Source organism: Notamacropus eugenii, chromosome 1 (genome assembly GCF_028372415.1).
Source record: "Notamacropus eugenii isolate mMacEug1 chromosome 1, mMacEug1.pri_v2, whole genome shotgun sequence".
Classification (NCBI taxonomy): Eukaryota; Metazoa; Chordata; class Mammalia; order Diprotodontia; family Macropodidae; genus Notamacropus; species Notamacropus eugenii.
The window spans coordinates 729876543-729948631 of NC_092872.1; the positions used below are offsets into that span (position 1 = coordinate 729876543).

The 72089-nt window shown below is 36.6% G+C and overlaps 1 non-coding gene and 1 pseudogene across 1 annotated transcript; both read left to right on the forward strand.

Annotated features, from left to right (window-relative positions):
* The first annotated feature begins 6502 nt into the window (after nucleotides 1–6502).
* Nucleotides 6503–6609, forward strand: LOC140521813 (U6 spliceosomal RNA). Its single transcript, XR_011973101.1, has one exon. It is a non-coding gene; the product is annotated as a U6 spliceosomal RNA (small nuclear RNA).
* A 21179-nt stretch (nucleotides 6610–27788) lies between these two features.
* On the forward strand, nucleotides 27789–28596 carry LOC140520395 (UPF0489 protein C5orf22 pseudogene; annotated as a pseudogene).
* The last annotated feature ends 43493 nt before the right edge of the window (nucleotides 28597–72089 follow it).

The window sequence follows — 72089 nt, forward strand, 5'->3', positions numbered from 1 at the left end:
TGAGTGTTTTCCTTTATCACTTCATTTGTAATTTTTTTTTGTAGTTGTTTGATTGTTTCCTTACTTCTGGTTATTTCACCTATGTTGTCATTTGCTGTTAAGTTGATTAGTTGTGCCTGACTCATCATGACTCCCATTTGGAGTTTTCTATGCAGAGATATAGGAGTGATTTGACATTTTTTTCTCCAGCTCATTTAACAGGAAAAAAAAACTGAGGCAAATGGAGGGAAATGAATGAAGTAAGTGTCTGATGCTGGATTTGAACTCAGATCCTACTATATCTAGGCCTAGCATTTTTTCTGCTGTACCAAGTAATGGCCCATTACGTCACTCTATATCCATTTGACCTAGTCTTCCCAAGTTTTTCTGAATCTACAAATATTCCATTGCATTTTGTAGTAGGAAAAAAATACCACACTTTTTTTTCAGTCATCTCCTAATTGATGGGAACCCACTTTGTTCTGTTTTCATATAAAAATATTGATGTTTTCTTCTGTTTTAAAAGAACTTTTCCTCTCTCTTTGATTTCCTTGAGTTATAATCATGTTACTATGGAGTGAACTATTATATAGTTTGTTTTTTGTTTTGTTTTTTTTAGCATAGTTACAATATTTTTTACAGAACTGGTAAATTGATTCATAGCTGTGGATTAATGTGCCTGTCTTTCCAAAGCCCCTCCATCAATTACTTTTGATTTTCATTTTATGTCTACTTTGCCAATATGCTGGCTATCAGGTAAAAATTTCCAAGTTTTGTTAATTTACATTTCTCTTAATAGTTTGCCTTTCTTCTTTTTAAAAACTACTCCTTTCTATCCACTGATCACTTGTCTACTGAGAATGGTTCTAGATCATATGTACATGTGGCAATTTCCCATACATTTCAGACCTTAATCAGATATATTTTCTTTCAAAATTTGTTTTCTTTAATTAAAAATTATCATCTTATCCTAGTAGGATGTAACAATTGTTGTTGAGGAGCTTGAAATGATCAATATTTTTACCAATGACTTTGATAAAGGCAAAGCTCGCATACAAAAAAAAAATTAGATAATGTGTAAGATTTGGTAAATTAATGCACTAGATGAGAGTTCCAGGATGCAGAAAGATATTAGTAGGTTAGAAATGTGGACTAAAGATTATACTATAAAATTTAGTGTGTTTTTTTTTTCAAAAACCTGTATTTTGGTTTCAAAAAGCATTCTCAGGTCTATACTAGGGCAAAATGTGACTAGAGAGCAATGCATGAGGGGAAGAAAAGCAACTTTGAGATTTCAGTGCACTAGGGAGGCATAGCTAAGATTATAGAAAAAGGAAGCAATTCAGCTAAATTTCCATACACAACTTCCCCAAACAGATCTATAGACTGAATCAGACCAAACCTTAAAGGAGAGAACACCACAGTGCATCCTTTGTTTGACCCAGGTCAGCATAAGAAGACAGAAATCTCTGTGGACACTACTGACAGAGTTTGGAGAGAAACATCAACTTGTGGAACACTCAGGCATGCAGGAAGAGGCTGAATATCAACACAAAAGAGATCCCAGATCCATACTGGGGATTGTAATGGGAAACAGGTGGTTCCTGAAGCTTTGTCACTCACTACTCAGTCCTATATCATAGATCTAGTGCAGAGTAGAAAGGAGATCTGAACACAGCCTGGGAAAACCCTGCATGGTATACAGAAAAAGAAGATCATTCACAAGTCAAGTGCAACAATCATGTACCTCAGAGCTGAGATGCAAAGCAAAGGGTATCACTTTTCAGTATCTAACCTAAGATGCAGGGGAATAACTAAGGTAGGAAACTCACACGAAAGCTGGGGAAGTAGGGGAAAACTTTACCACTTTGAATGAACAAAGCTTTCCATCTGGCTGCTGATAGAGGAGGAGCCTATAAACAGTCAACCTTAGGTCCAAAGCTAGATCAGGAACTTCTAGGGCTCAGACCTTGGGGAAAGTAATCAGCTTTTGTCCCAGATCAGAACTCTTTGGGAGTGCTAGAAGACTGCAAGTCCTAGTCCTGTTCCTGAGATACTGGATTAACCCAACATCCTCTTCCCTTCCCACATTTCTTTTCCCTTTCTCTCTTTTGTCTTTCCTTCCCCTCATCTCTGTATCATTCCCTTTTCATTTCTCATCCTATCTCCTCCTCTTCCCTATCCTTTTCTCCTCCTCCATCTCCTCCCTATAATTCTATGACTTTGCTGCTCTTAACCTTAGCTTCCTCAACTGTAAAATGGGAGCATTACTACATTTGAACTCCCTGTGTCATTGGATAATAAGAACAATCAGATTCAAATATATGCCAGATGATGTCTCAACACCAGGCACTGGATAACTATAACTGAGTATAAACTCAAGGTTAATGTCAGATTATGGGTAGTTTTCCAGAACCGGCAAAATTTTTAGCCTCTTTAGCCTTAATCATTAATTTGTGAACCTGACTGATCTTGAACTAAGGGAGAAAATCTGATTGAATTGAAGACATTTTTGCTACCCTCATCTTCCTTGATGGAGCTCAAGAGTCATTTAAACTAATTCACCTCCATTTCAATAAATAATTCAGGGACTCCTGGCAGGGTCACGAAGTAGCCTAACACAGTGGCTGTCTATTAAACCCTCTTGTGTTGTGTCAGATAATGGAATGGAATGCCTATCCCAGAACCCCTGGTGGTTTTTATTACAATGCATATTAATTGGATGACTTACATATTCACTAACGTGACTTCATTAAATGGCAGTAGTAATTATGTGGCATTTAGTTTAAAGGACAAACATTACTGACTAATCTAATGAGGTACAAATGACCACACACTAATTCTGCACTTACGTTTATCATTGAAAATGGGGATGTTTTGCCAAATGTAGAAGCCATTTAAATGGCAGTGGGAATGTGTAAAGTTTAATAATTAAAGCTTTAAAATTCTTCCTGCAGTCCCAAGCTAGCAAGGGAGAATTCTGATCAGTGCGTTGTTGTGGAATTGAAAGATACAAAATAAGATTTATTCCCATAATATTTAGATAAAAAGATCAATAGTTTTTAGGAAAAGAAAGACTGTTTCCCATTTATTATTTCATGTCTTACTATAATGAAGTTTAGAAGAAACTGGGAAACTGATATCTTCTCTCTCTTCTTTTAGTCAAACCACTGCACGTGGGGGATCTGTTCAAAATAATGTTAATTTTGATTGCTTATACTTCCAGAGTACCTTGGATTTTTGGGGGGAGGGGCTAGATTTTTTTTTTTCATTTATGATCTCTTGGAATATAGCTCTGAAAAGCAGGCTTTGATAAAGCCCATTACGATTCAAACAGAGGTACTTATCTATGCCTTTAAATCCAAATCACTGGCTTTCAATGATTGGTCAATAACTGGCCTCAGCCAAGGCATCACTTGCTCATCTTTTTGGCTTTTGATGTCTCGGAGTGTGTGTAAATAATAATTGTTTCTCTCTTGCCAGAAACTTGAAGGTCTTCCCCTCCCTCATTTATTATTTTATGTAAACAAACTGGGGCATCTTTTGTATCAATTCTTACCTAGTCTTTAATTATTTAATGGGCTTTGACTCAGATAAACTTCAAATTTTAGAAAGACCTTAGCTTAAAAAAGCCAAGGTCCCCCACTGCATCTAGGGCCATAGTCAGTTGTCCTGAACCATGTCTTACCAATGGGCTCAGATGACTCTGGAGGACAAAGTGAAGCTAATGATTCTGCCCAATTCTGCCTCACAGAAATTCAATTCACATGCAAATCAAGACATCAATCTCCTAATATCATTGGTCCTCTTCAAGAATAAAGGATGAACAAAATCAATCTCTACTGTTTTATACACACCATATATAGAGAGACAGAAAAAGAGAGAGACTGGTATCCATGCTGTCTATATCTCTATACATGCATGTGTTTATATACACACCCACATATATTTAAATATGCATGCAAATAATATATATGCACACATATATACATATGTGAAAATATACATGCATATACATTTATCAATATCCATGTGTTGTGTATATGGGGTAGAGAAAATACATCACTTGTGTGTCCATGATTTTTATGGTATGGGTATATTTTAATAATTGATAAAATGGTTGCCTTGCTATATTTACCAGAATGATTGTAATCAAGAAAACATCAATTTCATAATTCACCTTCTGCAGCCAACTTATTAAGGACTCTCTAATGTCAATTAGACTTATTTTTTGAGAGTAGACTGATAGCAAATCATAGGTTACTGTAATGATTTTTCCAGTTGCTGGAATCTGCCACAGCTCAAAATCTGATGGCAATGTTCACTCTGTTTTAACAAATTTTACATAATTTGATGACACTTGAGAAAAGCAACATGAAGAATAGAGATCAGTGAAAAAGTCCCCTGGTAAAAAAAATAATACCATCAAGATTTTTACCTTGGTTTGTTTGTATTTGTCTTCTAAGAGTCAAGAATGGTGTGTTTAGTTTCTTTGTTTTTTTAAGAGGATAACAAGAAAACTTTCTTCATGTTTAGACATATGAAAATGGGTTAAAGGGGGAAGACAACAGCCATTGTTTCTCAGTAATCTTTATATCTGCTGTTTGTTAGTGGTAATAAGATCCCACTACATTCATTTGCCACAATTTGGTTAACCTTTACCAAATTAATGGGCACCTACATTCTGTTCAGTTCTTTGATATTAGAAACATAAGGGCTTTAAATATTTTGGTGTTAAGTGGAGTCATTCTAATTTTCCCGATAGTACTTATCAAAATTCTTCCTCTAACCATTTTTCCCAAAAATCTGGGAACTGTTACTTGTTCAAGATCACTATGGTATCACAAAATCACCATATTTTCAAGTTGAAAAATACTTCAGAAGCTATTTAGTCTATCCCATTTTTAACAATGATAACTCTAATTGTTTTTTCCTCTAACATCAAGCCACTCCTCCCATTGTACCCATTCCACTGTTGATGACTATACCATACTTCAGTGACATAACATGTCTCATCCTCCTTTTGTATAATAGCAAGTTAAATTTTTGAAGATAGCTATCATGTCCTTCCTAAATCATCCTTTCCATAAATTAAAGATCCCCAGTTGCTTAAACCAATCCTCTTATATCACAAACTCATGTCCCCACATGATGTTGGTAGTAAATAGCAGAATTCAAATGTGAACCCAAGTTTTCTAATTCGAAATTCATTGTTTCCTTCACAATGTCTTTCTGTTACCATTTCATTTTGGGAATTGTCAGGCTTTAACAGCTTGCATAGCTCAGTCAGTGCAGTTAATTATCTGACCTCATCAGATTCAGTCTCTTATCCATCTGTTGACAGCTGAGACCAAGCACTCAAACAAGGGGACAGGTATGTACATTCCTACAGAACTGCACCACTGCATATGGTATCTGCCAGCTGGGCATGTAAAACATGCTGTCAGCTCACTAATATATGGATAAAGGGAGGATAATTCTTCACTGAAGATCGTTGTCTTAGTAATTCCCAATTCTTTCAAACCAAGTTGCTGGATTATCCCCAATGCATCGGTCATGAACTTTGTTCTTTGTCAGATAGAAATTTTTATAGCACTTTTGAAAAAACATCTGAACTTTTTCTTTTAGACATTTGTTTCCCTGTCTTCCATCTTGCCCTCATACAAATGTTACCTTCTATAATATTAATAGCCCAATATCAAGTTAAGCCATAAAGGTAAGAAAATAAAACAAAACAAAACAAACAAACAAAAAAAACCCAACATGATTAGACAGCTTCTGTTTGAACTCAGGCATTTAGAAGTAGGAGTCGGTGGATATTGTAGGGAAACAATCTTCAGACTTTGGATAGTGGGATGGGTATACATTTTCTAACAAACAGAAGAAATCAAATAAAAAAAATAGAATGACTCAGAAAGTAGACTAGCAGAAAGAGAGAGACAGAATGAGTATGTATTAACTGCTTACTATGTGCCAATAACTGTACTAAATGCTAGGGATTTAAATGGAAGAAAACATATTATCTACTTTAGGGAAGCTTAAATTCTAACAGAGGAAGACAACACACATTCCTGAAAAAGAAGGTGGAAAGCAGAGTTGGGGAAGGAGAGTAAAAGGTTATTGGAGGTGGGGCACTGTGGAGAATGAGTTGAATTAAGAGTGAAGTGAACATGAAATGATCATCCTGGCCAGAGACCCGGTAATTAGGAAAGTAGGCCCAAGAGAGGAGGAATCATATAAGGGGTAGGTACTGATTAGAAAGTGCTGAGTTTCCCCTCAGTAGAAAGAACCCTGAATAGTCCTTTTTTCGGATATGTATATAGAATATTCCTTTCTAAGTCAATGAGGAATAGCCTAACTCTAAAAATTAATTGATTTTGAGTTAGTGTCTTTTCTTGACAAATGTCACTGGGACATCCCAGAGTTTGTGTGATATGAGGGAAATGAGCAAGCTGTGTATTTTAGGGTGGGAGAAAAGTAAACTTGAGGTTTATGTACTGGCGCATACAAACTAATTCTACTGGTTAGCTTCAACAGCACATATACTAAAAAATTGGAAGGATATAGAGAAGAATAACACGGCTTCCACATAAGGATGACATGTGAATTCATGAAGCATTCCATACTGGCTAGCCATTGATGAAGTTCGGTTTACTGATTATGTCTGAAACAGAGCTAATCAAAAATCTCCCACATTCTGTAGATGGGAGAATTATGGAATAGGTTATCCAGCAATTGATCATTTTGAATATTTCATATCCATTGTTTATGCTGGATTAGATTTCTATCATAGTTTCTCTTGCATTCTTCTTTTTCTTCTCCAGGGGAAAGAAATGAATAAAATAAGTTTGAAAAACAATCAAAGAGTTCAGTGATTGTCACATAAAGGGCGGAGGATAGTAGGGAAAGAGGAGGGAACCTATATTGGTCTGGACAAGATAAATACATGAACTCAATTCTATTCAAGGCAGAGTCAACAGATAATAGAAAACACATTTATTAGAAAAGCTACAACATTTGAAATGGAAAAAGGAATCAAAAAGTGATACTTTCAGCAGAATTAGTCAACATAGTCTGTTCCCAGAGGCTCATACAATATGGCTCTCTCAATAGCTGCCTCATTTTCATTGCTCAGGGCTCTCACTGAAATCTTCCCTGCCTCCCTGAAATTGCCAGCCCCAATATCAGAGTTATGTTCTCTTTGTCATTGTAGGCCCTTAAGTATACATCATTGCTTTCATTCCCAGAAAATGCTAATATTAATGCCATAGGCTGCAAAGAGAGATCAAATAAAATACAAAAGTTTATGTAGGGGTAAAGTGAGGGTAGATGAATCAAGAATTCAAAACATTCAGTCAAATACGAATGAGAATGACTGGAGGTATTTCTTTTCTTTTCTTTTTGTGTATAAATGAGAAGAACATACCAGGTGACTTGCTTTGTCCACTGAAGGTAGGCTGTAGTCTTTACTTTTCAATTTTATCTGAATTAAAGTAAATTACAATCACATCTTATAACATTAATCTCAAGGATGCCTTTCCACTTGCCATTTAAATATTTTTAGAAGCATAATTAAAATGAAGTAAGACAATCATTAAACTCAAATATACACTTGAAATTTAGTGGTCAGACCAATAAATAGCAGGGTCATAGGATCATGGGATGAAAGGTTTAGAAATGGTTGAGACATTTGAGGTCATTCAGCACAAGAATTTCCTTTTACTGTTGAGGAAACTGAAGCTCATAGAGGTTAAATTTCTTATCCAAGTTCACACATGTAATAAATATATGAGCCAAAATTTAAATCTAAGTTCAAAGGCAAGGGGATTATCACCTACAGTCTAGATCACTAATCCTTCATGTTGTATCATAGTACATAATTCTTGACCATAGCATTCCATCTACTGTCCTGGAAACTTTCTTATGGTTCTCCTAATATCACAGCTATTTTTCCACTAAGTATATGACTGAGACTATATCATCACCAATTATTTTAATAAATGGAAAGGGAACAAACATTTATTAATCATCTGTTGTATTCCAGGCATTATGCTAATCACTTTATAAATATTATCTCAAGTATTCCTCTATCCATTATTTACAGATGAGAAAACTTAGGCACAAAGGAATTAAATAACTTACACAGGGTCACAAAGCTAATATTACCCTAGGGTTAGATTTGAACTCAGGTCTTCTTTACTTAAGCTACAGTACATTTATCCAATACACCACTTAGCTGCAAGTAGAGAAATGGATGAATGAACTAATTAATTAAAATGCATTTCTTAAGAACGTATTGTGTTCCATATACTTAGCACCAGAGATTCATATACCAAAATGATGATAGTCTCTGACTCAAGAATCTAACATTTTTACCACATCTGGCTAATATATATGAATTTGTGTGTGTATCTATATCTATTTAATTATAGATGTAGATATGTGTGTACGTATGTATATGTTCACATATATGCATCCATATATGCACACAAATATACATATATTCACATAGAGAGAGGTAATAGAGGCATGTATGTATGTGTGTGTGTACCTATTTAAATATTCATCTTGATCATTAGAATGTTAGCTTCTACAGGGGCAGTCTGTGCTCTATTTTTTTTCTCTTTTATTATATCTCTAATCTACATCTTTTGTCTTCCCTCTTGCCACTGGACTTTAGCGACTTTAGGACAGAATGAGACTAACAGCTTTATACAACTCTGCTTCACAAATCCAATTCATGTGCAAGTGCATGACACTTGTGATATCATGGGTCCTCTTTAAGGACAAAGTACATCAGCAGAAACTAAGTCCTTATCACAGTCTCAAATTACCTGACCAATAGTTATGCATATTGGCTCACTGGCTGATTAAATAAGGAAGACAACACATACCAAACCATGATGGAATTAGAAGAGTGAATTGTTGTAGGAAACTACAAGGAGGCTAAGTGGAGTACCAGGGAAATTGCTTCATGTAAACAAGGATCCTAGGGTGTCAAAGTACCTTGAGAGTGGGCATATGTAGATAATGCATATGAATAAGCAACTGACATTGTTACTTTAAGTTGCAATTATTTATACTATAGAGACACCATAAATATATACAACTAAACCTTGCTTGCCCTTGTTTGACAAATATGTACAGATTCTAAGAAGTCTTCAAACCAAACTATCCAAAGAAATCCAGAGAGATGTACCCAAGAAAAATAGACTTGTTTTCTGTGGTATGTTCACTTTTATACTAATTTTAATTTATCTCACACAAAGATCCTATTTAGTAAAAAGATGATAGGGAAAATATTTAGTGAAGCCATTTTTAATCGAACACCAGGAATTCATTGATTTGATTAATTATTTTTAATAACTTGATAGAACAAGAGAGGATTCTAGGAAGATGGAGGAGTAGGTCAGAAAATTCCAAGCCCAGAAAAGAGGTAAACTAGCACCTTGAGGGGAATAAAGTGTGGGTGGAGATAAATAGGCGCACAACAGGGGCTTTCTTGGGAGGTAGAGGTATGGTTCCTGTGAAGAGAAAACACTTCCAGGCTAGGTTCCATTTCCACAACAAGTGGTAAGCCATGGGGTTATTTGGTTTGGGAGGCTGCATTGGCCTCAGCAACAAGAACTTTTACTCCCAGATAGTGTGGGGAGATGGGTATTTGACCCAGGAAGATGGTGGGAGCCTTTGCTGGTAAAAAAAGTCAGGCACAGCTTTGCTGTGAAGAGCTGTGGTGTAAGAAGGAAGCAGTATAAGGCCAGTGAGTGCAAAAGTAGTGGGGCAGAAAGCCACTGACTGTTCTCACTCAGAGGAGATTGGCTTGGCTTTGGTTCTAAGCTAAAGGGGAAAAGTGAAGATCTGGGACAAGTGCCACCATCTCCCATACTCCAGGATTAGAAGTGATTAAAAAAATTAAACTATTACCATCAAAAACAAAATGCACAGGCAAATGAAAAAAAATCTTAACATAGAAACCTATCATGGGAATAGAGATGACCAGGGTTTATCTTCAGAGAAGGATACTGAAGTAAAGATACCCCCAAAGAATAACATCAAATGGTCAACAAAATAATTTATAGAAGATCTTTAAAAAGACTTTAAAAATAAAATGACAGAGAATGAGGAAAAACTAAAAAAGTAATAATAATCCAAGAAAAACAAGAACATTATGAAAGGAAAGTTAACCAATTAGAAAAGGAGATCCAGAATCTTAAGGAAGAAAATGACACTTTGAAAAATGGAATTCATCAAAGTGAAGTCAGTGAAATTATAAAAGATCAAGAAATAAATAAACAAAATATGAATAATGAAAAATAGAAGAGAAAGTGAAACATCTTATAAGAAAAACAATAGATTTAGAGAATAGATCAAGCAGAGAAAATATAAAAATAATTGGACTAACTGAAAATGATAATGCAAAAAACAAAATTTGATACAATAATACAAGAAATAATTAAAGAAAATTGTCTTGAAGCATTAGAACAAGGCAGGAGGATGGGGGGAAGGTGAGTAGAAATAGAAAGAATCCACTGATCACCAATTAAAAGATGTCCTATGAGGAAAACTCATAGGGATATCATAGTCAAATTCCCAAAACTTCAAGGATAAGATATTAAAAGTATCAAGATAAAAACAATTTAAATATGATGGAGTCACAATTAGAATTACACAAGGCCTACCAACGGAGACCTTGAAAGACTGGAGTTGTGGAATACAATATATTGAAGAGAGAATGAACTGGGGCTTGGGCCAAAAATATAATGCCTTAAAGTGTTCAATATTATTTGGGATAAAAGGAATGGACATTTGATAAACTCTCAGACTATCAAGATCTCATTAACAAAAATCCTGAACTTAATAGAAGATTCGACATACAAGAACCAAAAGAAATATAAGGCATATACAAAAGACTGATTATGAGGCATTCATAAAGATAGATTGTTTGCTTTTTATACACATAAAATGTATGACTAAGACTCAATAATTTGTTAAGTCATAGCAAAGTTTGTGGTAAATCTGACTATGATATTAATTTAAAAATAAAACCATTTAGGGATAGCTAATAAGAGTACTTATTTTATATATGAGGTGCAAGAGGAAGAATTGATACAAAGGAATTAGATGGCGGACGAGGGCTGATAACCTACTTTCATCAAGAATTGGTTTAAGAGAGAACAATACATATTTATTTAGAAAATATAAAAAATATAAAAAATCTTCTAAATTCAGAGGAAATAAAACAGTAGGGGAATAGGGAGGGTGGAATGGACAAGGGAGGGTGAGGGAATAGGTAAAAGGGGGTATAGAAGGGTGTTTAGATTTATGGAAATAGGAAGTTTTCCCCTCTAGTTTGAAACCAAAAATAGGGAGGGATTCTTTGAGGGGGGTAGGCAAGTAATAGGAGGGCAAAGTAGTAGGTATATGTAAAGTAGAGGAGTAAGAAGGGATGGGGAACAAGAGATATGCACAAATATAAAAGTCAAAGATCAGGTGTAGAATAGTTTTGGGAAAGTATATGTCTATATATGTATGCATTGATGTATATGTGGATGTATATATAGCTATAGAGAAACATATCCAAACTTTATTGTAGTCTTTTGGGGGTAGTGGGGGGAGAAGAGAAAAAGAACAAAGTGAAAAAGATGCACAGCAGAGAACAAGAGAACTCACAAGGAAGGAAAGATGGACGATTTTCCACACAAGTATTGTTTATCATACAAGCTTTTTTGAAATGAAAATATATTGTTACATAATTTGAATCTTGTCATGTTCTGCTATGCACAACTTGTCTTATTTTTCTTTTTAACTTTGTATCTAAGTTCCAATATTTAAGTTTATGATATATTTTTGCTTCTTTTCTCTACCCTCTATATGTGTTCTGATGTTTGAGTCAAATAAAATTTAAAAAAAAAATTACTTGATAGGACTAGTTGGCTGTTTGGGGGCTATATAGAACAGATATTAACAAGGGAATTGAAGAAATGAAACAATTGTTCAAAATGAAAGCGTATTGATCCATTTCCTAGTGACTTAATATATAGATAACATAAAGGAAATCCTCAAGTTTTTATTTTGTCTGTAGACTTTTTTTTTCCTTTAGCAACTCTAGATGATTATGTACATTTGGTATAACCACGCATCAGGAGGTCATTTTTGTTTTTTGTTTTATTTTTAGACATTCTTGGGAGTGTGTGTGTGTGTGTGTGTGTGTGTGTGTGTATAGAATGCTTTCCTCATAATTGTAACTCCCTGGATTCAAAGCTAAATCAATACTTCCAATATAGATAACACTTCCACTTACTTTTAAATCTGGTAGAAGTCACATTTCCCAAGAGATGGTATTGCTAACAGTTCTGAAGAGGAGTAAACTGAGGACACCAACATTCTAGCACATCATCTGGATAAGTTAGGTCTAGTATTTGGGATTTTAAAATACAGCTCTCATGATTTACCTGCTTTTATTCTCTCACACCATTCAATAAAAACAAAGAGTCTAGAGTTCTGTATTGGGAGATCTGGGTATCTGACTCTCTTACATTCCTACCTGGTGAACATGAGGAGTGTTCAGATCCTTTGTCCTTGTGTATTGCCTCTCTATTAAAGCGAAGAATTAGATAGAAGATGGCTTTTCCTCTGCTTGCAATATAGCAGTCTCTCTCTCTCTCTCTCTCTCTCTCTCTCTCTCTCTCTCTCTCTCTCTCTCTCTCTCTCTCTCTCTCTCTCCCTCCCTCCCTCCCTCCCTCCCTCTCTCTCTCTCTCTCTCTCTCTCTCTCTCTCTCTCTCTCTCTCTCTCTCTCTCTCTCTCTCTTTCTTCTTCTTCCTATGCTTCTTCTTTTCCTCCCTTCATCTCTGTATCCATCTCCAAATGATATGCACTGATTTAATGTAACTGAGACAGGCATGACTTTACTGTCCCTAATTTAACAAATTTGAGGCATCTAGCTAATTGGATAAAGCATTGCCCAATAGTTAGGAAAACTGAGTTCAAACCTGTTGTTAAACACAGACTAGCTGTGGGAACCTGAGCAAGACACTTAAGCTTTGTTTACCTTAATCCACTACAGAAGGAAATGGCAAATTATGTAAGTATTTTTGCCAATAAAATTTCATGGGGAATGCAATCAAGATGGCAGAGCAGAAGGAGAGACAAGCTCTGGCTCTCCCCTCATAGCCCTTAAATGTCTGTAAAAAAATGACTCTAAACAAATTCTAGAGTAGCAGAAGCCACAAAACAACAGAGCAAAAGAGATTTCAAGGTCAAGACAGCCTTTAAAGCCAATAGGAAAGGTATATTGCACCAGGCTCAAAGTAGAGCACAGTCCAGTCTTGGCCCCTGGGCATGACATAGACAGGACTGGAGTAGGCTTCAAGACTTGGAATCATGGGCAGCAGCTGTGGATTCCTGATTTCTCAACTCACAAATGCCAAAGACAGCTTCAAAAGTCAGTGCAAGAGCTCTTTCATCTTGGTGAGCACTCAGTGTGGTGGCAGTGTCCATTTTAGGGGCAGTCTGCCTAAAGACCCTGGGGGAATGGAGCAGCTGATCCAGATCTCAGTGATGAGTGACAGTCCTAGGGTGATGAGGAGCTTTGTTGTGGTGGAAATGGTGGAGGCTCTGGAGAGCGAATTCTACTGCCAGATCCTGTGCAGAAAAGACTGTGGTTGCTCCCAGAACAGAGTCCAGGCCAGGAGAGGAGTAACTCCTCTACCTTGATTGTGTCACTTTGGAGGAACTGAGAACTTATAGGTCCTTAGAGTATGCCCTGTACTTGACAAAGGACTCAAAAGTCATGTAATTGGCTGGGGAAATGTCCAAAAAGGGGGGGAAATGATTAGAAGCTTACTTTCTTGCTGAACAGGTATTTTCTTCCATCCTTTCAGATGAAGAAGAAAAAAACATACCATCAGAGGAAAACATAAAAATCAAGGTTTCTGCATGCAAAACCTCCAAAACATATGCAATTGTCTCTGGCCATAGAAGAACTCAAGAGATTTTGAAGCTCAAGAGAGGTGGAGGAAAAATTGGGAAGAGAAGTGAAAGTAATGCAAGCAAGTGATGAAAAGTGAGTCAACACCTTGCTAATGAAGATCCAAAAAAGTGCTGAAGAAAATAACATCTTTAAAAATAGATTACCCCAAATAGCAAAAGAGGTCCAAAAAGCCAATGAGAAGAAAAATGCTTTAAAAAGCAGATTAATCAAGTGGAAAAGGAGGTTCAAAAGTTCACTGAAGAAAATAGTTCCTTAAGAACTAGAATGGAGCAGGTGGAAGCTAATGACTTTATGAGAAACCAAAAAATTATGAAATAAAACCAAAAGAATGAAAAAAAATAGAAGACAATGTGAAATATCTCATTGGAAAAACAACTGACTTGGAAAATAGATCCAGGAGAGACAATTTAAAAATTATGGGACTACCTGAAAGCCATGACCAAAAGAAGAGCCTAGACATTATCTTTCATGAAAATATCAAGGAAAATTGCCCTGATATTCTAGAACTAGAGGTTAAAATAAATATGAAGTAATCCACCAATCACATAGTGAAAGAGATTTTCAAAAGAAAAACTCCTAGAAATATTGTAGTCAAATTCCATAGTACCCAGGTCAAAGAGACAATATTGCAAGCAGCCAGAAAGAAATAATTCAAGTATTGTGGAAATATAATCAGGATAACACAAGATCTAGCAGCTTCTACATTAAGGGATTGAAGGGCTTGGAATATGATATCCCAGAGTCAAAGGTGCTAGGATTAAAACCAAGAATCACCTACTCAGTAAAACTGAGTACAATACTTCAGGGAAAAAATGGTAATTCAATGAAATAGAGGGCTTTCAAGCATTATTGATGAAAATACCAGAGCAGAATAGAAAATTTGACTTTCAAACACAAGAATCAAGAGAAGCTTGAAAAGGCAAACAGGAAAGAGAAATCATAAGGGACTTACTAAAGTTCAACTGTTTACACTCTTACATGGAAAGATAATATTTGTAACTCTTGAAACTTTTCTCAGTATTTGGGTAGTAGGAGGGGTTATATACTTGTACATAGACAGAGGGTGCCAGGTGAGTTGAATAGGAAAGTATGATATTTAAATAAATAAAATTAAGGGGTAAGAGAGGAATATATTGAGGGGAAAGGGAGAATTGGAATGGGACAAATTATCTCTCATAAAAGAGGCAAGATAAAGTTTTATCAATGGAGGGGAAAAGTGGGAGATGGGAGGGAAAAAGTGAAACTTACTCTCATCACATATGGCTTAAGGAAGGAATACCATGTACACTCAATTTGATATGAAAATCTATCTTACACCAGAGGAAAGCAGGGGAGAAGGGGATAAGTATGTTGCGGGGCGATAGAAGGCAAGGTAAATGGGAGAAGGGAGTAATTAGAAGTAAACACTTTTGGGCATAGATAAGGTCAAAAGAGCGAATAGATTAAATGGGGGAGTAGGACTGGAGGGAGGGAAGTATAATTAGTCTTTCACAACATGAGTATTATGGAAGTCTTTTGCATAACTACACATGTATAGCCTATACCGAATTGTTTACTTTCTCAATGCGAATGGAAGAGGAAGGAGTAAGGGAGAAACTCAAAGTTTTAGGAAGAAATGTTAAGGGGTGGAGCCAAAATAGTGAAGTAGAAAGATGCATATACTCTAGTGCTTCCCACAAAGCCCACAAAACACCTGAAAAAAAATGACTCTCAATAAATTCTAGAGGTGCAGAAGCCACAGAACAACAGAATGAAATTGATTTCCAGGCAAAGGTAACCTGGAAGGCTGATGGGAAAGATCTATCTCACGGAACACTGAGCAGAGTGGAGCTCAGCCTGGGCTGTGCCGCTGGAATGAACAGGACCTGAACAGACCTCTGGGGCAAAATACCCAGCAGGGAGGGTCCCAGACCCCTCAACCCACAAGCTCCAAAGAAAGCTCCAAAGGTCAGTGTGGAAAGGCTTTCCCAGATGGGTGAGAGGGGAGCGGGGTTCCTCCAACACATTCAGCAGCAGCACCAGAAGCAGGCAACAGGTGGCTACGGTGGCTGTGGAAGCAGAGTGGGCCCATTGTCCAGGCAGCTCAACTTAAAGCCCCTGGGTGAATTGAGCAGTTGATCTAAATCTCAGCCTTGAGCATGGCACTGGTGGGGAGGAGGAGCACTAGGATCCTCCTCTTGAGAAAGGATTCAGAAGTCAAGTAACTGACTTTGAAAATGCCCAAAGAAGGGAAAAACAGGACCATAGAAGGCTACTTTCTTGATGAACAGGCATCTCCTTCCATCCTTTTAGATGAGGAAGAACAAGGCACAATGTCAGAGGAAGTCAAGGCTTCTGACTGCAGTCAGAATGAATATGAAAATGAATATGAAATGAGTTCAAGCCATAGAAGAGCTTGAAAAGTGGGTCAGCAACTTGCTAAAGGAGAACCAAAAGAAATGCTGAGGAAAATAATGCCTTTGAAAAGAGACTAACTTATTTGGAAAAAGAGGTCCAAAAAGCCAGTGAGGAGAAGGAGGCTTTAAAAAACAGGACTAGCCAAATGGAAAAGAAGGTCCAAAAGCTCACCAAACAAAATAGTTCTTTAAAGGAGAGAATGGAGGTCAGGGAAGCTAATGACTATAAGATAAACCAAGAAATTAAAAAACAAAACCAAAAGATTGAAAAAATTGAAGATATTGTGAAACATTTCATTGCACAAACAACTGACCTGGAAAATAGATCCAGGAGAGAAAATTTAAAAGTTTTGGGACTACCTGAAAGTCATGATCTAAAAAATAACCTACATATTATCTTTCATGAAATTGTCAAGGAAAACTGCCCTGTCATTCTAGAACCAGAGAGCAAAATAAACATTGAAAGAATTCACCAATCACCTTCTGAAAGAAACCCGAAAAGAGGACCTTCTACGAATATTGTGGGCAAATTTCAGACTTCCCAAGTCAAGGAGAAAATATTTCAAACAGCTAGAAAGAAATAATTCAAGTATTGTGGAAATATAATCAGGATAACAAAGGATCTGGCAGCTTCTATACTAAGGGATCAAAGGGCTTGGAATAGAATATTCCAGAAGTCAAAGGTACTGGGATTAAAACCAAGAATGACCTACCCAGTAAAACTGAGTATAATACTTCAAGGGAATAAATGGTCATTCAATGATATAGAGGAATTTCAAGGATTCATGATAAAAAGATCAGAACTGAATAGAAAATTTGACTTTCAATCATAAGTATCAAGAGAAGCATGAAAAGGTAAATAGGAAAGAGAAATCATAAAGGACTTTTTAAAGCTGAACTGTTTACATTCCTACATGGAAAGATAATATTTGAGATTTATCTCTGTATTTGTGTAGGTGGAAGGATTATACACACATACATACACACACACACAGACACACATGCACACAGACAGAGAGTACATGTTGAGTTGAATCAGAAGAGATGACATCCATAAAAAAAACAAAATTAAACTAAGGGGTGAGAGAGGAAAATTTTGGGAGGAGAAAGGGAGAAATGGAATGGGACAATCTATCACTCATAAAAGAGATAAGAAAAGTCTTGTTCAATGGAGGAGAAAATGAGGAGATGAGAGGAGAAAAGTGAAGCTTATTCTCTTCAGCTTTCATGGCTTAAGGAGGGAATAACATGCTCACTAAATTTGGTATGAAAATCTATCTTACGCTACAGGAAAGCAGGGGAGAAGGGGATAAGTGGGGTGAGGGGAATGGTAGAAGGGAGGGCAAATGGGAGAAGGGAGTAACTAGAAGTAAACACTTTTGGGAAGGGAGCAGGTCAAATGAGAGAATAGTAAAAAGGTGGGGGGGACAGTGTAGGATGGAGGACAATATAGTTAGTCTTATACAACATGACGATTATGGAAGTCTTTTGCAGAATGACACATATATAGCCTATATTGAATTGTTTGCCTTCTCAGTGGGAATGAGTAGGGAGAGAGGGAGAGAGAGAAGTTGGAATGGTGAGAATTATTATTGCATATAACTGGGAAATAGGAACTAAAGATAATGGGGTATAGAAATTTACCTTACCCTATGAGAAAAGAGAGAAGATGGGGATAAGGGAAAGGTGGGGTGTGATAGAAGGGAGGGCAAATTGGGAGAGGGATAATCAGAATGCATGGTGTCTTGTGGTGCAGGGAGGGGAGAGATGGAGAGAAAATATGGAACTCAAAATCTCTTGGAAATGAATGTTGAAACCTCAAAATAAATAAATAATTTTTTATAAAAGAAAAAAAAGAAAATTTCATGAAACTATTGGTGTGTTATGGTCCATGGGGTCATAAAAAGTTGGACATGTCTGAATGACTAAACATGCACACACTTTGCATATTGTATTTTTGATAGCAGTTTTTGGTAGGTATGGGGCAGTCAGATAATTTGCACTGAGAATGAAGTTGTCTCATTAATAGATAGTTTGTGGAAGGATGTAGGCACCCTCCCATCTTAAGCTTTTTAAAAATATAATTGGTTGAGAAAATCCAAAATCTTCAATATCAGATTTATTCTGAAAAATTCATAGTATGCCTTCATTGATATACTGATATAAACAGCCTTCAAACACTGTTAAAGAGGTGACTTCTTACTTAGACTCTGCAGATTCCTTAAAAAAAAAGTGTTTATTCACATCAAAATAGCATCCAGATACATAAAATGAAGGCTACAAGAAGGTAGAGTATGTTCTGAGTTTCTATCAGAGGTCTAAAGTTTAGCAGAGACTGGGCATATGTTCTTTCTTTCAAAAACAGAGAAAACATAGATAACATAATTAGTAGCTGTCCTCAGTCCCGTTAAAGCTATTGTTTCCTCTTTAAAAAAAAAAAAAAAAAAAACAAAAACAAAAACAGACATACAAAGACAGAAATCCAGAAACCAAATTCATTACCTATTTTCTGCCCACAGAGGACTGCAGACAAGATGAAATGAACACCTAACACACATATTCAAAGGACAAAGGCAATAAGTGAATATCAATAGTCACCTCAAATACCCTTGGTCTTCATCTATGTCCAAGGATATGAGCTAAATCAGAAGGGTGCTTTTTGTCTCTGTGTCTAGCAAAAATGCTCAAGAAAGCAGAGGTTTCAGCTGGAAGGTTTTACTTTTCTTTTTAATTTGTTTTTTCTGTAGATGCATTCTGTCATATATAGAGAAAATTTCTCATTGCATTCTCCTGTTTCCTGAATAAATCTCCACTACGCACACACACGCACACACACACACATATACACAGCAAATATTTAATAATTTCTAAACACTTCTTGGTTTAATGACATGCTAGGTCACAGAACTTTAAAAGTCACAAATATTGGAGGAGGGACTGGACAAGGTAAAACTCTATGTTATGAAAATATTTATGATCAGACACAGCAGTTATATCTCCCTCCTAGACAACTAATTTGTTATTATTAATTAATAAGTATTTTGTACACTGTTACACTAGAAGGTTGCCTTCTCTGTGTGAAATATTATATAAGTATGGAAAATTCATGTTGAATGTCAGGAAAGAATTTTGACAGAATCATAGAACCTAAGAGCTAATAAGAATTTCAGTGGTCATCAAGTCAAATTTGTAGGTTCAAGAGCATCCTCTCTATTTTATCTCTGTACAATGGTCATCCAGATTTTTCTTAAGGATTTCTAAGTTAGGGGTGGGTTGTGGACAAGGTTCCTGACTGATATTCAGGAAGGCCACTTTACATTCCATTAGCTCTGTTAAGAAGACTTTCCCCCCTCCCTGAGATCAAGAACAAATTTGTCACTTTGCAACATTCAATTTTCCTGTTTCTGCCCTCTGTGGCCCAAAAGAGCAAAATTAAGACTCTTTTTTCATAATAGCCCTTTTATAAGTTTTTTTTTTTTCATATTAGCCATCCCCAGATTGTTCAAAGAACTATTAGATGGAGTGGACTTGGGGCCTTTTCCCACTGTGATTGTCCTGATCTTGGCACTTTCCAATTTCCCAATGACCTTCCTCAACTGTTGTTCAGAGCTGGGCATGAGTCTCCAAATGTGATGTAAACAGAGTAGATCTTTACTCAACCAGACTCTGTAATGTTGCCTTAGTCAAAGAGGCTAATGAATAGACTGTTAGTAATACTAAATTATTTACCTTTTACAGAATTGGAATAAGAGAATGTTATGCTCTAATGTATAGTGTCATTAATTTTCTTTCCATGTTCTTTCCCTTTCAATTCTCAGTTTCAGGGTGTGTGTGTGTGTGTGTGTGTGTGTGTGTGTGTGTGTGTGTGTGTGTGTGTGTGTGTGTGTGTGTGTGTGTGTGTACACATACACTTGCATTTTATTTTGAAAAGTGAATATAAAATAAAGTGATTTAATCAGACCCTGTATTTAACACTGAACAATCTAAACATATCAGTAATAGATTGTCTTTGGATGAGAAAGGCAATATAGGGATGAAAAAGATAATACAGAGATAGGGGAGCAAAGAGATTCCAATGTAATTCTTCTATACAGCTTTGCTCAAAATTGTATCAGCATAACAAATTCAATGCAGGTTTTTCTGAAGAGGAATGATGCAAAGATATCAGAAAAGGTTCAAGGCAACAGCACAGACTAGATTTTAAAATTAAAGCCAGAGACATAACTGATATGGTTTGGATTCTGTATAATGGGGGGAGGGCTTTCAGGTAAGCCATACTATTTATCTGTATGCTGCCAAATAACCTACTTAACCTCCTTTTTCTCCTTTCAGTCATTTGTCTGGGTGTTTTGTGAACATCAACCAAACACTGGAAACAACGATGATGCTTTTTGGGGGGTGGGGGGGGTTGGCAGGAGACTCATATGATGGGATCACGTACCTGATATTTTGGACATTTTCACCTTTTAGAAAGACTGCTGTGGCCTGATTATGTGGTCCTTATCAGTAAGTCTTACAGAATGCCTCCCTCCTCTGAACTTTGAAGGAACTCATTTTCAAAACTACTCATTGGGCATTTAAAAGCCTAGGAAAATGAACAGTATCATGTCCTATATTCATGCCTGTCTTTCAAAACGGATTCCATACTCCTATAGGACAGAGGTGAAATTCCAACAGAACTTCAACTTAACAAGCATTTCTTACATAATGAGTATACTTTGGGTCTTGTAGCAAGAGGGATAGAAAGTGTCATGCATATAGTATGGGCTTAATTCATGGACATTAATGAATTTTCCTCCGTTAATGAATATCTGTAGATGAAAACTGTTGTAAACTCATCTAGACATTCCAAAGAATAATGGGAAACTATGCCTCAAAGTCATTAAATTCTGTATTCCTTTATGATCTAGTAAAATATATACTAGATTATACCCCAAAGAAATCAAGAAACAGGATAAGAATCATTTCTTCATCTGTCTCCTCTTCATCACACACTCTCATTTTGGACCTTGCTTGGTGTCCTGACTGATTACTGGAGAATATTAAATGGAATGTCAACTTGGCTCTTCATTCTTCCAGGTCACATTTTATCATAACATATAATGTATATAAGGTTTTTTGTCAACCTTAAATAAATTTCTGACATTAGGATTCAATATTCCATTTCACTGCTTTCCACCTGGAAATATATGTGTACATATACGCATAGATAGAGAGATACACACACATACAAACACACACGTATATATGTATGTGTGTCTATATATGTATATTTATATATACATACATGTATATAGTGGTCTGTAGTTTAGGAACTGGTTGTTACACACATGCAAGGAAAATTAAAAGGAATTCAAAATTCAAATTCATTGACCTCAAACAGAGGTTAATGTATGTCTGAAACCAGGAGAGAAATCTTATTCTGCTTATTTTTATTGAAATGAGCACCACCAGGAAAAAAATCATCTGCTACAGTTCACCCAGTTGAACAAAGAACTATGTTTCAGCTGTCTGCAAGGGGATGGCATGATCCTAAACAACAACATATAAGTAACTATCAAAGAGCAGTAGAAATCCAGACAGTAAATTGTTCTCTTCCAGTCTCCCCATCACTTTTGACACAAGGATACATAGTGACTGTAATACTTAAATTTTATCCTGAGACTTTTGGAACTCTTCTGACACAGACAGAGGAGTTGATAGGAAGGGACAAAGAAGGATATAGTTACCATAGCACTGATCTATTCTGCCAGGCATGGGTCTGAACCTTACAGACTGATGTATTATACATATTTCTAGTGTAATAATGTCTCAGTGCCATTCAATTTCACATAAAGGTTATAAATACTTCTTTGGAATTGCCACTTAATGTACCATCACTATACGTATGCAAACAGAAATGTAGTCAGTGTTATAGGCTAAGCGTAGGAGACTTTGCTGTTTAAAGAGAAAATAAGACAGTGGTGACACTGTGTCAAGAGACTTTTACCATTGCCTATGCAATGATTCCATTCCCAATTTATTTTCTGGAACTGACCTGCTGCTAGGCATCACCACTTATGGGCAGCCATTGGCATGTTCCCAAAGCTGACTCAATAACAAAAAAACAACTTTAGTAGTATTAGAACTGAGAAAAAAATCTAAATTTAAAAGGCTGATTCTTTCTCATGCAGAAAGTTTTCCTTCATCTAACTTAAATTACAATTCTCTTGTTTCTCAAGTTAACAGTACTAGCAAGTTTATAATTGTAACTAAATGACAGTCATTGAACATGTCTATCTTCTACAGCTAGTAAGCTTCTAGGTTATTTTACTTTTTCCCTAAAAGTTCCTGTCACATTTTATTTTAAAAGCATTTTTTCCCAATTGCAAGACAATTTCAGGATGCATTTTTACAATATTTTGAGTTCCAATTTGTTTCTCCTTCTTTTACTCCCTCTCCTATGCTCTTGATAGGCAATTTGATCTAGATTACACATGTGCTACCATGTAAAAAAACTCCATATTACTTACATTTGTGAAAGAAGTAGATCTAAAGAAAAAAAACATAACGAGAGTAAAGTAAATGAAAAAAAAGTATGCTTCAATCAGCATCCACAATCTATCAGTTCATTTTCTGGTTGTGGAGAACATTTTCCTTCATGAGTCCTTTGTACTTGTTTTGAATCATTATGTTGTTGAGAAATGCTGAGTTATTCAGAGCTTATCATCACACAATGTTGCTGATAATGGTAGTCTTTGTTTTCCTGGTTCTGCTCATTTCATTTTGTCAGTTAGTACAAGTCTTTCCAGTTTTCTTCTGAGGTCTGTCCATCATTTTTTATTGCGCATTAGTATTCTGTTATATGCATATACCACAGGTTGTACAGCCATTCTTCAATTGATGGTCATCCTCTCAGTTTCCAATATTTTGCCACATGTAGGTGCTTTCCCCCTTTTATGATCAGTTTGGAACACAGACTTAATAATCCTTTTTCTGAATCAAAGGGTATGCACAGATTGATTGCCCTTTGGTCATAGATCTAAATTGTTCTCCGGAATGGTTGAATCAGTTCACAACTCTGCCAAAAGTCTATTAGTGTCCCAATTTTCCTACATCTCTCCAAAATTTATCATTTTCCTTTTTTTTGCCATATAAGCCAATTTGACAGCTGTGAAGTGGTACCTCAGAGTTGTTTTAATGTGCATTTCTCTAATCAAAAGTGATTTAGAGAACTTCATCTGCCCATAGATAGCTTTATTTTCTTAATCTGAAAACTTCCTATTTATATACTTTCACCATTTATTAATTAGGGAATGACTTGCATTCTTATAAGCTAAGTTCTCTATATATTTGGGAAATGAGGCCTTTATCAGACACACTTGATGTAAAGATTGTTTCCCAGTACGCTACTTTCCTTCTAATCTTAGTTGCATTGGTTTTGTTTGTGAAAAAGCTTAATTCAACATAATCCAAATTATCTGTTTTACATTTCATAATTCTCTCTATCACTTGTTTGGTCATGAGAACCTGTAACTCACTTAATTTCTTTAAGAATTTGGATGCTATACCACTTAGTGAATATATGTTTGATATTGATATTAGCTCATTTTCTACGATATCTTTTAGCAAGTTGTACTTTCCTTTTTTATTTTTTTTAACTAAGTGTATTTTTGCTTTGTCTGACATCAGAATTGCTACTACTGCTTGTTTTTTTTTTTTTTAACTCATTGGTACATTTCCTGTCCTGGACTACATTCCCCTTCTGCCTGAATGAGGCAGACCTTTCTTGGTGATCTTCCAAGTTACATACACTAAAAAGTTGGTTCACACCATCTTATTGCTGGTTCTGCTGTTTCAGGATTTGTTTTGGGGTGCTATTTCATAGTGTTTGGAGGTGAATATGGGAGAATCACTGCAATTTACTGCTTACTTTGCCATATTGACTCCCGGAAGTCATGTCTCCTGGCACATTTTAAATTGATGTTGAGTTATTATTAAAACAGCAGTTGCACTAGGTATCAAAGAAGAGTGAATGGTTCATATATCCTCTGTGACTCATCTCAAACAGCCCTGGGTAAGACCATCTTGATAACTTTCACCAATCCATGTACACCTCACAATTGCCATACCCAATACCAAGGCTGGACCTCAAGATGATTATCACTGGTGGAAAAAAAAAACCTGACTCTAAGAATGAGAACTTTTCTATAAAACTAACACATTTATCTCAATATACAACCAAATGATTTATCTGATCTCATAGCTAAGACTACCACTCCAGTATTAGTAGGTAATGATGGCAGTTAGTATTCAGTAAAAGCTCTCCCAACTTATTTCTGCTACTTTGGTGTTGTGGAGATGAGGTGAGAGGTTCAATGAAGATCAGCCATTTCTAGGAGGCAACATGAGACAACACACATATTTTCAGGAGACAGAGAACTTAATTTGAAAATCTGCCCATGATAGTTATTATGTTTGTGAACCTGGGCAAATATCACAGCACGTAATAAGATATATGTGTTGTGTATGTATGTACACATATGTATATTTTTGATCAACTTAATTTATATGCATGTGTGTATGTATAATAGACTTAATGTTTTATGTATATATGATAGACTTAATTTTTCCTGAGTCTCAGTTTCCTCACATGTAAAAATAAGAAAGACTAGATGATTTCTGATGTATATGCCATGTATTTACTCATGTTTCATTTTTAAATGCTCTTTTTATGTTATTCATATTCTGTTTATTTATGTTCTATTTTATTTATGTTTGTGTTATATTCTATTTCATTTATTTATTTATGTTAATACCAGTGTCTGGTATTAAGAGCACCAAAGATATGACCTATAACCCACCTACTAGAATACAATACTTTGAGTCAAGGGACTGCCTTGTTTTTGACCTATCATATCCAAGTGCTCATCAAGATATCTTCCACTGTGTAGTGTCTTAATGATTTAAAATTAAATCTTCGGGATATAACCAATTGGGATGTATATCAAGGTTTCCCACATTTTCAGAAGCATGTGGGTTCTTTCTAAGTCTGACCCCCCCCCAAGTAAATGGCTGTCATTTTTCTAGTTTATATTCATTATATCATTTAAGTTAAACAACCCTACAAGGCAGTTAAAACTTTGTTCTCTCTTTTGAAAATTAGGAAATAGAGGCTCGAATGGGGTAAATAGTTAGCCCATGAACACATAGCTAGCAGTCTACAAGGGTAGGATTTGAATTTTGTCATTGATGGTCATTTCAGTACCAAACCATACACAAGAATCACTGTGTCCACTAACTAACTTTGCAAACCATATATTAATATTATCAATATTCTTTTGTTGTTGCAGTTCAGTTATTACAATCAAGTCTGATTCTTTCACCCTATTTGGGGTTTTCTTGGCAAAGATATGAGAGTGGCTTGCCATTTTCCTCTCCAGCTCATTTTACAGACAAGGAAACTGAGGCAAACAGGGTTAAGTCACTTGCCCGGGGTCACACATCTAGTAACTGTCTGAGGCCATATTTGAACTCAGGAAGATGAACCTTCCTGACTCCTGGCCCAGCACTGTATCCACCATTCCATCTTTGTACCTATTTTTATTTATTTTGTTTATATTTCTTAATTATATTTTAATGTAGTTCAGTAGTGGGGGGGGGGCATGCTTGATACCTCTGCTTTATATCATACTCTTAATATATAGTACAACAAATATCATCTTGAATTTACAGATGAGGAAACTGCTTCCCAGAAAAGCAAAAGAATTTACTAAAGCTTACTTCGGTGGTAAATGGCAGATCCAGGACTCCAACCCAGAAGTCCTTACTTCAAGGCCAATGTTCTTTTAACTATACCAAACTGCCACTCAGCTAAATCTCTAAGTTTTGTTTTAAAAACTGCTGACTAGGATGCTTAGAATTACTACTGTTCTGACTTTTCTAACTGTAAATCCTTCAGACTTGGCTATCTTTCAAATCTAAACTGCTCAAATTATTCATGCTGGCAATTTTGCTCTCAAAGCTATCTTTTTAAATGCATTGCAGTGAAAGGCATCAGAAGAATGGCAAATTATAAAAAAAAAAATACATTGCCAATGCAAGGTGCTATCATTATCCTTTGGTTTCATTTGTCCATTGGAATAGGTGGTATATTATCACTGGAATTGGATTCATACCCTAACTCACAGCCCCATTACCTCGGTTAGAAGCTTCTAGCCTAGCAGGGCATAGCAGTATTGTAATTATCTATTGACACCTCATTACCTTCTAATCATTTGAAGAAGGAAACATAATGACAGCTCTATCCAGAGCAGGAGATCTCTTGGAAAAGTGGGTAGGATACGCCATGAGACTTACCTGAGGAGGCAACTTTCTGTTGTTAACAGAGTTGAACTTTGGTGGCTCTTGAATGATCTAGCCTTAAAAAGGAATTGTAAACCCATTGATACTTTTGATAATAAAATAATTTTACTGATATTGCCTAATGGTTTTCCTCCCCTACCTTTCCCCCCTACACTTCTATATACCTGTCAACAGCCCTTACAATGGCACAATATTTATAGTAGTAAATAGATATGTGAATGAGTGAGTGAAAAAAATACTGAGAATTTGCCATATACAAAGTAATGAATTAAGTGCTAGATACTTAAACGTGAATGAAAAAATTAAAGAAGTCCCTGCTTTCAAGTAGCCTAACAGGGCTTGGTAATAGGCATAGGTGGGAGGGGTGTCTTGGTCTGGGAAGACACAAAGATAATGAATCAATGACAATGAAATATTTTCACATGCCTTTTTCAAGAATGATGGTTTTACTTTCATTACTTGTACCCAAGTAAGAAGTACAAAAAAAAAGGTTTGAGGAAAAGAATTTCTCTGAAGCTCATTTGTTGACCTTGACAGAAACAGAAAGATCTGAATTCAAGTCCTGTCTGTGACATTTCTGTCTGAGTGACCACTGGGTAAACCATTTTTTTTTTCTATCCATACATTAGGCAACTCTTTATGACTATAAGTTGTAGAAAAAATACTTACTTGATTTGGTAGAGAAAGTTTCCTCACTAGAGAGATCCCTGTAGCAATCAAATTAGAGCTCTAGTTTTTATTCCTATTCCTTTCTGTTCTAGGTATTGTACTATGTGTTGTAGATACAAAGATTGAAGTAAGCAAGTTCCTGCCCAAAGGGACCCTGTTCCCAATGATGTGCTATATAAGAGAACAAGACCCTCAGTACTGCTTCTTTTTAGTTCTACTTTCTGGTACTTGAAGAAAAGAGTGGGTGAGTTTTGGCTCTTTTAAAGATCCAAGGTAGGGTTTAGATTGCTCTGGGTTCTCTCATTTTCTTCTGGTAGCTCCTTTTTCACCTCCACCTGTGGAACATTGAGAAGCCTGAGGTTCCATTTCAGAGCTCTGAAGGTCTTGGAGTTCTAGAACACTGACAAAAATGAGCCATTTCTCAAGTAAGTAGCCTCCAGCTTAGACTTTCAGACTTTATCGGAAAAAACCCTTGGGTCCTGGGGGATCACCAAGGAGTCTTGCTTTCTACATACCAACATATTGGTTCAACGCATCTTGTCAGTACCACTACCTTTGTTCATTTTGATAGGCATCTAGATCTGCTTATTTCCTTCAATGTGCCAGCACATACTGTGTTTGATAAAGAAACTCTTTTAGAGAATTGAGTATTTGGAATTTGTTAATGCCTGAAAGTTATACAGGTCATTTTTCTCATGTAATCCCATTGAATCCATCATGGCCTCAACAAATCAAAGAGGGAAAAACATTGTTTTCAGTGGCCAAAGACATTTGCACTACCACTATCAGGGTTGCAAATACAGATCATTACTTGTGAAGTGATGACCTTTATGTCTTTGAAGATCAATTGGAGAACCCAAAGCCTTTAAAATTGTATTTAATTCTGTAAATTCCTTCTCAAATTGTCATCAGTCAAGAAGAAAATTAAGTAGTGCCTTCTGATAAGAAGCTAGAGCCAGCCACAGAACATTCACAAAGCATTATATGGATGAGCTGATCTTCTTCAGAAGTACTTTGTCCAAATCCAAAAGCAGAGATATTGGAAAATGGTTTGATCACCAAACTTGCATAATGCAGCAAATTTAGTTCTTAGGAAACTCAGGACTTCCAAACTAGAGCCAATGCTAGGGAGCTTCTCCAAATTCTAAATGAAAATATGCTTTGTTTTACATATAGACTTGGAATTTATTTTTCAGTTAAGAATTCTCTCTTACTAGAAGGAACCACAGAAAATTAAGTAATATCAATACTAAACATATATGCATCCAATTGCATAGCATTCAAATTCTTAAAGAAGAGGTTAAATGAATTATAGGAAAAAATAGACACTAAAAGTATATAAGATTTCAACTTTTGCTTCTCAGAGTAAGAGGAATCTAATCATAAAATAAACAAGAAAGAAGTTAAGGGCAAAATTGAATCTTAGAAAACTTTGAAACACTAGATCTCAAGAGAAAATTGAATGAGATTATATAGGATTATACCTTTTTCTTAACTCTACATGGCAACCTAGCAAAAACTGACCATGTACTAGGGCAAAAAATCTCACAACCAAAAGTAGAAAAACAAAAATATTAAATGTATCTTTTTCATACCATAATGCAATTAAAATTTACATTTAATAAAGGGTTGTGGAAGCACAGATACAAAGTTAAGTGGAAACTAAAAAATCTAATCCTAAAGAATGATTTGGTCAAAGAGCAAATCACAGAAATAATCAATAATTTCTTTAATGAGAATAAAAGCAGCAAGACAACATACTGAAACTTGCGCAATGCAACCAAAACAGTATTATGGGAAAATTTACATCTCTAAATGGATACATTAATAAAATAGAGAAAGAGAAGATCAATGAACTGGGTATTCAACTAAAAAAACTAGAAAGAGAGCAACTTACAAATCACCAATTAAACACCAAAATGAAATAAAAAAAATAAACACCTGAAAATCAAAGGAGAGATTACTACAATTGAAAGTAAGAACACATTGAACTTAAAAAGGAACTAGAAAGTGGTTTTTTATGGGGAAATGTATCACCAAGGAAACACTCACAGCACTGGTGGTGACTTTGAATATGCTGACCTAGTACTCAGTCACAAAGTATGACATATAGAAGGCAGAAGAAAAACATTTATTCTGACACCATAAAGCCAAATCCCCAAACTATGAAGCAAAATCCATCATAGCAGCCAAGAAGTCAATACATATTATCATTGCAAGGGGCAAAGCCATTCCCAAATCTCCTCTCTCCAAGCTGGGGCCTTCCCACAAACACTCATGAGCCTAGCTGTGCTTGCTTGCCTATGTCCTTCCCATCTTCTACCATCCCAGCTCTGCTCCCCACTTCCTGTTCCACCCATTCAGCAAGCTCCTCCCACCACATACAACTTAAGCTTCCATGTGATTTAAGCAGGTCACATGGGCCTATTAATGAATGGGAAATATTTTCCCATTTAAATTACCTTTACAGGAAAAAACAAAATAGATAAACTTTTGGTTATTTTGATTAAGAAAAATGAAAGAAGAAAACCAAATTACTAATATAAAAACTGAAAAGGATGAGTGCATCTGCAGTGAAGATGAAGGTAAAGTTATCATTAGGAGTCAAATACTTAAAAATAAACTTTCTTCAATTGATTAATGGTCAAATGATATAAACAGGCAATTTTAACAAGAAGTGAAAGCTATCAACAGTCACTTTAAAAATGCTGTAAATCACTACTGATCAGAGAAAGGAAAACTAAAACAACTCTGAGGTAAAACCACACACCCATCAGATTATTTAACATACCAGAAAAGGAAAACAACAAATTCTAGAGACTATGTAGAAGACTTGTAATGTATTGTTGGTGGAGCTGTGAACTACTCTAACCTTTCTGAAGACAATGTGGAATTATGTTCAAAGGGCTCTAAAACTGTCCATACCATTTGACATTAATAGCGATAGCACTACTAGGTCTATATCCCAAAGACATACAAGAAAAGGTAAAAGGACTTATTTGTATAAAGATATTTATAGCAGATCTTCTGTGCGTGTGCGTGTGTGTGTGTGTGTGTGTGTGTGTGTGTGTGTGTGTGTTTGGTGGTAGTGAATTAGAAATGGAGGGAAAGCACATAAATCGGGAAACAGTTGAACAAACTGTAGTATACTTTGTGATGTCATGTTAGAGGATGATTTTAGAAAAATCTGAGACTTACTTATATGAACTCATGCAAAGTGAAATGAGCATAATCCAAAGAACAGTCCAAACAACCAAAGCAATGTTGTAAGGATGAACAGCTGTGGAAGACTGAACAGCATCACTCTTGTTACCTTTGCCAAGTCAAGTTTGGCCTACTGTCTGTCTGAGCAAGTTGTTTCTATTCAAGAAAAGGTAAATCTATCTGGTCTTTTGGATATTTTTTTCATAGGGAGCTCACTGATGGCTTGTTCAATTTCTCTTTTTAAGCTAGTGTCATTTAAGTATTCTGTTTCCTCATACTAATCTGGGCAATTGCATCTTTGTAATATGCATGAAATCTTAGGCATTCACCTGGAATATTCAACTACTTCACCCCCAGCTTGAATGAAAACAAAGATTGGTATTCCACATAAAATATTATCAGTATTTTTTCCTAAACCTCCTCCCATGCAGCTTCTTTAAAATAATATTTTGATTTCTTATAAAATTTGAATTAGAAATTTTTTCAGTGAAAACAATCCAGAATCCCTCTGAGGAAATGACCTGCTTTCTCATGGAGGTAATGGACACCAGATATCCCAGAAGTTGACTAAGGGTAGTGATGGAGAACTCAGTGAAATCTCCAAGGATAGGTGCTGAAAGAACAACACTAAAAGTCCATTCTTCTGCACTTTCGTTTGCTATAGCTTTAAGACAGTGCTCTCCAGGAAGCTGACTAATAATCCTTCAAGTAACTGAGATGTGGATGTATTCATTCCCTCATACAGCTCTAAAATTAACTGTGCCAGCTGGAAGAGATCTTATCAGCTCTTCAGGAAAGAAATTCTGGCCTTCATTTCCTTGATCTTTCAACATGCCCCATAGAAGAACCCTTGGTCAGCACTTATGGAAGAAAAATCACCTCACAGCTTCAAGAGTTACAACTGGGATTCAGCAAACTGAGGCCTACTGACCATCAAGCCCTAGATCAGCAGGTAGCCTGCATTCAGGATCCTGCCTCCTCCATATGGATTCAGCAACACAAACTTTTTTTTTGATGTCATTGAGCAATATTATCACTTCTTTTTCCTTCTTCTACTTCCATTTATGACTTTGCATAGTCCTCACTCACTCAAATGGGATTCATTTGGCAGTCATGTCATCATTATGTCATGGTCCCCTTTGAGAATGAAGGACAAATCACAAACTGTGAATAGTCTGAACTACTCCAATGGGGATCCAGCTGGCAGCTGTCCAACTCAACTCTGTTCCCCTCTCCTTTCCTCTTCTCTGTCTCCCCACAGTGGGTATCACGCCCTTATCAGAGGGTGTTCTGCCCTAAGGAAGTTAAATTTTGATGGCTCAAAACTATCAAGCTATCTTGAGATGTACTGGCTAGATTTCTTTCTTAAAGAGTACACCTTAACTCCAATTCACTCTGGATCTTGTGGATTGGACAACAGTAGGTGCCTAATCAAGCACCACTTAATGTTGACTTTTTTGGCCCTCTTAGCTGAGTGAATGTAAATAGTAATTGTTTCTCTTTTAGCCAAGAAACCTGAGGGTCCTCTCCTCCCAGTTTGATTCTTTTTTTTTAATTAAAGTGGCCACCCCTTGACTCTCTTATTTAACAAACCTACTCACTGAATGAGCATTGTCTTATGTGAAGTGAGACCTGGAAATACCTTAGCTTAAACAGACCAAGGTCTCCTACTGCACCCTGGGCCATCTCCAGTCATCCTGATCTATATCTGGCCACTGGATCCAGATGACTCTGGATGACAAAGTGAGGCTGTTGACTTTGCACAACCCTCCCTCACTCAAATCCGATTCATTTCCAAAGGATGTCATCATCTCCATGATATCAGGGTCTTCTTCTAAAACTAAGAGCAAATCACATAACCACAAGTCCCATTTACCTTACCAGTTCCAATACGTCTACCCATAGCTTTAGACTTTTAAAATCCCCAATAAATTGCTATTTCTTGTTCTGTTTATCCAATTAAAAAAAACAAAAACAAAAACAAAAAAACAAAAAAACACTGTCCCCAACCCTTAGACAACATGATACAGCTATGATGAAATCAGGACTCTTTCACATAGTAGAAATTTCCAGCATGCAAAGTTGCAGATTCGATTTGGTTCTCTGTACATTTTCATTTCCCATGCATTTCCTTTGATGCATGTCTGACAATACAAATTATTTTGAATTAACTACTGTGAAGCTCAAACATAATAGCATATTCATTTGCTAGAGAGTTTTCCTGTTGAGCAATTGGCTTGTCTGGGTAGTTATTTTATAAGCCTCTATCAAATTGGTCAATTTCTCCAATGAAGACTATGCAATGCTACAAATGGAACGAATTAAAATCTAGGCAGGAATGCTCTTGACACACGTAATATAAATCAATAATTAAAAAGCACAATATTCATTTATTTTTAATCCTCTCTCCCATGCACAGTTAATAGAGCCATATGTCCATCCATTACCCAAACATACTACATGCCAGAGTTACTCAGAATATTTTCTTGGAGGTGAAGATATGTTTTTTAAATAAATTTACTGCTATGGAGAGTTGCAACCAAACAAGTTTCTTTCCCCTTCATTTAGCAGTTGTTACCAAGAAGTAATTGCTGTAACATTTCATGAGCTATGCCAAACCCGGGTAGCAATAATTCACAATTTAACAAAAAGTACCTTTTCTTTCTGGAGTAAGGTAGAGGGAAGATAGCTGGCGTTTTTTTTAAACATGACTTTTTTCTAAAAATTTCATTTTAGCAAACGTTAGACAACATGGTCTTTTAAAATTAAATAAGAGTCATCTAATTTCAACAACTCTTTGAAAGATACTTTTCAATGGAGGGATTTCCAGTGTGATATACAATGTAACCAGTAGGTAGGTCTCTGGAAGTCTGCCATGCTAACTGTGTTCACTTTTCAGGCTTTCACGGAAGTTAATTCTTATTCATCCTTCCTTCTACCTCTTTCAGAGAGATGTGGATTTTTTGGGGTTCTTTTGTTTTTATCAACAATGGATAATAACCAATAATTGATTTTGACATTCCTGGGGAAAGAGTTCTCAACTTGGAGGGGAGGAGGAGATTATTTTTGTTTTTTCAAATATTTTTATGAAGATGGTGGAGTAGAAAGACACATATACTTTGGCACTTCCCCCACAGCCCACAAAATATCCATAAAAACTGACCCTCAAAAAATTCTAGAGTAGCAGAAGCCACAGAAGAACAGAGTAAAAGAGGTCTCCAGTCAAAGGTAACCTGGGAAGACCAACAGGAAAAGTCTATCTCACAGGAATCTGAGCTGAGCCCAACCCTGGTCACAGGCTTGGAATAGGATATTCAAGAAGTCAAAGGAACTGGGATTAAAGCCAAGAATCACCTACCCAGCAAGACTGAGTATAATGCTTCATGGGAATAAATGGTCATTCAGTGATATACAGGACTTTCAAGCATTCATGATGAAAGGAACAGAAGTGAATAGAAAATTTGACTTTCAAACACAAGAATCAAGGAAAGCATGAAAAGGTAAACAGGAAAGAGAAATCATAAAAAACTTTCTAAAGCTGAACTGTTTACATTTCTACATGGAAAGAAAATGTTTGTAGCTCTTGAGGCTTTTCTCTGTATTTGGGTAGGTGGAGGGATTACACACACACACACACACACACACACACACACACACACACATAGACAGAGAGTACAGGTTGAGTTGAATCAGAAGAGATGATATTCATGAAAAAATTAAATTAAATTAAGGGATGAGAGGAAGGAGGAGAGGAGGAGGAGAAAGGGAGAAATTGAATGGGGCAGGCTATCACTCATAAAACAGATAAGAAAAATTTTTTCAATAGAGGAGAAAAGGGAGGAGGTGAGAGGGGAAAAGTGAAGCTTACTCTCTTCACATATGGCTTAAGGGGGGAATAATATGCTCATTCAATTTGGTATGAAAATCTATCTTACACTACAGGAAAGTAGGGGAGAAGGGGACAAATGGGGTGAGGGGGGTGGTAGAAAGGAGGAAAATGGGAGAAGGGAGTAACTAGAAGTAAACACTTTTGGGAAGGGACAAGGTCAAATGAGAGAACAGGAAAAAAAGGACAGGAAAGGATGGAGGACAATATAGCTAGTCTTACGCAATATGACTATTGTGGAAGTCTTTTGTGAAATGACACATATATAGCCTGTATTGAATTGCTTGTTTTCTCAGTGGGGATGGGTGGAGAGGAAGAAGTTAAAATTCAAAGTATTAGAAATGGATGTTGAGAATTATTATTGCATACAACTAGGAAATAAGAAATACATGTAATAGGGTATAGAAATTTATCTTGTATAAGAAAAGAGAAAAGATGGGGATAAGGGAAGGGTGAGGTGTGATAGAAGGGAAGATACATTGAGGGAAGGGGTAATCAGAATGCAAGGTATTATGGAGTAGTGAGAGGGGAGATATGGGGAGAAAAATTAGAACTCAAAATTCTGTAGAAATGAATGTCAAAATCTAAAAAGAAACAAATAAATAAATAAAATATTTTTATAGTTGCATATTCTTTGTAATGTTATATACTTTATGCACGTAAAATTTTGTTCTATGAAAGGTGTCGATAAGCTTCACCTGAATGCCAAAAAAGATCCATGTCATGAAAAAAATGAGAACCCTTAATCTGGAGTACTTAAAGATGATCTCGTCCAAAATTTCTATTTGATCAATACATGAAGGCTCAGATGGTTTAAGAGACTGGACTAAGGTCATTCAATTCAAAAGCAGCAAAGCCAGGAACTGAGCACATGTCCTCTGATTCCAAATCTGACTCTATTCATTGGCCCATGCCTTTGGAAAAGATCTACCCTCAGCCATTAGGAGCCCCAAATAAGGTATCAATTTAGAAGAGTGAGAAAAACAAAAGAATTCATACACCCATGTATTGTACTGTGGAAAAGCTGAAAGATGCTATCAGAGAAGACTTTGCTTTAGGAGTCACACAAAAAGATTAATGATGAAAGAAATCTGATACTATGTTTTCCTTTGAAAATGAGTTCTTCCTCTTTTATTAGATATAGCATATTAAAAGTGGCAAAGGTGATGGAGTACTATGTTGGAGACTTTGAGAAGGGACATTCATAATAAAAAATAACTGGGGTACAGTAATATACATTTAGTGATGCAAATATCCTTATACACCTTATTATCCCTTGAGAACATCATCACATTGCATTCCAATATAATAATTGATTTTCACATTGCTATCCTGAGTCAAAAGAAGAGGTAGTCAGTTATATGGCACAGTGGACAGAGTTTAGGGCCTGGACTCATGAAGGCTCCTTCTTTCTGAGTTCAAATCTGGTCTCAGACACTTATAAACTATGTGACCCTGGACAGGCATTAACCCTATTTGCCTCAGTTTCCTAAGCTACAAAATGAGCTACAGAAGAAAATGGCAAACCCCTCCAATACCTTTCAAAATAAATAAACAAGCAAATAAAACACAAATGGGATCATGAAGAGCTGGAAACAACTGAAATGACTGCAGAAGGCAAAGCAGAAAGGATATCAAGCCATCAGTCAATTAATAAGTAGTTACTACATTACAGGCGCTGTACTAGATTGCTAATATGTATTTTCATTTGACTCAGACTTTAATTTTTCTCTGTTTCTCCCTCTTTGTTTCTCTCTATCCCTCTTTCTCTGTCTTTTAACCTCTACCTTTGCCTGTCTTTCTCAGTTTCTGTCTCTCTCTTTCTATTTATATTTCTCTGTTTCTTTGTGTGTCTCTGTTTCTCTCAATGTTTCTGTGTCTCTCTGTGTGTGTCTCTGCCTTTCCATTTCTATCTGTCTGTCTCTCTTTCTTTGTCTCTGTTTCATGTCGTCCTTAACGATAACAGGAAAAACTGGCATATGATTAAGTCAACAAGCATTTAATAGGCACCTACTATATACCAGGTACTATGCTAAGCTCAAGAGATACTAAGAAAGGCAAAAAAAGAAAGGTTTCTCTTCTGAAGGATTCCAGTCTAGTGGAGCAAAGCCATTACCCCACTTTACTTTTATTCTCCCAGATACTTGGACACAATGAGTAAATGAATAAAAACATTAAATATTTACCATATACAAAGCACTATCCTAAATGGTAGGATACAAATAGGAAAAAAGTGAGGCAGTCCCTACTCTTAAAAACTAAGACTCTAATGGAGAAAAGACACACACTGAAAGTGGTTCAGTTACAAGGTTGGTGGATAACTCCTAAATTCCTAAGCAGTCAGTGGCTGGGTTAATGCTAAGACCCAAGGATCCTTAAGCTCTGTAAGCAGGTTGGATAATACTGCAAGGAATACAGACAAACATAAGGTAAGACCTAGGGTAAGAGTTCTTGACTTTTTCTATGTCATAGACTTCTTTGATAATCCAATGTAGCTTACAGATCTCTTGTCAGACTATTTTTCATTGTTGCTATTTGTTTTGATAGTTTATAATAAAGGAAATGAAAATGAAATCTCTATTTCAGATAGAGTTTAGGGAACATAAAATATATTTTCTTCTATCCAAAAGTATGTACCCCTAAAATATATCCACAGTCCTGTCTGGGCCCTAGATAACAGATTGTGGAGGTCTTATTTCATCTGTTTTTTTTAGTGGAAGCAATGGGGTGCTTCTGAAACATTTTGATATTAAGAGTGATGTAGTCATATCTCTGTCTAAAAAAACTATAAGTTAGGCAGCTATATGGAGAAAGTATATGTGTTCCCCCTTCATTGCCAAAGAAGACCATGCCATCAGAGAAATAATGACATGACTTGCACTTGACTTTGTTTTGAGTGAGGGAGGGCTGTTCAGGTCACCAGCCTCACTTCTCCTCCAGAGTCTTCTGAATGCAGTGACCACATATTCATCAGGATAACTAGAAGTGACCCAGGGTGAGACAATTGGGGTTAAGTGACTTGCCCAAGGTCACACAGCTAGTGAGTGTCAAGTGTCTGAGGTGAGATTTAGAACTGAGGTCCTCCTGACTCCCGTACACCAGATCTATCCACTGTACCACCTAGCTGTCCCAACAGAGAAAGTACTGGGCAGGACAGTGGGTAGAAAGGGGGAAATCAACTAGGAAGTAATTACAAGGGTCCTGGTGAGAGGGAATGAAGTCCTCAAACACAACAGGTACCATATGAGTTGAAAGAAGAGAATGTATAGGAGAGATATTGTGGCTGAAAAATCAATAGGGCTGGAAGAAGTAATGCAACATAGGGATTGAGAGAGGAAAGAGAAAAAAATGTAAAACCAGGTGCCTGGAGGAATGACAGTTCTCCAAACAAAAATGGTTGTTGTCCTTTGTTATAGAAGAAGACCAAAATGATATCACTATGTTGGAGTCAAGTTACAGTGTGTCCAACTGTGGTTCATCAAACCAACATGGGTTCGGAATATTCTGCCACAGGTCAGCACAGGCCTATGGATATTTGGGGTGTATTCTCTAAATTTGTGCATCTTGTGTTTCTTTTCAACTGTTTCAATTCTGCTTGTTTCATAAAATACAGCTCCTTCTTTGATGAGAGCAGACCATGCTGAGTGATACTGTGCCAATGTCTTCCATGTCACATAGTCACTCTGAATGTTCTTCAAAGAGAAAAATTAAGAAAAAAAAAGATTCTTTGGAGGAGGTATTGATTGGGATAGGAAGACAATGCAATAGAATTAGTACATGGAGAGTCTGTGATATGGATAGGTCACTCAAATGGAAATTCCTCCTCACTTCTTTCATGCCTTCATGAAACATATATTTAACATTACATGTCTGTGGACTAGATTAGAAACTCCTGTTGCATAGGATGTTAGGAGGTAGACTGATGTTAATGATACTCATATAACAACAATAATAATTATAAACTCCTAATTCATTGGCCCAAAGTGATTCATCATTGTTTATCCTTCATTTTCAAAGAAGACCAGTGATATCATGGGGTAGTACCTTGGCTTGCAGGTGAATTGGTTTTAAGGGAGGGAGAGCTGTACATGATGCTCAGCCTCACTCCCTTTTTCTGAGTCATCAAATTCCAGTATCAGGACAAAAGTCAGGATGACTGGCAATGGTCCAGGATACACTGGATGACCCTGGCATCTTTGTTGTCTGACTAAGTTCTAAGCCTGCTTCAGCTACTTGATAGACATTGAAATGAATTGTTTTCATCTGCCCATTCTGCTGGGGAAAATTTTCACATGCTTGGTGTAGACATCCCTCTAACTCAGTAGTGGGTTTAAAGTGTGTCAGATACCTTCACTCTGGCCTAGTCCATCTACCAAGATGGTTTACTGGGGTGTAGCTGCTACACATGCTTTATAGCTTCTTGGAGCCACAGGTGAGAGTCAGGTGAATTAGGTAGACACCAAAGGTGGATAAGCAGCCCAGAAAGGGCTCAGCAAGCCCTCACCCCAGAGGCACTAGTCCCTTTGAGCAGCCCATGCACCTCTGCATCACTGCTGAAATGCTACAGGACTCACTGTCAGTTCCCACTTCACTGTACTACGTATACTGAAGGCTGGAGCAACCACTAGGCTATATTTCATCCCACCCTCCATAAGGGCCTATCTATGTGCATATATACAATCTAGATATATGGAGACAATTTTTGTTTTTGTTGTTTCCCAAAACCTTTGAAAAAATTAGGCTAAACATAGCCAAGTGGGAGGGAAAAGTAACTAGGACACCCAAGTTCTGTGTAGTAAAATTCCAGTCTCTCAACAAGAATTTATTAAGTACTTTCTATTTTTTTCGGTGGATTTCATGGTTGATTTACATAATTCAGAGATAGTTCTAAAGTTATTTAATAGATATAGGGTTCTCTCCTCCTCTTTCTTCTTCTTCTTCTTCTTCTTCTTCTTCTTCTTCTTCTTCTTCTTCTTCTTTTCCTTCTCCTCCTCCTCCTCCTCCTCCTCCTCCTCCTCCTCCCCCTCCTCCTTCTCTCTCTCTCTCTCTCTTTCTCTCTCTCTCTCTCTCTCTCTCTCTCTCTCTCTCTCTGTCTCTCTCTCTCTGTCTCTCTCTCTCTCTCTCTCTCTCTGTCTCTCTCTCTCTCTCTCTGTCTCTCTGTCTCTCTCCTACTTTCTCCCTCTATCCCTCCCTCTTTCACCCTCTCTCTCTAGTTTAGTACTTATTCTGTAACTTATACTCTCAGATACTTAGTAGAACACTAAGAAATAAAATGACTTGCTCAGGGACACTCAATCAACGCTGCATCCAAAATGGGATTTAAAGGCACATTTTCCTGACTTCTAGGCCAGTGGTCGATCCAGTATACAACACTATCTCTTAACAGAATTAGGTAATCTGAAAGCCAAGTAACCATGGATGTATAGAATATTGGAACCAGAAGGTAATTTAGAGAGCCTCTTATCCAAATTCACACTTCTTAATTAAGGAAACTGAAGTTGCAAAAAGGAAAATCATCTACTCAACATCACACAATTCATAAGGAAACTTTCACTAAACTGTATGTCATTAAACTCAGCCTTCTTGCCATAAAGTCCTATGAGATACATGATCCTAGAAGCCCATTTGGGAGAGAAAAAAAATTTAGTCCTTTTTTTGCTATTATTTTCTGTGAATGGGAAAATAATGCCACCACCCTGTCCCTATCCATATTCTCTCTCTCTCTCTCTCTCTCTCTCTCTCTCTCTCTCTCTCTCTCTCTCTCTCTCCCTCTCCCTCTCTCTCTCTCTCTGTCTCTCTCTCTCTCTCTCTCTCTCTCTCTCTCCCTCTCTCTGTCTTTCTCTCACCCCCTCCTTCCCTTTCTTTCTCTGCCGTCCCCTCACTCCAGGCAAAGACCAATTCCAGTGGATGACTTCTTTCATTTCTAATCTGAACTGGTTCACTCTCTTTTCAAGTATGTGGACTTCCTTTCAACCCCTAGAAGGTCACCCTATTCATGTGGGATTTGGGGCACAAACCTAACTATCCTTATCCCTACTGCAATTCAGGACACAGTTGATGACCCATTAGATAGAATGTTGGACAAGGAGGCCAGAAGATATGAGTTTAAGTTCAGGATCAGATATGCACTAGCTGCATCATTGTGCAAGTCATTTGGCTTCTCTCTGCCTTGTTTTTCTCAACTCAGTCTCCATTAGGATAATAATGTCATCTATGTTGTAAAGTTGTTGCCAGGATCAAATAAGATAATATTTTTAAAATGCACTTTGCACAGTGCCTAGGACATAATAGGTACCATATAAATGCTTACCCTATGCCCTTCCCAAGTTCAAAGGATCCACCACTCTCAGCCTCCTAGCAGCTATGATAATAACTGTATGTCACTATACACAACTCCAGTCTATCTCATAGCAAATATCAGAACAGAGGAATGCAAAGCTCTATTCTTGTCATGTATTCATTGCCTCACCCACTCTCCTATGTTCACTCTCATTAACTCATTCCCCAAATACAATTTAAATTATCAATATCATGGTAATATTAAAATTAACCTGAATTAATTATCTATTATATGTCAGACAGTATTCAAGATACCAAAGAAAGAGGAAACAGAAACAACTTGCTAGTTGTTGTCAAGAAACTTAATCAGAGATAAGGGGCCTAATAAAATACCAGACTGGAAGTTAAGCAGACCTTAGTGCAAATTTGTATCTAGACACTTATTAGCTGTATGACCTTGGGGAAGTCATTTTACTTCTGTCTATCTTGGTTTCCTTTGTGTGTTGGGTGATGCTTTATTGTTGTTCAAGCATTCTTCAGTCATGAAAAACTCTTCATGATCCCATTTGTAGTTTTCCTGGCAAAGACACTGGATTAGTATGCCAGTTCATTTTACAGATGAGGAAACTGAGATGATTTAGGTTTAAGCGATTAAGTGATTTATCAGGGTTAAGTGATTTGGCCAGGGTCACACAGCAACTAAGTATCTGAGGCCAGATTTTGATGAAGGTGGAGGAGTCTTCTTGAATCTAGGCCATCACTCTGTACACTGCACCAACTAGCTTCAGAGTTGGAGGGCAGTTGGTGTGTGACTTTTTGTTTAAAGATGACTGTACAGCCTCTGAGACTGAAGTGCAACAAAGTATGGATTGATATTCTGTTGCTTGTGCTCATTCTGGCCTAATAGTTAACAGCAAGAAAACAAAGACTCTCCACTAACTATCCATACTGCCTTCACACCATCCATAAGCAGAAACATCAATTACAGCAAATGGAGAAATTTTGAATGCTCTGGATAAGTTCACTTGCCTTGGCAATATACTTTCCAGGGATATCAATGCAGAAATGAGGTTGATGTGTTCATTGCCAGAGGTCACTCACTGTTTGGGAGGCTCTGAAAGAAAGTGTAGGAGAGAAGAGATATTAGAATGACTACCAAACTGTTGTGCTGACCTCATTGTTGTATGCCTATGAAGTCTGGACAGAAACGAAATTTCCATTTGAACAGTCTTTGGAAGATTCTGAAGATCACCTGGCAAAATGAAGTACCATACCAGACCCTGAGGTCCTTTCTCAAGCGTTGAAATTCTACTGCAGATAGCAAAACTCGTATGGGATAGCCATATTGTTCAAATACCTAAAGTGCATTTGCCTAAAAGACTGCTTTATGGAGAATTCACACAAAGCAAGTGCTCATAAGAAATTTGAAAAAGCAATTCAAGGCCACTCCCAAAGTCTCTCTGAAGAACTTTGGAATCAATGGTGAACCATGGGAGAAAATGTCAGCCCTGAGTGGCAGACCTGAGAAACCACCCCCCTAAAGCCCCTGGGGGGAATTGAGAGTCTGATCTGAATCTCAGTCCTGAGTCTGACCCTGGGGTGAGGAGGAGCACTGATATTGTGGAGCAGGAGGTGGTTGTGGTGAGGGAATTCTACTTGAAGATTCTGGGCAGAAAAATTTTTTTTTTAATTAATTTATTTAACTTTTAACATTCATTTTCACAAAATTTTGGGTTCCACATTTTCTCCCCTTTTGTCCCCTCCCTCCACCCCAAAACACCAAGCGTTCTAATTGTCCCTATCTGCCAATCTGCCCTCCCTCCCTCCCCACCCCTTCCCTTTGGAAGGCAAGCAATTCAACATAGGCCAGATCTGTGTAGTTTTGCAAATGACTTCCATAATATTAGTGTTGTGTAAGAACTAATTATATTTCCCTCCATCCTATCCTATCCCCCATTACTTCTGTTCTGTCTTTTGATCCTGTCCCTCCCCATGAGTGTTGACCTCAAATTGCTCCCTCCTCCCCGTGCCCTTCCTTCCACCATCCCCCCCACCCTGCTTATCCCCTTATCCCCCACTTTCCTGTATTGTAAAATAGGTTTTCATACCAAAATGACTGTGCATTTTATTCCTTCCTTAAGTGTAATGTGATGAGAGTAATCTTCATGTTTTTCTCTCACCTCCCCTCTTTTTCCCTTCACTAAAAAGTCTTTTGCTTGCCTCTTTTATGAGCGATAATTTGCCCCATTCCATCAGAAAAGTTTTTGGTTTCTTCCAGATGAGTGTGCAGGCCAGAAGAGGAGTAAACTCTTCTCCTTTGATTGTGCCAACTTGGAGGAACTGAGAACTTACAGGTCCCTAGAGTATACCCTCCTCTTGACAAAAGACCCAAAAGTCAAGTAACAATCTGGGAAAATGCCCAAAACAGAGAGAAAAAAATGAAACTATACAAGGTTACTCTTTTTTGGTGAACAGGTATTTTCTTCCATCCTTTCAGATGAGGAAGAACAATGAATATGCAATGGTCTCAGGTAATGGAAGAGCTCAAAAAAGAATTTTGAAAATCAAGCAAAAGAGGTGGAGGAAAAATTAGGAAGAGAAATAAGAGTGATGCAAGAAAATCATTAAAAGCAGATCAACAGCTTGCTAAAGGAGATCCAAAAAAATGCTGAAGAAAATTACACCTTTAAAAATGGGCTTACTCAATTGACAAAAGAGGTCCAAAAAGCCAATGAGGAGAAGAATGCTTTAAAAAGCAGAACTGGTCAAATGGAAAAGGAGCTTCAAAAACTCACTTAAGAAAATAATTCTTTAAAAATTAAAATAGAGCAAATGGAAGGTAATGACTTTATGAAAAACCAAGAAATAACAAAATAAAACCAAGAGAATTAAAAAGTAGAAGACAATGTGAAATATCTCATTGGAAAAACAGCTGATCTAGAAAACAAATCAAGGAGAGAAAATTTAAAAATTATGGGACTACCTGAAAGCCATGATAAAAAATAAGCCATCATCTTTCATGAAATTATCAAGGAAAACTGCACTGATATTCTAGACCTACAGGGTAAAATAAATATTGAAAGAATCCACTGATCACCTCCTGAAAAAGATGCCAAAAAAAAAAAAAACTTCTAGGAATATTGTAGCCAAAGTTCAGAGTTCCCAGGTCAAGGAGAAAACATTGCAAGCAACGAGAAGGAAACAATGTGAGTATTGTGGAAGTAAACTCAGGATAACACAAGATCTAGCAGCTTTTACATAAGGGATTGAAAGGCTTGGAATATAGTATTCCAGAAGTCAGAGGAACTAGGATTAAAAACAAGAATCACCTACCCAGTAAAACTGAGTATAACACTTCAGGGGAAAAAAATCGTCATTCAATGAAATAGAGAACTTTCAATCATTCTTTATGAAAAGACTAAAACTGAATAGAAAATTTGACTTTCAAACACAAGAATCAAGAAAAGTCTGGAAAGGTAAACAGGAAAGAGAAATTGTAAGGAGCTTACTAAAGTTGAAATGTTTACATTCCTACATATTAAAATAATGTTTGTAACTCTTGAGACTTTTCTCAGTATTTGGGTAGATGAAGTGATTATATACTTATAGACAGAGGGCACAGGGAGAGTTGAATAGGAAGGCATGATATCTAAAAAATAAGGGATGAGAGAAAAATATATTGGGAAGAGAAAAGAAGAAATGGAATGGGGCAAATTATCTCTCATAAAAGAGGCAAGATAAAAGCTTTTTCAATGGAGGGGGAAAGGGGGGAATTGAGAGGGAAAATGTGAAGTTTACTCTCATCACATTTGCCTTACAGAGGGAATAACATGCACACTCAATTTGGTATTAAAATCTGTCTTACACTACAGGAAAGCAGGAGGGAAGGGGATAAGTGGGGTTTTGGGCAGATGATAGAAGGGAGGGCAAATGGGAGGAGGGAGTAATTAGAGGTAAACACTTTTGGAGAGGGCCAAGGTCAAAAGAGAGAATAAAGTAAATGGGGTAGGATAGGATGTAGGCAAATATAGTTAGTCTTTCACAACATGACTATTATGGAAGCCTTTTGCATAACTATACATGTATAATCTATATTGAATTACTTGCCTTTTCAATGGGGATGGGTGGGAAAGGAGGAAGGGAGAGAAGATAGAACTCAAAGTTTTAGGAACGAATGTTGAGAATTGCTTTTGCATGCAACTGGGAAATAAGAAATACAGGTAACAGGATATAGAAATCTATTCTGTCCTAGAAGAAATGAGAGAAGATGGAGATAAGGGAAGGGAGGGGTGTGATAGAAGGGCAGGCAGATTGAGGGAAAGGTAATTTGAATACATGGTGTCTTTGGTGGGGGGAGACAATTGATGGAGAAAAAATTTGGAACTCAAAATCTTGTGGAAATGAATGCTGAAAACTAAAAACAAATGAATAAAATTTTTAAAATGTCCTCAACTGTGAAAAAAAGAAAAATGATTTGGAATACTGAGTATTCCGTTCTATATATGTGACTGTTGGTGAATCTCAGCCTCTCTGGGCCTCAATTTCCTGTAATAATGCAGAATATATTAATAGAATTTATGTAGCTCTTTAATTATTTGCCAATGATTTTATATATATTATCTCTTTCTATTCTCACAACAGCCCTGTGAAGCAGTTAGTATTATTATTTCCATTTTAAAATGAAAAAACTGAATACAGGTAAAAGCATGATCCTTTAATAGTTTATTTTTTTCTCTTATTTTTGTCTGTTTTTTTCACGTCTAATATGGAAATATATGTTGTATGATTGCACATGTCTAATCTATATATTTTTTTTCTCAATTAATAGGAAAGGGAGGGAAGGAAGGAGAAAATATGAAGCACAATTATTTTTTTAAAAAACAAAGGTAAAAAATGTTTCCATACAATTTGAAAAAAATTTACGAAGAAAGAAAACAATAGAAATTAAGAAACTGAGACTGAGAGAGATTAAGTTTCTTGACCAAATTCCACTGCTGTTTCATGTAAATTTCAAATTTAGTTCTTCTTAACTTCATGCCCAACATTAAATCCACAGCACAATCTTACTGTAAAATGAGGGGTTTGTGTTCAATAAGGTCTAAAAAGCCCTTCCAACTCTAAATATACAATCCTGTTATACTCTATTAACTAGAGAAAAGGTGTTAGCAACTGAGGTGGTGGAGAGTTAGGATAAGTTTCTTGTAGGATTTTGAACCTCAACTGAGCCATGAAAGAAAGATCAATTTTCTATGTGGACTATATGATGAGGGAGTACATTTCAATATTGCAAAAAATCCTTTACAAAGATATGGGAATGGATTTCAACACTGCATTGTATCTAGTAGTATTATCTTCATGAAGATATGATAAATGTAGTGAAATTCCTCTGTAATACCAGTGTGGGCAGGTAGTTCTTAGATAGGTGTTAAAGAATAATGGTATAATAACAGACACTTTCTTATAGAGTTGTTATATTCCAGCAACATGTTTTGACTAGTGGTCTATCCAAGTCTATAATAGGACCTATCTAAGAAAACTTTTTATTAGACTTTTTATTATTGAAGGGGGCGAGTGTTCAGAGCTTAAATTTCTTTGTTAAAGACATTTTTCAATGAAATTAAAGTCTGATATAAAGAAAGGGTTAGAATCATGCACAGGTAAATCAAAATAAATTGTTACAGAAATTGTCAGAAAGATACGGGCCATTGAATTGAAAAGGCCATTAAAGTTAGGCAAATACATATCAAGGGAAAGTACCCTTTATTTGACAGCCTGATTATGAAAGAAATATGGCATTTATTATTGAAAAAAGAAATTTTCTTTGAGCTTGAATGAGTCTATCCTATTTTATTCTAGGAAATTGAGAATCCAAGTTTGAATCTGGACAAGAGTGGCCTACTTTTAAAGTCCTTTTACTAAATTTCAGCTAGGGGCAGGGAATTATAAATTACTGGTGGTCCAACCAGAGCTGTGTATGTATCATTCTTAGACCATTCCTGGCAGCTAATAGATGAAAGATCATCATAAAATCATAGATGTTAAGCTGGAAGGGGTCTGTAAGTCCAACCACCTCATTTTACACATGAAGAAACTGAGGCACAGTTAGTTATCTTACAGCATTATAAAACTAGTAAGTATTGGAGACAAGATTTAAGCCTAATCCAATTCCAGCATTATCTACAGTATTCTACATTGCTTTAAAGAAAAAAAAAGTAAGGTGAATCAAGCCTTCTCTATAACATAGACACAGAAGTGGCATTAGAGTCCATCTAGTCCATTTCCCCAATTTGATAGATCAATTAATCAAACATTTATCAAGCACCTATTATGCGTCTAGCTCTATACTCAGTGCCAGAAATAGAAAATAAGCAAAACACAGTGATCGCTCTCAAGGAGCTTACAACCTAATGGGGGACATGCAATTAGTCAATCAATCCACCAATCAATAAACATTTACTAAACAATCACTAATTGTTCAGCATGACTCAAAGTACTAGGTATTCAAAAACAGAAAAAAAATAGTCACTAATGTGTTGTTCATGGAACAGCCAGGAGACCAGTGTAACTGGTATGTATTGGAAAATAAAGCACAATTATGAAAAGATTGGAAAAGTTGGAAGGCGTTAACTTATGAAGGGCTTGAATGGTAAATGAACATTTTATTTGCTTCTGAAAACAATAACAAGGGATTAGAGTTTATTGAGTAGAGGATGGGAGGCAACATGTCCATACTTGTGCTTCAGAAATTTAATTTTAGTAGCTGAACGAGGATAGATTGTGTTGGAGATCGACTTGAGGCAGGCAGACCCACCAGCAGACTATTACTGTAATCCAGGTATGAGGTTATGGAAGCATGCATTAGAATGGGGGGCAGTGTCAAAGGAGAGAAAGGCATATATTCAAGAGATGTTACAAAGATGAAAGTGTGGATGTAGGGGGTGGCAGAGTGAGGAATCTGGGATGACTCCTAGGTTGTGAGCCTGAGCTCACAAACAAGCTATACATTAGATAAACAGGGTGAATGATAAATTGAAGGTCCTGGAAGCAAGATGGGTTGAGGCTACTTCAGAGAAAAAGCTATGGAGGGTAAATGCAAATCAAAGCATGCTGTTTTCTCCTTTTGTTGCTTTTTTCTTTTGCATGTTTTTTTTTCTTTTGTTCTGATTCTTCACAACATGACTAATGTGGAAATGCTTAATATGATTGTACATATATAGCCTATATTAGACTGTATGTCATCTAGGGGAGGGGGAAGGGGAAGGAGGGGGAAAATTTAGAACTCAAAATCTTATAAAAGTCAATGTTGAAAACTTAAAAATATATATTTTTTTTTAGAAAATTACATAGAGGAGTTGAGCAAAGCTCCCAATAAAAGAAAGAATTTTAGGTCAAACTTAAAGAAAGCTGAGGAAGTAAATAGAGCAGAAGAGGGAGAACTTTCCAGGAAACTGAGGTCAAGGAAGATTGAACGACTTGCCTAAAGTCACACATATTCTAAGTTATGGAACCAAACATAAAATCATTTTTTTTGCCTCTAAAAAGAGTGATCTTTTCATTATAACATGACAATACAAACACTAGTATTATTACTAATACCAACAGTAGAATTAATAAGAATGCAGATAATATTGACTATCTATATTAATAATATTATCTTTGTGACACAGTAAGAAATATCAAAAGATGAGATTTTCCTGATGAGAAATAAAAAGCAAAAGATATCCTATTGTAAAACCCAAGTCGGCTCTTTGTTCCTACCATTTGATCCCTAGATGCTGGATTCTGCCTGGATTGTTCCAAATAAGACATTGAACAACAACAAAAGAAAATGGCTTCTAATTGCATCGCTCAATGTTTTCAGTTTACAATGGAGTCTAAGATTTGTGGAATTGTGAATCAAATGATCACTTCTCATAACTATTCCAGTGAATTTTAGAAAGCTTTTTATAAGTTATCATATTTTAATTGCCAAAATAAACATATACATCAGACTCTATGAAAAATCTGAGAGAATATATTTTCTGTCTCCAGATACAGCACAGAATCTTGGACAAAGTAATAATCTACTATTCAGTAAGACTAGAGTTCATGTCTTTTCTTCAACCTGAACTAATTCTTTGATTATGGGCTAAGTCATTAAAACTCACAGGGCACTAATTACGTCTCTCTACATGCAAATTATAGAAAATTTGTTGATCTACCTCAGTGGAGAGAGTTTCAATACAAAATGTTCTGGAGAACCATGAAATCAGAGGAATAGAAGGTTTCCAAAAATTAATGTGAATAAATGAATTTTTATTATTAAAATTATGAGAATCAAGGCTCTAGCTCAGTTAAGTACACCCATCTCTACATTTACCCGCTACTGGTGGAAAATGTGTGATATTTGTTGTCAGTCAGCAAACATTTATCAAGCACTTACTATGTGCCAAGATTTCTGCTTTACTGTGGAGATATACTGAAAGATAAAAATACAGTTCCTGACTACCAGGAGCTCACATTCCAATTGGGAGGGACACCATGAGAATAGCTATGTGGATGCAAGATATATCCAGAAGACTTTGGCATCTGTTACCCTGTGACCTTGTGTAAATCACTAATCCATGCCTAAATCTACATGAGGAAGGGGGATTTCAACACTTCTCAAATTTCCATACAAAACTGTCACCTCCAACCAGTGGAAATTTTTGCTTCCTTCAAGTCTAGTTCTAGTGACGATGATGAGGAGATGGTGGAGGAATTATTGTTGAGTTGTATTATTAATATATCTCCTTTGCATATTCTCCTTCCTGCATGCAAAATGATAATAAATAATGATGAAATATTATAAATAAAAGTATCAAAAAGTACCCCAAAAAATCAGATTTCAAATTATACATGGAATCCAAACTTGGCTCCAGAGTACCAGAAACAAAATATATTCTCCCCTCTCATTTTAGAGATGTGATGGCCAATAGGTATAGATTATCGAATGTGATACAAATCAAAGTGTGTGGTGTTTTCCTTTTCACAAGAAAGAATTCTATGAAAGATTAGAAATATTTGAAAAGTGATATTGCTGGGGGCGGGGCTGGGGAAAGGAAAATACCAGTAAGAATCACTGAAGAATGAGTTGTAAAAAGAATTTTAGTGCCTTTTGGATAAGACTAAACTTCTCAGATTATCATTCAAAGCCCTTCAGGATATATCTTTAGACTTCATTTCAAGATTTACTTGATATTATTCTTCCTCACACACTCCAAACAACAGATCTACTTGCAGGTGTTTATATAAGACATCCAGTCTAGAGTCTCTTTGTCTTTACTCATTTATGGTTGGTGCCCTTAATTCATACTTTCCATCATTCCAATCTATCCTCCAACACAGTAATTTCCCCCCTAAATTGTCTGATCATACCATTCTCTCCATCCAAACCCCAACCTCAGCAAACTCTAGTACATTCCCATTGTCTTAAGGATCTAATATAAATTCCCTGTATGGCACTCTAATCCCTTCACAGCTTGACTTACTTCTACCTTTCCAGTCTTCCTACTCATTATGAATCTCCCAACATACTGTGAGGAAGACATAATGGTCTAATCATTGTTCCACAAACAGGGCCCTCACTCTTTGTATTTAGTTCAGGTATCTGGTATATCCTGCTCTGACCTCTGGTTTTTAGGATCTCTAGTTTCCTTCAAGACTCAGCGCAGATGCCCCCTTCTACATCATGCCTTATTTGATTCACCCAAATGCTAATATCCACCATTCCATAATATATTTGATTCATTTTGTAGGTGTAGTGTGTATACTTCTATATTATATTTTGTCTCTTCCATTAGAATGCAAGTTCCTAGGGCATAGGAGCTATTTCATCCTGGTCTTTTCATTTTCCAGGTTTAACATCGGGAATAACACATAGCAAGCACTTAACAGGTATTGACTAATTAATCTCTATGTGTATGTGTGTATACATATATATATGTATATTTATATATAATATATATATACATAAATTTGTGTTTATTTATATATAATCTTATATATATGTATATGGAATATGTATGGATTTAGATGTCATAATATATAGATATAGGTGATAAAGATACCTACTTGTGCATATTTTATATTTTTCATAAGACTATATTTTCTTTAGGTAGAAAAAACAACTTTATGTTCTTTTTTATATTCAATATTAATACATTGCTGGTGTGATGATGAATTTATTGTAATTTGATGGGTATCAGTGATTGTATTAGTGAACTAAGCTGAATAGAATTAAGTTTAAGTTATATATGTTAATATTATTAGAATAAGAGTTATGAATAATTAATCCACCATGTTTTTATGATTATATTACTTGTATTCAATATCGGCTAGGTTTATTCTGTTAGTTAGACATGTGATAAGAATGTATTGCTGCATTGTCATCACACACACACACACGCACACACACATGCACACTTTTTAATAAGGCTCATTTGCTAGTGTAATACCTCTTCACTCCTACGAATCACTACTGTCCACTCCCTAGTGACCTTTGCTGAAAACCGACCACTTCCTTGGACTCTAGAATACTGTTAGTTGAACACTAGGTTCTTTTGACTTATAAAAGTCTCTGGGATATATTTGAAAGGGTCTAACGACCTTCAAAAGCCCCTGATGAGATGACCTAGGGTTGATGACCTGTGGAATGTCTCATGACCTGTGAAAGGTCTGTTGACAAAGTGGTTGTGATTGATATTCATTTCCCTTAGACAACTAAAAGATTTCCCCATTTCTGAAATTATCCAACAGGTGAATTTTAATTCCTCCTCTTTTCAGTGCTCTTCCAAATGTATAAACATAGCTCACATCCAAGGACAGGGGTCCCTGATGGTGAGGAAGATCTTGAATCCAATTAATTAGGTTCCATTAGACTCCCTAATAAATCACATATACTCAGGCATTTCTCTCAGTGACTTTTTACAGATTGAAATTTTGTGGCTCACCCTTGACATATAGTATGCAATTAATAAATGCCGGTTAAATTAAATTTAAATAAGGGACAATATTCATGTTCAAGTTCTTATTTACCTCTTTGGTGAATTCTCTTCCTTGCCTAGACAATAAAAAACAATACTACTTGTGCTGAACATCTTTGATGACTTTTGTAAAGGAAGTGATGAAAAAGTGATTCTTGTATGTAATCAATGTCTTTCTGATTTTTGTCTTGATTTAAATGCAAAGATTCACGGTCATTAAACTAAGCTGTCTCAGACTTTTTCACTTTTCAAAATTTTCAAGTATGTGTATGAGATGTGTTCAAGGGGATCACTTCTGCAGTTCATTCTGAAAAAAACCATATATATGTGTATATATATATATGTATATTACACATTTAAATTTGATAATGAAATAAACAGGGAAGGTTGGACTTGTTATGTTTTGTACCTTTCAGTTGATCATGTATCTTTATGGGTATGGTTTATTGTAGCAAATAATCAATATGTCCAAATTGCATTGCTTCTAGAACTGATTTCTGATATGAAAACTCCATCTAGGAGTTGTTCTTCATATTGTGTTTATTGCTGCTTCCATTTTCTTTTGTAGCACGTTATTCTAGAACAGCAACTTCAAGGATCCAAAGAACTATCTGAACTACACTGATGAAAAGAATAATTGATACTGACAAAATTAAATAGATTCTTTATCATTTTTTATCCTATTTACAATTAATTGCTTTGGTCCTGTAACTGCCTAAGTCTTGTTCTTTATGTCTGAGTTAAGTTTAGAAATTAGATCTCCTGCTAATAACTATTTTATCCTCACTTCAAGGAAATCTGTCTTTGAGGGATGTGGGTGGACAGCAGAGAATCTGGTCTAATATCTTTGCACAACCAACCTAATTTTCAAGGATGTGTAGTTTGCTGTCCAAAGACATCTTGTCCATTATCTCTAACCTTGCAGGTAGAGTCAAACAATGAACACTTCTTAGTCACAGGGGGAAGAAAGGAGTTATTGTTGCCTTCTTATTCCTAATTTCCAGCCAATTGTCTTCCACACCCTAGCTATACAACCAATCACACTTCCTCGCCCCCGTGGTGCTGCCCACTCTACAACCAACTGTATTATTTCCTCATCTACACTGTTCCATTCTTTGCTCTAATCTTATAAAAAGGAGCTGCTTCTCCACCTCAGGGCCTTTGGTTTAACTGAGGCAAACACAAATTTATTTTATTAGTCAGTTTGTGCCTTGCTAAAAAATAATAATATTGCTCAGAGAAAACATGCCTCAGTCTACCTTTGTGGAATTTCACTTGCCATGGTATAGTAATCTTCACATGTATCCCATCTCTCATCTCTGTTCTTTGTTGCCCTTAAAATTGATCTGCCTTATTTAGTGCTCTAAACTTTATGGATACATCCAATATGCCTATGTGGCATTGAGTGTCATATTTAATGCTATAAACAATAGGACAATTTATGTCTAAATAATTTAAGTTAATAGTTATACAGAAAGCACAGGAGATGAGACCAATAGGTGTAAGAATAGAATGTATTAGCAACAATAAATTGTACAAGAAAATTGGCATTAATTGTGCCCTTACTAGAATGCATGACTGGAAAAAAAAGAGTCAGGAAGACATGAAACTAAGTTCCACCTCTGACATTTATTAGCTATATTAATATTAGCACATATCACCTTAAAGTGCTTAAGTTTACTTAATGTTCACCAACTTAAAGTTGACTCAGCATTCTTCCTCTCCCTCCCCATAACTTATTCAATCAGTATTTGGGCCTCATAGTTTCTCTCTTCATACTATGTCTCATACCCATTGCCCTCTCATTCCTCACAAACCTACCACTTTGATTTACGTCGTCATCATTACTACATTGCAATATCTGAATAGAGTCCTGACCTATCTTCCTGCCAGCAGCTTCTAACCTGTCCAATTCATCCTTCACATAGCTGCCAAATTAATATTCCTAAATCACAAATATGGTCACATTTCTTTGTTCAAGATGCTTCAGTGAGTCTTTCTTGCCTATAGGGTAAAATACAATCTACTTTGCATAGATTTTGAAAACCTTGGAAATCTAGTCTTAACATTTTTTTTATTATTTCTTATTTTTATGGAGTGTTTGCATTCTATGGGAGGGGAAATGATCCATTTGTTATTCTCTCTGAATAGTGTTCCATATTATGTCTCTATGCATTTGTATGGGTTATTCCCTTTGTCTGCAATGTTATCTCTTCACATCTTTGCTTCTAAGAATCCCCTACAAGACTAAGCTTAAATTTCTTTTTCTATAAAATATCTTGTCTTATTCAATCTGTTATTCTTTCTGCTAAAATTATTCTGCCATCGACATTTTGGTATATATTTTGCATTTGTTCATTTGTACCTTTATCCAATAAAATGAAAGCCCTTTGGGGGGTCAAATATATTTTGTTTGTGTCTCCATTGCTTAATGTAGTGCCTGGTAAATCACAGAAATTTTAAAATGCCCAGATTTGATATCGTAGAGTACTTTGTTCAAGTACAAATTAGACTAGGTCATTTGAGATTCTTGCCAACTCTGATATTTTCTGAGAATGAGATAATTGAACTGATGTGGATTTCTACCACATCCCTGTAACATTGCATATAGAGACTCACATATTCAAAGGTACAATTTTTGGCTCAGTCTTGTGAACCATTACTGGTGAATTGAAAGTGGGACCCAGAATTTGAAAAGTATTCATGGAAGTTATGATCTTCACTGGCAACTCAGTATTGACTTGAATGAATTAAAGTTTCACTGTAATTACCTTTATTGTTCCCATCACCTCTCTTCAGGGCTAATGACAGCAATCTGCCTCCCATCTTCATAAACAATCAGAGAGTAATTTTCAGTTGAGGTATCCTTCAGAAGGTATTCTATTATCTCACAAGAGAAAATCTGAACTGCTCTGAGCATGATCTGTCCTCTTTCACATTCATGGAGAGTGTCCACTATGAGTATTTTCTCACGTCAAAAATGTGACCCTTGCATTATTGTCATTTTGCTGCACTTCTCTCAGAAATACAAAAAAGCTGTCAATAGACAGTGCTAGTGGTTGAGAGAATTTCTATCGGGGATCTAGAATGAATTCAACATTTATGATAACAGGAGAAGAGATAATTTAGAGATAAGAAAGACTTTAGAGTTCATCTATTCCAAACTTTTCCAATGATGATATTAATATGGAGAAAATTAAACTGGTTTGCTCAATGGTGTACAGCTAGTCAATGGCAGACCCAGTATTCCCACTTAGATTCTCTGACTCAAAATTCAGAACTTTTCTATTGTACCACTCTGAAAGTAGACTCAAGGGAAAATTGTTAGTTAGCTTCCTTTGGGAGAGTATGATTGCAATAAATTAGTTTAAATATTCCCTCTTAGCCATGCACAGATTATTTTTTAGTAATACCATGAATGTCTGGACCATGTAATACTCTGTAGACCCATCTTCATAATTAGCTTGCTGAAAAAGCCTACTCTGATTTGCTCCCACTAGCAATGAACACTCTTGGACTTAAATTAATTTGATGTCTAGGTGAACAATATCGATTATACTATTTTATTTTTTAATTGTTATCCTGACCCCAACTGAAAGTTTTTTCTGATGGGCAGGTATTATATTTTCTACTTCTGGACCCTCTATAGTACTCAGCACAAGATAGGAACCACACAGTGCTTAATTATTACTTATCCTCGTCATCCTCATCCTCATCCTCACCATCAACTTGATCTGTGATTTCACTGCTGCCAGTAACTTTAAATGAGAAAACTCCCTCCACCAGTACAAATTGGCATCTGTACTGATACGTATCAGTGTATAACCTTGAATCAGAAGCAGAATCACCTTAAACATGGAGAGAATAGGTCAGGGATGGGAAATCTGCAGCCTGGAGGCCATATGTGGCCTTCTAGATCCTTGGGTTCAACCTTTTCATTGAGTCCAAGTTTTACAGAAGAAATCCTTTTATTAAGGAAATTTGTTCTGTGAAGTTTGGATTCAGTCAAAGCCCTCCACTTGAGGACCTAAGAGGCCACATGTGGCCTTGAGGTCACAGATTTCCTACCCCTGGGTTAGGTAATTTACTCAGACATTCAGTATGTGCAAAAAGTGGCCAGTTTCTGATTCTAGTTCTCTGTCTACTATACCATTATGCCTCTTAACAAAACTTAACAATAAATATTGGATAGACTGAAAAGTCATCCTAATCTTCACAAATAAAAACTATTTAAATCATAGTAAATGTATTCTCTCTTATCAAATACACAGAAATAAACACAAATGGACTCATGAAATGAAATTTATGTAGTCCAGTGTTCAAAGAGTGACCCCACTATTCTTCTGTCTGAGAGAGGTTACAGACGGTTTAGTACATAATTGAATAGAAGGGGAACCAATTACCCATTGATCTTGACACATGCAGACAACTACTCTCAGATCAAAAAGGTGAAGTTTAAATGCCACATAAATTCGAATATGCTAAGGACAAGGTACAAGAGTGTAGGAATAAACACAATGGAGAAATCCTACTAAAAGCATGACAGTACAATAGGAGCGTAAATCAAAGAATTAAAAGCTCCAATTGTTAGGAAGTTTTTTTTTTTCTTAAAGCATAAAAGTGTATAAAGTGTAAATGAAGTATAAAAGCAAATGTAATTTTCTTACTTGCAACTGTGACTCACTCTTTTTGATGTAGTTAACCAGAACAGACCTAATCCTGTTTCTACCTAACAGCCCTCCAACAGCTGGAGATAATGGTCTTTACTCTTAATATGCATTCTTTTTTCTTATAAAACAGATTCCTAGTATAAGTATAGATTGAGGTTATAACATCTGATGATCCTCCAGATGCTGAGATTCCTTTTTTCCCGTATCATAGAATCCCTTTGGGACTTTACTTATCTCCCATTAGTCTCATGAGACTCCAATGAGACCAGGAACTTAAAATGCTATGAAATCTTTAAGACGCAAAATAAAGAGCACCAGGCATCATCATTCAGTTTTGGAAAAGTGCTTCAGACTAGATACGCTACAATGAGCATTTATTAAGTATTGACTGTGCTCCCAAGATTATACTACACATTGGGAAATGTTCAGGCTTTACATAATACAAGCTCTCTACCCTTAAGGAGCTTGTAATCAAGTGAAGGAATAGACTAGAACCCAGAGAACCATAATGAATAATGTTACTTAAGGATACCAGAGAATTGTGAAGTGCGTTACTCTTTAAGGTGTGAGGGGTAGGTCTTCACAGATTGTGGGAACCACAGAACACTTCCTGGAAGAGGGGACAGTTGGGATAGGTTTTAAACATCATGCCAAGAATAATGAATGTTCATATTTCACTTTAAGACTTGCAAAGTTCTTTGCATTCCTTATCTTATTTGATGAGTTGAATACACACATACCCATTCTTTGTTTTTTATTTATTTTTCAATGATAAAAGTGTATTTTCTCTCTCTCCCATTTCACCCCCAATGAAAAACTAAAATAAACAGAGGCAGAGAGCAGGGAATTCAAAGAATAGATTACTCTAGAAAGCTCAGAGGGCAGCAAAAGTAGGAGATAACTTTGGAAAGATGGAGTAACATGAATCAGCGGAGATTCTAGAATGCTAGACAGAGAAACATTTTTAGAGGGGGGGAAGGCAAAGCAATTGGAGTTAAGTGACTTGTCCAAGGTCACACAGGTAATGAGTGTCAAGTGTCTGAGGCTGGATTTGAACTCAGGTCCTCCTGACTCCAGGGATAGGGCTTTACGTACTGCTGTACTTAGCTACCCTTAAGCAGAGAAACTTGAAGTTTTCTAAGCAAAATAGAGTTACAAGAAGTTTTCGAACAGAAGAATGGCCTAAGAAATCCAGGAAGACATAGTAACACAGAAGCTCAGAGCTGAATGCTACTAAAGAGGTCATCTGTACCTTAGCAGGAACCTACACTGAATTCCCTCCAAAAAGTTCATGTTCATATAGCACTTAGAAATTTAGCAACCATTTGCTCATAGAAATCTTCAGGAAGTATTACAAGCATGATCACCCTATCTCCAGCTATTTTTGCTCTGTACATGATCAAATGGTTATGTACATGTATGTGTATCTGTGTATGTAGGTATGAATGGATATAACAAGTCAGAAAAACAAAGCCTGGCTATCTATCTATCTATCTATCTATCTATCTATCTATCTATCTATCTATCTATCTATCTATTATCTATCTATATCTATAACTATCTGTCTGTCTAATTCCATATATATAATATATATTTATATCTACTGAGAGAAATGATGGCTGCATTTCATTATAAATCATTTCATTTTTAATCCAACAAATTTTATGAAATTTATTTTAAAACAATATTCTGAGATAGGGTCCACTTAATGAAAATTGTCTAATGGGTCCATGAAGCAAAAATATTAAGAATCCTTAGGTTTTAACATGTATTCACTCAATTTAAAGTCAGTTCCTTAAGAACAGTCTATTTGTGGTTTCTTTCTTTATATCATAGCACAATCTTTTACAGCAAACTGAGCACAATCTTTTACAGCAAAGCGAGCACAATCTTTTACAGCATAGTACCTGAAAAATAAATACTGCTTTAAATCGATTGAATTCACAGTTTACAAATGAGCAAAAAGGCTCTGAAAAGATAAGTGCTTTGGTAATAATGTTCATAGTTACTATGTGCCTAAGGCAAGATTTAAACTCAGGAGTTCTGGCAAGTTCAGAAATGTATACAATCTACTATGTTAATATTCAGAATATTTAATCTGGCAATCACATGAAACTTGGTTGTTTGTTTTTGGGCAAAGCATATATGACAGATTGATTTGGGGAGATTTGACATAATTGATATTACAATAATAATAGAGATAAGAGACTTGAAATAAGACTATTGCAATTACCTATACTAACGTCATAGCAGTGACAATAGAGAGGAATGAATGGATGTCCAGTATTGTTCACATAGATCTGATAAGACCTAGTACCTGATTGTACTATAAAAGTTGAAATAGAAGTGAAAGTAAAAATAAGAAAATGAATGAATAGGCATAAACTTTTGAACATAGGACAGCAGGTGGATGACAATTCCAAAATTGGAAATAGTTGTCAGAAGGATAAGCAGATTGAGGAGAAAAGGAATGACTTTTAAAGTATTGGTTGGAAATCCAGAAAAAAAAATGTTGTACAGACAGTAGAAGATTCAGTTGTGAAGTTTACTGACTGAATAAATGAGTTATTGAGTCAATGGAAGATTTCATAATCTGTAAGGTCTCTCTTAGCTCTCAAGTTTGTGGTCCTAAACTCTACTTCATAGAACTTTGTGAGTCATTTTACAAAATGTGCAGATCCCTCAGTGGAATATGATATGTCAGCTCAAATACAAGGAGATTTCTCCTTGCAGAGTAGAAACTGGATTTATTCATCAAGAGGTTATACAGGCTTAAAGAAACATATTTGAAAAAGAGCTAAAGTCTTTAATATTAAGAGATGCTAAAACTCTTGGAAGTTAAAGCTTTTAAAAAAATCATTCTCAAATATGTACATGTTGTTAAATGAATGAATAAGTGAATGAATGGATGAACGTAAACATGGAAAACAAATATGCTTATCACAAATACTTTTTTGGTGTAAGAGCCAGAGACAGCAGGGCTAGCCAGATGAATCACAATGAAGAGATTCTTAACCTACACCAAGTCTGAAAATTTAAAAAGTGATAATGGCATTTTAGTATAATTAGTTCCCTTTCTAATACTATCCATTTTATTTTATGAATTTAATATCATATTCTGAGAAGAGGCTGCAGACTTCACCATAGCGCCATAAGGGGCCACACCACACACACACGATCACACACACACACACACACACACACACACACACACACCTGATGAAACATAAATTACAGTGTTTATAAGCTCTTAAAGGAATTGATTTCCTTCTGTAGATTTCCAATATGATTAACAAGCACAAATTACGGTAAAAATTCATTAATTCAGAATTTGTAATATAACTAAGGGTTACAAAGTTTGTTGGAAATGAAGACTTGAATAAATGCACAACATAAATAATACAGTGGAGAAACTCTAATAAATTAAAGAAAGAAACTGATTTTGAGCACTTGAACATTCATTCACAGGTGATTCATGGCATGGTCAAGTTGTCTAGAGTATCAACATATTGTCATATAGCATTTATCAGAATTTCATGCATGTAACTAAGCAGCCAAGTATTTGTAGAACATCATGGGCTAGACCAATTACAAAGCACTCATCTGTATCCAGTAAAACACTTTCCCTTTGAGTAGTCCATAGTTAGTTTTGTTCCAGTTACAGTGTGTACTTGAAAATACCTTATGTTAAAATATTCTGTGCTTCAGACTGGCCTTTTCCATTAACTTGAATCATTTCTTCTTTTACTTCTATGCCATATTCAAGAGTTCTTGTTCATTTCTTATTTGTAGAAACTCTTCTATGAATCTAATCTAATTTTTATCCTTCATCTAGCTTTTTGACTATATATACATATAGACATGTACATGTACACATGTGGCATACCTATATACACATGTGCATATGTACAAATATATGTGGTATGTGTGAATGAGTGATATATTGCAGTTAGGGAACTTCCTAAGATAGGTAGAAGTTAAATGACTTCTCAGGAATCAAAAGTAATAAATGTTAAAGATAATATATAAACCCAGTTGTCCCAATCAGAAGCTCAGCAGTATTTCCATTATACTACACTGTCACTATCCACATTACTCATGTGCTTATGTTCATTTATTTATTCGGTTACATTGACTTATTATTCTTTTTGCTTATTCATTCACCCTCTGGTTATATTTACTGCCTGGTTTATTCGTTCATTTAATTATTGGCCCCTTTATTAATTCATTCATTCATTTATCCATTCATTCCTTCATTTGTTAGTTTTTATAGTCTTATTCTTTCATTTACTCATTCATTCATTTCTTTCATTATTTATTTTAAATGCCTGCATGAACTAGTGAAGTCATACACTTATGGGGTTAAGTCCTGTCTCTGACACATACTGATTGTGATCCTAAGCATATCGTTATCTTTCATTGTTTTAGGTAACGCTGATTAGAAGACCCAGAGGAACTGTCAACTTGAATTTGTGGCAGTATTTTCATTAGGGATTTCCCTATACCTATGAAGTCACAAGTGCTCTCCCTAGTCTTTCTGATAACTTTATTTATTAGTTTATTTATTTACCCTATCCCAATCTGCTTTTATAAAGAAATATGAACTTATAAATTATTTTGACACATCAGTTTAATGAGGACAGGTGATATCTAGTTCTTTCATCTGATAGTGACATATGACTTCCCTGTGAATCAGTTTGAAAGGAAGCAATTTTGGACAGTTTCTAATTGCCTTTTATGTGATAGTATTGTAATTATGTCTTCCATTTTCTTTTTCTGCTTAAATTTCTATTTCCCAGGAATTCATTTCTCTTAGACTGTGGGAATGTCTCATGAAAGATAGGGAAGGTAAATATCCCTTGCCATGAGCTCCTGTAGCTCCCTTAATTATACTTTGAGGCACTCTAACCATAGAGTCTTTTATCATGAAACAGTGATTCAAGGACCTAGAACTGGGTCAGAGGCCCGGCTCATATCATCTTCTTTGTAAGAAAAGTCTCGGTGAAGGATGAGGGGAAGTGGAGACAATCTGTTAATATTTCTCTTATAAGTAACATAAGCACTTCTTATCTAAGAAAAAGACTTTTTTTTTCTTTACTTATCACTTACTTCCATTACTGTTCTATATCAATACTGATTCATTAATGTGGTTCATCATGTTCTTGGGAATCAGTACTATGGGGTCCAAAGTTATGACCCTTTAGGCTACTGTTCCAGAGATTATATTCACAAAGAATGGGTCTGCTGGTTCAGAATATCCATGTGTTTCAGCAAGATAGGTACATAGACAGACATAGACATACACACATACGTATGCATATTTATATGTATATATGTATATGTATGTATATATACATATGAAATATATGAATATATATATATATACATATATTTGTGTGTGTGTGTGTGTGTGTGTGTTAAGGCAGCCTTATGGTGGAATGGCTCTAGGTTGTGTAAGTTTTTGATGACCTGAACTCATCACCTGCAAGGATCAATGCTTTCTTTCCTTTAAAAAAAACAACACAGACAACCCATTTGGGACAGGGTTGAGTTTGTCTTGTATGAAAGCAAAACCAGATTTTTTTATGATACTTGTAAGCCATTTTACCTTTGTGTGCTGTCTAATCCCTCATCAGGAAAGGGTCTATTTATGGCAGTGGCTGGAAGGTGAAAACACATTTCCGCATTTAAAGAAATAGTTATGAGTTTAGAGAAATAGCTTATTGGCTCTGAATGCAGACATCTTCTTCACTATGAGTATAGAAAATATATGAGCTTTCCACCTCTGTTATTTATAAACAGACAAATCAGCAACTGATCCCAAAGAAGGTGTAAGTTTGCTTGAGGTGTGAAAAAGGATCAAAAGAAAAAGGAGAAAAAAGTTGGGAGGGGCTCCCCAAATCTTTTTTTTTTTAACTTTTAACATTTATTTTCACAACATTGTGGGTTACAAATTTTCTCCCCTTTTGTCCCCTCCCCCCCCAAACCCAAGCATTCTAATTGCCCCTGTGACCAATCTGCTCTCTCTTCTATCATCCCTCTCTGCCCTTGTCTCCGTCTTCTCTTTTGTCCTGTAGAGCCAGATAGCTTTCTTTACCCCTTAACCTGTATTACTTATTTCTTAGTGGTAAGAACATTACAGTTGATCCTAACACTTTGAGTTCCAACTTCTTTAGCTCCCTCCCTCTCCACCCCTTCCCTTTGGAAAGCAAGCAATTCAATATAGGCCAAATCTGTGTAGTTTTGCAAATGATTTCCATAATAGTTGTATTGTATAGGACTAACTAAATTTCCCTCCATCCTATCCTGTCCCCCATTACTTCTATTCTCTTTTGATCCTTTCCCTCCCCATGAGTGTCGACCTCGGATTGCATTCTCCTCCCCATGCCCTCCCCTTTATCATCCCCCCCACCCTGCTTGTGCCCTTGTCCCCCACTCTCCTGTATTGTGAGATAGGTTTTCTTATCAAAATGAGTGTGCATTTTATTCTTTCCTTTAGTGGAATGTGATGAGAGTAGACCTCATGTTTTTCTCTTGCCTCCCCTCTTTATCCCTCCTCTAATGAGTCTTTTGCTTGCCTCTTTTATGAGAGATAATTTGCCCCATTCGATTTCTCCCTTTCTCCTCCCAATATTTCTCTCTCACTGCTTGATTTCATTTTTTTAAAGATATGATCCCATCCTCTTCAATTCACTCTGTGCACTCTGTCTCTATGTATGTGTGCGTGTGTGCATGTGTGTGTGTGTACTCCCACCCAGTACCCAGATACTGAAATGTTTCAAGAGTTACAAATATTGTCTTTCCATGTAGGAATGTAAACAGTTCAACTTTAGTAAGTCCCTTATGACTTCTCTTTGCTGTTCACCTTTTCATGGTTCTCTTCATTCTTGTGTTTGAAAGTCAAATTTTCTTTTCAGCTCTGGTCTTTTCATCAAGAAAATTTGAAAATCCTCTATTTCATTGAAAGACCATTTTTTCTCCTGAAGTATTATACTCAGTTTTGCTGGGTAGGTGATTCTTGGTTTTAGTCTTAGTTCCTTTGACTTCTGGAATATCCTATTCCATTCCCTTCGATCCCTTAATGTAGAGGCTGCTAGATCTTGTGTTATCCTGATTGTATTTCCACAATACTTGAATTGTTTCTTTCTAGCTGCTTGCAATATTTTCTCCTTCACCTGGGAACTCTGGAATTTGGCCACAATGTTCCTAGGAGTTTCTCTTTTTGGATCTTTTTCAGGCAGTGTTCTGTGGATTCCTTGAATATTTATTTTGCCCTCTGGTTCTAGAATCTCAGGGCAGTTTTCCTTGATAATTTCATGAAAGATGATGTCTAGGCTCTTCTTTTGATCATGGTTTTCAGGTAGTCCCAAAATTTTTACATTGTCTCTCCTGAATCTATTTTCCAGGTCAGTTGTTTTTCCAATGAGATATTTCACATTATCTTCCATTTTTCCAATCTTCTCGCTATGTTCTGTGATGTCTTGCTTTCTCACAAAGTCCTTAGCGTCCATCTGTGCCATTCTAGTTTTGAAAGAACTATTTTCTTCAGTGACCTTTTGAATCTCCTTTTCCATTTGGCTAATTCTGCTTTTGAAAGCATTCTTCTCCTCATTGGCTTTTTGAACCTCTTTTGCCAATTGAGTTAGGCTAGTTTTCAAGGTGTTAATTTCTTCAACATTTTTTTGGTTATCCTTTAGCAGGGAGCTGATCTGCTTTTCATGCTTTTCTTTCATCTCTCTCATTTCTCTTCCCAGTTTTTCCTCCACCTCTCTAACTTGATTTTCAAAATTCTTTTTGAGCTCTTCCATGGCCTGAGCCCATTGGGTGGGCTGGGACACAGAAGCCTTGATTTCTGTGTCTTTGCCTGATGGTAAGCATTGTTCTTCCTTATCAGAAAGGAAGGGAGGAAATGTCTGTTCTCCAAAAAAGTACCCTTCAGTAGTTTTATTTCTTTTCCCTTTTCTTGGCATTCTCCCCAGCCAGTGACTTGACCTCTGAATATTCTCCTCACACCCACCTCGCCTCCTGATCCTCCCAGCCAGCGTTTGGGGACTGAGATTCAAATGCTGCTTCCCGCCTTAGGGCTTTTGGCGGGGACAGGGCTGCTATTCAGTGTGAGAATTAAGTTCAGGTGGTCAGGTCGGGGCAGGGCCCCCTCTCAGGCTCAGTTCCCTCAGGGGGTTTATGCACAGACCTTCCACAATGGATTCAGGCTCCCCCCTGCTTGGGGAGCCCCTGTCTGCAGGCGCCTCTCAGCTTCTACCTCCCTGGGGGACCTGAATCATGGGGGCACCCCACTCCCCTCTCGACCCGCCAAAGAGACTCTCTCACTGATCCCTGTCACCTGTGGGCTGAGGGACTTGTGCAGCAGCAGGAGATCCCATCCCTGAAGCCTGCTTGGGTCTGTTTCTCTTGGTGCTGTGGCCACAGCAGGTCTGGGCTAGGCTGGGCTCCGCGTCTGCAGCACGACAGACCTTTTGCGAGAGGTTTGCAGGTCCCTCTGTGGGTGGAGGGACCCACGTGTCCGCTGGAGATCCCGTCCCCGAAGCCTGCTCGGATCTTTTCCTCTCGGTGCCGCGGCCGCTGCAGGGCTGCCCTCTGCTCCCAGTCCTGGCGCCCAGTCCGCAGCGCGAAGGACCCCCCCCCCGCGAGAGGTTTGCAGGTCTCTCGGGAACAGAAATCTCCCTCGCTCCAATATTCTGTGGCCTCTGGGTGCAGAATTCACCGTGAGTTGCTCCCCTATAGCCATTCTGTGGGTTTTGGGTTCGGAGCTATGTGTATGTGCGTCTTTCTACTCCGCCATCTTCCAAATCTTTTTTTTTTTATAGACACTCAATGCATTTTCACCATAATCAACTGTTTGGAAAGGTACATGGTAAAAAAGCTTACTACAGAAGAGCTTGGGTTTCAGAAATGAAACCGATAAATCTCAGTATAGGAAGAATCTATAAACAATTTGGCAAGCCTGACTTACACCTGCTGTTCATGTTTTATGCATCCATCTCCCTCTTCTCTCTCTCTCTCTCTCTCTCTCTCTCTCTCTCTCTCTCTCTCTCTCTCTCTCTCTCAGAATTAGTCATCAAAATCAAACCATTTCAAATTTCATCCTTTTAGTAAAACCATTAATTAACAAATATTTATTAATTTTTTCCTATGTCAGGCAATATGTTAAATGTAGGGATACAAAGAATCCCCCACATCCAAGGATTTTCCATTCTAATGGCAGACTCAAAATGAAAACAACTATGTACATATACATTTGACAGAGTTTAAATAGGATGTTATCCCAGAAGACAGGCAATGGCAGTGGGCAAGGTTGGGTAAAGAATCTGCGAAAGGCCTCCTGAGGATTTATATCATAGAGAAGTATAGCAAAGTATAGCAACTAGATAGCACAATGACTACAGCATCAGACCTGAAGCCAGGAAGACTCACCTTTGTAAGATCAAATCTACTCTCAGATATTAGCAAACTGTGTGACGTTCGGCCAAGTCACTTAACTCTGTTTACCTCAGTTTCCTGATCTGTAAAATGAGCTATGGAAGGAAATGGAAAACCACTCCACTATCTCTGCCAGGAAAACCCTAACTAGGGTAATGAAGAGTCAGACACAACTGAAAATGACTAAATAGTGGAATATACTGAAAGTAGGCTGGCAAGGTTGGAAGTGAATGGCTTTGAAAGAGAAACAAGACACTTCCTCTTCAATGTACCTTTCTTACATGGAACAAGAAATTGGAAAGGGGAGAACAGAGTCCCAACCCTAAAAGGAGAAGCAACCACCCTTCTGGGAAGAGGTCAATTTAAAAGGATTTTATTTTCAGACTACTTAGGATCAAAAAAAAGAAGTCAATTTCACAAGTCAAGGATAGGAGAAACATGGCTGCAAAATGGTTTATCTGGGTGTTGGGGATTCTGTGGGAGCTCACAAGGAGACCAATAATGCTACTATATTCTTGGACTGTATTAATAAACAAAAAAAAATCTTCTGACATTAATCAGTGATAGTTACAGTGAATTCTGACCTAGTCAGATGATATCTCTAATGTTTGGTTTATTTCTTGATGCTAGAGTTTAGGAAAGAAGTTAACACTGAAAATGACAGAACAAAAATGGTTAGTAGAGAAGTCACACTGAAAATAAATAAGAAAATAATAGCATGAGTACACTTTACTGTGCTTGTTGATATCAAGTCACCTGGCTTAAATGAATAATATTGTTGGGATTTGAAAGATTATGAGAAAAGGTGGGTGTGAAGTATCACACTAGAGACTAGAAAAGGGTGAAGATTGCTATTTTCAAAACTGGGAAAATAACCATCTGCAGACTATTTATTAATTAGCTTGGTAATGATTCATGGGAAACTCCGAGAAAATATCCTTGAAGAGAAAACTGCCAAACATGCAGAAAAGGAAGCAGCAATTCCAAAGGGCCAGCAGGCCTCCATTAAGTGCCTTGAGGCCATGCAATATGAAGTTAAATTGAGAGGCCAGGGGATCTTTTTACTCTCAAAGACAAATGGTTTTATATTTTATCCTTGTGGTGAGAGAGAATTTGTTTATTTTGTTGAGTATGGTAGTAACATATGTTTAGGAAAATCATTTTGGTGGTTGAGTGAAATGTATTGTTTAAGATATAGCAAGGAGTTCAATGTCACTGGATTGAAGATCCAGGAGATCTTCTTTAAGAAGAGAAAATGCATAAGGGTTATAGGAAAACTGTCTTCAAGGACTAGGAGTACTGGAATGAGGAAAAGGGATTAGATTACTTCTGTGTGGACTCAAAGGACAGATATAAGAACTGTTTAAAAAGTACAAATAGGCAAATTTACTTTTAAAAATAAGGAAAAAAACTTGTAAGGATTAGAGTTATTCCGTGGAGAAATGACATGTTTGGGAGGTAGAGGATTCTCATTGGATGTCCTCAAGCTGTCTGAAAGACAATATTATCAGATAAACAGTATTGGGGATACTTTTGGAGTAAAGGTTAGATTAGGAGGTCAGTGAGATTTGCTCCAACACTTAAATTTTGTGTTTTTTTTTTTTCCTTTGAGCTAAGGTGTAATGTGTGTTTGTCCTTCATTGCTGAAGAAGACCATGCCATCAGAGAAATGATAACATGACTTGCACTTGACTTTGTTTTGAGTGAGTGAGGGCTGTGCAGATCACCAGCCTCACTTCTCCCTAGAGCCATCTGAATCCAGTAACCAGACATTCTGGAGATGACCCATGATGAGGCCATTGGGATTAAGTGACTTGCCCAAGGTCACGCTAGTGAGTATCAAGTGTCTGAGGTGAGATTTGAACTCAGATCCTCCTGATTCTTGCACTGGAGCTCTATCAACTGCACCACCTAGCTGCCCCTGAGGTGTTGATAGTGTACAGAGAAATACCCATTAACTTCTTTGGGAGATAAAGGACTTTATTATAAGAAAGAGGTGAATTATCTCTGTATCTTGCTTATGCTATCATGTTATTCAGGCTTCATTTCTATGGATTACATATTGTATTACATGTGATCTTTTGATTTCTCACTTAATTTCTCACTAAATTTCAACCACATTCAGTCTGTTGTCAAAGTCCTTCAAATTTCATCCTTATAATGGAATCCTCTCCAATAGGCCTCTTTCTTTCCTGTGATACTCAGACCACCTTCATTTCCAAATTCCTGACCAATTGCAATGGGCTGTAGCTTGGTCTGCCTGACACAAGTATTTTTTCCTCCAGTCTACCCCTTCCCTCAGCACCAAAGTGTTTTTCTTAAAGAGTAGATCTGACCACATCACCCCACTACTTAATAAGCTCTAGTGTCTATCATCCCCAGGATCACATATACAATCTTCCATTTGGCATTGAAAGCTACTCATAATCTGACTCCCACCTTTTCAGTCTTCTAACATCTTATACTACCCCCCAACACAACATACTCTTCAATCCAGTGATACTGACCTCCTTGCTATTCCTTAAACAATATACTCCACTTAACCTCTATATCACCAAGGTAATATTCACAGCACCGAGGGTGACTATGAATATGCCAGTGTAGTTCTGAATCACAAAGTATAACAGATTCTCCATATAGAAAGCAGAAGAAAAACATTTATTCAGACACTAGAAAGCCAAATCTGTCATAGTAACCAAGAAGTCAATACACATTAGTACTGCAGGGGACAAAGTCATTCCCAAGCTTCCCCACCCCTGGTCCTACTGCGGCCTTCCCATAAACAAAGACTCACAATCCTAGCTGTTTCTGCCTGTACCCTCTCTGTCCTCCACCCTAACTGCTCTCACCAACTTCCTCCTAGCTCTACTCTACCCTTCTTGTTCCATCTGTTCAGCAAGCTCCTCCCACCATATATGACTTAGGCTTCCATGTGATTTAAGCAGGGTCACAGGGTCTGTTAATGAATGGGAAAGATCTTCCCATTTAAATTACCATGACAGTCACCAAATGATTTTCATAAACATGTATGTTACTCCTATGCTCAATAAAATACATTGATTCTCTCTCACCACAAGGATGAAATATGAAAGAAAAATCTGTCTTTGAGTGAAAAAAGAAGTTTCTTTGAGTCCACTCCATTTGCACCAGCTTTTTCCAGTTCTTGGAACTCTCTCCCTTTTCATTGCTTCATCCTGGCTTCCCTGACCTTCTTCAATTCCCAGATAAAATTTTTCTTTTGTGCAGTAAATGCCCCCTGCCCAGTCACCTTACTTCTAGTGCCTCCCCATGGAGATAATTTCTTTTTCCCTATATCTTGTCTGTACAAAGTTGTTTACATGTTGTCACCTCCCAGTTGATTATGAGCCTATTAAGGGCAAAGAGTGTCTTTTACCTTTCTTTGTATCTGCAATACTTATCACAGTGTCTGACACATATCAGGTACTCACTAAAAGCTTAGTCTCTGACTACCCTAGTATGTACAAGGCATGCTGCTCACTTCCAGGGGTGTGAAAACCAAATTAAAGAGTTCATCAGAGTGCCAAAGGACCACAGAATGTTGTTATCCCACAAGGATTTGGGGTAATTTTTAGATTGCTCAAGTCTTCTGGATATTAATCTTTAGCAATCAAGGTGTTATTTCCTACATCTATGGCCTCTGGGGTATGGGGAAAATTAACCAAAACAAATTTAAAAGGGGAGATGGAGAGAAACAAAATTCCATGTAGTGCCTACTATGTGTCAGGCACAATTTTTGTCTCTGCATTTTATAAATATCTCATTTGAGATACAAGCAAAATGAAACAAACTAAAAAAAAAACAAAAAACAAAAAACAAAAAACCTTTGGTATTTTGAGGCCAGTTTTCCCTTCAGTTTTATTTCATCATTTGCCATGGGACTTATAAAGTGCCTACTGCTCCCTCTGAGCCACATTTCACATTATATGGTCTTAGCAACTCAGTGCATGGCATTAAACACTACCTGTAAATACGTGCAAGTTTTCCCTTACCCATTCTTTAACTCTGTTAACTTTATTGCACTTAGCCCCTGGCAAGATTCAGTTCTTTTACATTAAGCTTTGATGCATTACTTTGCAATTGGAGACTTCCCAACCAATCAGGGCAATCTACTTTGCTATTCCTTATTGTAATGGGTGATTGGGCAATGCACATGCTCCCAAGTTGTGGGAGCATGTACAAGGGAGACATTGGTATTTGGAGAACTCCATTTAGAAGTTCTCAGTATGGAATTAGCAAGCCTAGCTACTTCAAAGAATTCATGGGTACTCTCTTTCCTGTCAGCTTACTTCACAGTCAATAAAAGACCTTTAATTGTCTATTAAGCTAGAATTAAGTGTTCATTAACAAACTAAAAGTGCTAAATGACAAAATTGTTCTCTCCTTAGCTATATTCAAATAAGCAGAATGAAATGCTGTGAGTCTCTGGGTTGAGATTTCACGTCCATATCTGGGCTATTTTTAAATGTCAGACGGTCATTTGGTCGTATTATTGCTTCAGCTTTGCCTATTCTTTCCTGTCTTAAGCGAATGAATCCTTGTTCCAGTCAAGCAGCTTATTCCCTCTGTCACTGCCATTGTCACTTATTTTCAATTTCGCTCTCTTCATTGGTCATTTACCTACTGCCTACAAACATGCTATGTTTCCCCCCTCCTCAAAAAACCCTCAGTTTGTCCATCCATCTCCACTAGCTGCCATCCTCTATCTCTCCTGTCTTCTCTGTCTCTATCTCTATGTCTCCTGTGGCTGTCTCCTAGAAAAGACCATCTGCAACAGATATCTCCAAATTCTCTCCTTGAACTCTCTTAACTCTATTATCTGTCTTCGATACTCATCATTCAATCAAAATTACTCTCTCTAAAGTACTAACAATATTTTCATTGCCAGATCTAAAGGCTTTTCCCTAATGTTTCTCCTTCTTGACTTTTCTATAATATTTTAAAAATAATAACATTTATATAGCACTTAATATGTGCTAGGAACTGTTCTAAGCATTTTGTGATTATTATGTCATTTAAGCAACTTGTTAATTAACTGCTTCTCTTTGATTCTCTCTTCTGTCTAGGTTTTTGTGACACTGATCTTCTGATTCTCCTCCTACTTGTCTAACCATTCTTTTTCAGATCTGAAACTAGGAAATATCCACTTATGAGTTTGCCCCAAGGATTCTGGATGCTTCCTTTTCTCCTCTCCCCTTATATTCTTTTGCTTTGAAATCTTATCAGCTCATATAGATTCAATTATAATTTCTATTCAGATTATTGATTCTCATATGTACTTGACCAGTCCTAACCTCTGTCCTGACCTTCAATCTCACATCTTGAAGTATTAGATATGTCTCTCACAAACATCTTAAACTCAACATTTACAAAACCAAACTCATTTTTCCCCTCCAAGCCCTCCCTTCTTCCCAACTTCTTTATTATTGGTAAGGACACCATCACTCAGGTTTACACACTAGGATTCATCCTCTGAAAAACTTCTGATTTTCTCTCACTCCGTATATCCAATCACTTCTTTCTACCATGATAACATTTCCATTGTGACTCTATTTTCCCCTCTGATAATGCAATCATTCTATTGCAAGTCCTAGCAACCTTAAGTACGAATTATTTCAGGTTCATCTCCCAGCTCCAATGCTCTCCACATTCTTATCCATTCTCCACTCAGCAGTCAAATTTATCTCCTTAAAGGACCATTCTGACCATGTCAACCTGCCTTTCCCATTCAGTCAACTCTATTGGTTCTCTATTGCTTCCAGGGTCAAATATAAAGTCTTCTCACTTTTAAAGTCATTCATAAGGTGGCTCTATCTTTCTATTTTTGTTACATCTTACTCCTCTCCACCTCCCCTTGGAGTCAGTGACACTGGCCTCTTTGTCATATTTTTCACATTACAATCCATTTTCTAAATCTATATTTTCTCTGTGTCCTCCATGCCTGGAACTTTCTTCCTTATATTTGTTTCCTGATCCCTCTGTTTTCCTTCAAGTTCCATGTAAAATATAAAGTAAAAATTTCCTAATTTTCTTTAATGTTAGTCCTTTCCCTCTGAGCTCATCTCCAAATTGTTCGGTATATATCTTATTTATGCATAATTGTTTGCCCATTATCTCCCTCAATATACTGTGAGCTCTTTAAAAGTAGAACTTACCTCAATAAAGTAAAATGAAAGCACGTGATTATATCAATAGATAAAGAAAAAAGC